A 72,089-nucleotide genomic window follows, 5' to 3' on the forward strand; every position below is an offset into this window, starting at 1 on the left:
TGAGCGGGATGTAACATCCCGCCCACCTCCTTCCTTCCGCATAGCGGCTGGGAGGTAGATAAGGAGAGGTTCCTCGTTCCTGCGGTGTCACACGGAGCGATGTGTGCTGCCGCAGGAACGAGGAACAACTTCGTTACTGCTGCAGTAACGATATTTGAGAATGGACCCCCATGTCACCGATGAGCGATTTTGCACGTTTTTGCGACGATGCAAAAATCGCTCATAGGTGTCACACGCAACGGCATCGCTAATGCGGCCGGATGTGCGTCACCAATTCCGTGACACCAACGACTTCGCATTAGCGATGTCGTAGCATGTAAAGCCCCCTTTTGGCTATGTGTGCACGCTGCATCTTTTTTTTACCACAAAGATGCAGCATTTTTATCTTGTGGTGACCACAAAGATGCGTTTTATCTTTGTGGTGACTACAAACAGCAGCGTTTTGGCCTAAAAAAAAAAAAAAGCAGGAGTCCTCTAACTGTTAGGCTATGTGCGCACGTTGCGTCGGAGTACCTGCATTTTATTCTGCACGTTTTGCTTCCCTTGGTTTTTGACCAAATGGCTTTTGACCATTTTTTAGCGCTAAAAACGCATGCGTTTTTACCGCGTTTTTAGTGCGTTTTTAGCGCTTTTTACCTGCGTTTTCACCTGCGTTTCTGCAGATGCGTTTTTGAGATCAAGACACTGAGAAATAAAGTTGAATTAGTCAAAAAGAATGAAAAAAGAGAAAAAAAGTATAAAATTAACTTTTAATAAAATTATATGGGAAATTATCAATTTTAATGTAATAATAGTGGTTATGCACATTTTAACAGAAAAATAGCTAAAGTTTATTATTTTTTTACATTTACATTTTCGGTTATTGTGTGTGTGTAAAGGAACATTAGAACCCATTTATTTTTGCCCAGAAAAGCATGCGTTTTTGGAGCCAAAAACGCAGTTGAAAAGCAGGTAAAAAGCATGAAAAACGCAGGAATTGTGATTTTGGTTGCTTTTTGCCATTTCTCATAGACTCCAATGTTAAGGAAACGCTGCAGAAATGGCAAAAACAACTGACATGCTGCTTCTTTTTCAGCATGGTTTTTGACCACAAATATGCAAATTAAACGCTGCAGAAAAAAAAGCAAAGTGCAGACAGGATTTCTGCTTTTCCCATAGACTTTGCTGGAAATAAAAAATGCATGCGTTTTTGCGCAAAAACGCTGCAGCCAAAAACGCTGCAGAAACGAGGTAAAAAACGCAACGTGCGAACATAGCCTTAGGCCTCTACTGAAGTGAGTCGCAGGATTAGCGCTGACGTCACTCAGGTGATGTGCGTGGAGTGTGACACTGCAAATCACAGGAGTGATGTCACCACTGATCTCGTCGCTCACTTCAGCTATGGCCTGATATGCGGTCACAAGTGGAAGACTCTAGCTGTCACTGCACATCACCTGACTGAAGTCACCGATGATCTTGCGCAGCTCACTTCAGCCGCGGATGGATTTGGGGTAACAGGTGGAGGACTCCAGTCAGGTGATATGCGATGATAGCTGGAGTCCTCCACCTGTTACCGCAAATCCGGCTGCGACTTAAGTGAGCTGAGCGAGATCAGCAGTGACTTCAGTCAGGTGATGTGCGGTGACAGCTGAACTCACCGCTGATCCCGCGCGGCTCACTTTACTTCACCCTCACAGCGTGCAGTCATGCTCTATGGCCGCTCACTGTCATTGTCAGATGTAGCAGAGCTGGATAAGTCGTGGCACCTCGTGTGGATTACGTCGGACCTGGAGGGGTGTTTGTTGGGTTAATAAAGTGGTGAAATAGGGGGCTTTTTTGTGTTTTATTTCAAATAAAGGATTTTCTGGGTGACTGTGTTTATTTACCTTCACTTACAGCTTAGTGATAAGGTGGTGTCTTATGGGCTATGGGCTGCTGCCATTAACTCCTTATTACCCCGATTGCCACCGAACTAGGGTAATCGGGATGAGCCGGGTAGAGTCCCGGGACTGTCGCATCCAATGGCTGCGGCATTTCTGGGCGGCTGCTGGCTGATATCTTTAGGCTGTGGGGATCCCCATAACGTGGGGCATCCTGAGAATAGTAGCCCTCAACCGTGTGGCTTTATCTTGGCTGGTATCAAATTTGGGGGAACATTGTTTTTTTTTAATTATTTATTTATTTTACTGCATGATATAGACTTGACCACCAGCGGCTGTGATTGGTTGTAGTGAGACAGCCGTCACTCAGCATGGGGGCACGTCTAACTGCAACCAATCATAGGCGCCGGTGAGCAGGGAAGGAGTGAATATGTTATGAGCCTAATGAGCGGCTGGCTCTGGAAGATGATAAAGCTGCTGCGGCAGCAGTGTGACAGCCGCCCGGTAATCAGTGAGTATGAAGCGCTTGCTCCTACCTCTTAGCGCCCGATTCTGGTCCCTATAGACTTTATATGGGGAGCAGTATCTGGCCAAATACCAGCGATCAATCCCTGCCGACCCGGAGTCTAGTCAGAAAAACACACCAAAACACATGTAAAATAACAACTTGCGTTTTTCATTGCAGTTTTCCACCCTGATTGAATTCAATGGATGAAAAACGCAGTGAAAAACACCAAAAGAATTGACATGCTGCATCTTTGTGGTCACCACAAAGACGCAGCAAAAAAAACCTGCAACGTACGGACAGCAAAAATGAAATCTCATAGACTTTGCTGGGGAAGGAAATTCATGCAGTTTTGAGAACAAAACTGCACCCAAAAAATGCGCAAAAACACGGCAAAAAACGCAGTGTGCGCACATAGCCTTACATTCACTTTCCCAACACAAGTGCATTACGGAGCATTAATTACACATGTAATCAATTGCATCAAACAAAAGAAATAAATAAATTAAAATGGAACAATATATTACTTATCAACACTATAAGGTCTTTAGGAAGTGTTTTCTTGTTTTCCCATGCTCTTACACACTTATGTGTGTTCCACAAGCCAGGAAGCACACTTTCTATAACAGATGAGCATTAGTTTCTGGGGTTTTTTTTTCTACAGTGTAAAATTAGCACTTAAACTGCCTTCTTTTTGGAGTACTTCAAGAGTTTAAAATAAAAACTGCTGTGATGAAGGTGGTTTGGAACACACATGTAAGCAGCTGGTGGTAGGAATTGGCTTCTGTATACAAAACTGCTTTGTGCACTGTTATTCAAGTTGAGGAGTCACTGCAGTCAAGAGCTGATGGCTCTAGGTTCAATAGTTATGAAGATAAAATAAACAGAAGAATTGATCCAGCTGAGTGCGAACGGTGATTTATTTGTGCAAAATCAGACAGTGCACAGAAGACGTTAACGCGTTTCTGGCTTGACGCCCTTAATCATAAGGGCGTCAAGCCAGAAACGCGTTAACGTCTTCTGTGCACTGTCTGATTTTGCACAAATAAATCACCGTTAGCACTCAGCTGGATCAATTCTTCTGTTTATTGCTGTGCGGCTAAGGCAGGGCCTGTGTCCGAGACTGAGGCACGGTGAGGTCAGGTGGCGGTGAGCTGGATTTTTTCTTGAAGATAAAATAGCAAAACTGTAAAACATACCTAGACATGGCCATCCACCTAAACTGAAATCCCAAACAAGGAAAGCACTATTTAGAGAAGCAGCTAAAAGGCCCATGGTCAGTCTTCATGTGCTGCAGAGATCTTCAGCTAAGGTGTGAGAAACTGTCCATAGGACAACTATTAATCGCATACTCCACAAATCTGGCCTTTATGGAAGAGTGGCAAGAAGAAAGCCATTTTTGAAAGTAAACTAAGTCAAGTCTCGTTTGCAGTTTATGAAAAGCCATGTAAGTGTCGCGCCCAAGGATGGGGGTACTCTGTTCCGGGCGGTAACAAATGGGAATGTCACTCTGGTGGCCGTTGCCCGGTCCCATGCCCTGGGGCTTCTTTTGTAAAATTGGGGTATTTACTGGGGTGAATAGAGTTAATGTCGTGTGACGCCACCTGTGGGTTGCGGTTAAGGATAGAGAACCGCCGCTGCCAAATGTAGGTACTCCCAGAGCTTGTGGTGATTGCAGCAATGGTGTTAGGCCCTCCGCAGGTAGGGCCGTGCCTGGGAGATGATGAGGGATATTAACGGAGACCACACCAGGCTGTCTTTAACAGTCTCTACTCACTTGGACCCAGGGGTTGCTGGTTCAGGTCCCTTAGAGTATCAGTGCCAATGTAGTGACCCAGATTGCTCTGTCTGCGGCACTGTCTGATGGTTGGCTTCCCGTAGCGTGGAGCGTTTGGGGCCCGACTGTCCCTTTTGGGACCGAACCCCGATCCTAGTTTACTGCTGATGCTCCCGGATTATTTAATTCGGTGAAGTCCGTGAAGGTGTCCTCACCGGGTAGGTATTTATCAAGCCGTGTAAAACTGGTGCCTGATCTAGGGCCCTGTGCCCGGTGCATGCTCCGGTCCCAGTGGTATCTCCGATACCCTACCTGGCGACCTCTCTCTGTGCCCCCCCGGTCACCGTTGCACAGACCCAGCTCAGGCACGTCCGCACACCTCTCCTGTGTGCCACACTTCTCTAGACTCTCTACTGACTGCTAACCCCTCCCACTAGGCTGGCTAATCCCAGGGACTTGTTCCTTTCTATGGCGACCATCCCCTTACATGGTTAACCCTCTATGCCTGGTGTGGAGAACTAGGATTTTAGTTGTGTTTTTTTGTGGTATCGGCACTGGTACTCCAGGTCCCAGGGGGTAGGTCCTGCATCCCCAAAAGGATGCAGTTTCTTGTAATGCCCTGAGTGTCTCAGGGGCGCTACATAAGGGACACATTTAGCGTGTGGAATAAGGTTCTCTGGTCAGATGAATCCAATGTAAAACGTTTTGGGCTAAATGCAAAACGCTATGTTTGGTTGAAAACTAACACATCATCATTCTGAAAACTCCATCAGCACTGTTAAATGTGGTGGTGGCAGCAGCATCATGCTGTAGGGATGTTTTTTGTCAGCAGGGACAGGGAAGCTGGTCAGCGTTAATGGAAAGATTGATGGGGATAAATACAGGGCAATCCTGGAGGAAAACCTGCAAAAGATTTGAGACTGGGGATGTAGGTTCACTTTCCATCAGGACAATGAATAGGTGTAACTACTGCCACAGCTACAATGGAATGGTTTAAATCAAAGCATATTCATATGTGTGAATGGCCCAGTCCAGACCTAAATTCCATTGATAATCTGTGGCAGGACTTTAAAATTGCTGTTCACAGAAGCTCTCCATACAATCTCACAGAGCTAAAGCTATTTTGAAAAGATGAATGGGCAAAAATTTCAGCCTCTAGATGTACAAATCTGGTAGAGATACCCCAAAAGACTTGCAGCGGTCTTGCACCGAAAAGTGGTCCGACAAAGTATTGACTCTGGGAATACAAATGCACATTACAATTTTCAGATTTATGTTTTCTTTTAATAATTACACAACTATGTATAATTTCCTTTACACTTCTCAAATACTTATTATTTAGTGTTGGTATATCTTATAAAATCCTCCCAAAATAAATTTAAGTTTGTGGCTGTAATGTGAAAAGGTTCACGGGGTATGAACACTTTCAATGCACTGTATATATGATCAGTTACTGGTAAATTCAGAACAACATCATATAGGTTATAGTATTGTGTTTATGCCTGTACTGTGTGATTAAGGTCCTAACAATAGGTGTATCTAAGCCCATGGTGTGTAGTGCAGTGATACTACACATAAGCTGAGCATATTACACGTTTCCAACGTTTTGTATGGTATTACTGCACCATACAACATAGTTTAGATACACATTTCATACAGCAGTACACTAAAGGCTACTTTACACACTGCGATATCGGTCCCGATATCACTAGTGTGGGTACCCGCCCCCATCTGTTGCGCGACACGGGCAAATCGCTGCCCGTGCCGCACAACATCTCGCAGACCCGTCACACATACTTACCTGCCCGGCGACGTCGCTGTGACCGGCGAACCGCCTCCTTTCTAAGGGGGCGGTCCGTGCGGCGTCACAGCGACGTCACTGAGTGGCCGCCCAATAGCAGTGGAGGGGCGGAGCTGAGCGGGACGTAACATCCCGCCCACCTCCTTCCTTCCGCATTGCGGCCGGGAGGCAGGTAGGAGAGCTTCCTCGTTCCTGCGGCGTCACACATAGCGATGTGTGCTGCCGCAGGAGCGACGAACTACATCGTTACTGCTGCAGTAACGATAATCGAGAATGGACCCCCCATGTCACCGATGAGCGATTTTGCACGTTTTTGCAACGATGCAAAATCGCTCATCGGTGTCACACGCAGCAACATCGCTAATGCGGCCGGATGTGCGTCACAAATTCCGTCACCCCAACGACTCCGCATTAGCGATGTCGCAGCGTGTAAAGCCCCCTTTACCCCTTCACGACCAAGGATGTATATGGCGAGCCTGCATTATTCCCTGCACATGTCTGCAGATCTGACCAGCAAACATGTGCAGGTAACAGGTGCAAGTGGATCAGAGATCCACCTGTACCTGTTAACCCCTAAGATTGTGCTGTCAATCTCTGACAGCGCAATCTAACGCACTCCAGCGGGGATTACGCTGTTCCCCGATGCCATCGGCAGCTCCATGACGCGATCATGGGGTGCCAATGGGTTGTCATGACAGCACGGGGTCAGCTGATGACTCCTGTCACTGTCATGACTGACTCCCTGCAGAATAGCAGAAGTGATCCTACAGTGCAAGCATAAAGTCCTTAGATGACTAGTAAAATCAATAAAAAATAGTTACAAAAAAACAACACATATCTCTGCATTCAGAAATGCCCAGTCTATCAAAATATAAAATCAATTAATCTGATCAGTAAAAGGCGTTGTGAGAAACAACATCAAAAAGCCAGAATTACGTTTTTTTAATTGCTGCAATTTTGCATTAAAATGCAATAACAGGCAATCAAAGCATCACATCTACCCAAAATTGGTATCATTAAAAACACAAGCTCAAGTTGCAAAAAATAAGCCATCATTGAGTCCCAGATCCCAAAAATTTAGAATGTTGCGAGTTTCAAAAGTGCAATTCTTTTTTGTTTTACAAGCTTCTGAATTTTTTATTACCACTTAGATAAAAGTAAATCTATATGTTTGGTATCTACGAACTCTTACTGACCTGGGGAATCAGATTACCAGGTCAGTCTTACTATATAGTGAGCAATGTAAATAAAAAAATGCAAAAAAAAATTGTGGAATTGCACTTTTTTTTGCAATTTGACCTCACTTGGATTTTTTCCCCGTTTTCCAGTACAATATGGCGCAGAATAAATGGTGTCATTCAAAAGAACAACTCGTCCCACAAAAAAACAAGCTCTAATATTGCTATGTTGATAGGAAAATATAAAAGTTATGGCTCTTGGAAGAAGGGGAGGAAAAAATGAAAAAAAAAAAAACGGAAAATTGCCCCGGGGTGAAGGGGTTAAATTATAGGATTAGATACTACATTACAGAATTGTTAAAATTGATAGGCTTACATATAGGATTAATGTACTACATAATATGTGCGTAAAAACATAACCTCTAGCACATCATCATACATGATATGCTAAGGTTGCATTCAAACTGCATTTGGCAACAATTTGGTGTAACTTTTTAAAGTATACACCAGATTGGTGGCCACAGTCTGGATGGATATTTTGATATCTTACCACCATAGGGACTAATTTAAAAAAAACAAAAACATATTGTGTGGTGATATGCTCTGTGACATGCATTTGGCTATGCTTCCCTATACAGTTAAATATATGGCTGTCAAAATAGGTATTGGGAAATACCTAGACAACAGCAAAAAGAGGGGAGGGAAAAGGGAAACCCTGTGTCTAGGAGAGGGGGAGATGGTAACCCCTGATAAAACAGCAACATACAGCATTTCTCCAGATGATTACAAACAGGGTGCTTGCAATCAGGACCATATAGAAACTTAACCATCACCAGCTGCATACCAGGGCAAATGCAGGTATATAAAGACACAGAGAGTGAGGGATAATGATTAACAGCTGAAAGGAAAAGATCTCCGCAGGGTCCTGAAGGAGAAAGAGTAAACCCTAAGGACATGTGCCCACAGGACAATGTACCTGCAGACTTTTCCGGAGGTTTGTCCGCAGGTCTACCGCAGCTGCTCCCTAGAATCCATAGCCATCCATTGATGCGGTAGATCTGCCCTGTATCTCCATAATGGAGGAGCGGGAATTCCACAGATATTTCCGCACGAATAATTGACATACAGTTCCGTGCGGCTGTGGGACATCCGCAGCATATTCCGCAGCCGCGCATACCGCGGAATTGATACAGCACTCCCCAAATCCCATTGGATAACATGGGGAGTGTCTGTACTTGCGTAAACCTGCAGATTTATCTAGAAAATACAGATAAATGGATAAATGTCCTGTCTGCTCCTCTCTTCACCACACAAAGAGGGGGGAGGGGCGGCTGCACTACTGCGACCGGAGAGATAGAGGGGGGAGGGGTGCCTGCACTGCTGCGGCCGGAGAAGCTGCTTCTAAAGACCCTTTGAACTCCAGGAGGCCAAAAAGGAGAGGCGTACAATGTGAATCATGTATTTTGTGCTGTCTGTATGTGTTATGTATAGAGTTGAGCGCGGTTCGAGGTTCTCCAGTTCGCAGCTCGAGTGATTTTGGGGGCTGTTCTAGATCGAACTAGAACTTGAGCTTTTTGCTAAAGCTCGATAGTTCTAGATACGTTCGAGAACGGTTCTAGCAGTAAAAAGACATGCTAATTACTAGCTGGCTTTCCGCTGCAATAGTGTAAGTCACTCTGTGACTCACAGTATTATGAAATTTCAGCGTATAGTGTGCGGGAACAGCGCATTCAGATCACTACTGTTTGGATAATGGCGATCGCCATTTATTTATTTTTTTTCCTTGTCTTCCTTCCCTAAGCGCGCGCGTGTAGTGGGGCGGGCCAGCATGTCAGCCAATCCCAGACACACACACAGCTAAGTGGACTTTTAGCCAGAGAAGCAACGGCATGTGTGATAGGATGTCCATGTCACATGTCCCAGCATTATAAAAACGGACATTTTCCTCCAGCACGCCATTATCTGCCTTCTGCGTCTTGGTGTCAGTCACCGCTGGCGTAGCTCCTGTCTCCGATACTGCTGTGTACGCTCTATACACAGCGCTATACAGAATAGGGATAGAAGTTTCTTTCAGCCCTTGTAAGGGCTAATGCCGGCAGGGTCAGAGCCATAAGTGACAGTCAGGTCCGTGAAAACAGATTTTAACAGCTACACAAGATGACAGCGTCTGTGTAGCTAAGGTCAGGGATTTCCTCTCTGCATTTCCCCATTAGGAGGGATAGAAAGGGAGGCTTCCTTTCCTCTACCCAGACCCACAACCCTGCCACTGTACCCTCCTGCCCTTTGCACACTCAAACTCATTGTTACTAAGCCATTATACTAGCAAACACTGAGGAAACTTAGTGGCATCCTAAAAGTGGCTGTTGGACTTCATTATTGTCCCACTGGTGCAAAGCTATTTCTAGCACCTCTGCATGATACCCTCCTGCTCTGTTTTTAATAAGCTATAATAATAGCAAAAAATGCTGCCATTTAGTGGCATACAAAAAGTGGCTGTTGGACTTCCATTAGTGTCCCACTGGTGCCAAGCTATTTCTAGCACCTCTGCATGACCCCCTCCTGCTCTGTTTTTAATAAGCTATAATAATAGCAAAAAATGCTGCCATTTAGTGGCATACAAGAAGTGGCTGTTGTACTCCATTAGTGTCCCACTGGTGCCAAGGTATTTCTAGCACCTCTGCATGACACCCTCCTGCTCTGTTTTAATAAGCTATAATAATAGCAAAAAATGCTGCCATTTAGTGGCATACAAGAAGTGCCTGTTGTACTCCATTAGTGTCCCACTGGTGGCAAGCTATTTCTAGCACCTCTGCATGACACCCTTGTAACGGGGTGCCAGGGGTGCCTCCGGCCTTGTAGTCGTGGCCCTCGGTATCAGGCTTACCCCTGGTTCCACCGTCACTATGGGGACAGGAGATGACTTGGTGGGGCAGAGTGTGGTGGTGGCGTAGATGTTCTCCGGCGCACAAACACTCTTCAGGCAGGGTACAATGCAAGGAACAAACATTCTTTTATTCTTCACAGATAAAAAAACAAAGCAATCCGGTCAGCAATAGATCTGGCAGATGACAATTTCTGTGGAGCTGGGGACAACCTGTCCAAACGCACCCTCTGGTGGGGCTATGCCCTAAGTACTCCACTTCCGTCGGGCACCCACTCTTCAGCCAAGCATACACCGGACCCACACCGGCAGAATAGGCTCTGAGGTTGCGTCCACCTCCTTATCTCCGGTGTCCCCTGCTGTTCCGCTCACACACTCTGCCTGATGTGCACACACTGCTGTCCCGGATGCTACTTCTCACAAAGTCCCAAACAAAGCCACAAAGGTGCTGATACGCTTTCTTAGCTGGGGGAAGCCTGTCCTTGCGCCCCCTCCAGTGGGGATGTGCCTGACTACTCCACTTCGTCCGGCTCCCACTTCTGGCTACCCACAGCCCGGACCCACACCGGACTGCTTCACACTATGAGGTTCCGCCTGCTCCTTTTCTCACCGGCTTCCCTGACTTCCAGCTCCCACACTCTGCCCCGGCTCTGCTGCTCCGCTCCTGTCCCCGAGACGACTGCTCCCTTGATCTAATCTTTCCCTCACACCCTTGCTCTCCCCCTCCCCTTGTCTCTGCCGGCTCCTCCTCCCCACTGTGGTGACAGCCGTCCCACTCGGCCACTAGGGGTCCCCTAACACAATGTACATGCACATACAAATAAAACATTTTTATTAATAACATTTCCGGGTTAACTATGCTCCCTTTTGCAGGGGGTCTGCTCACCCACTGCACCCTCCTGCTCTGTTATTAATAAGCTATAATAATAGCAAAAATTGCTGCCATTTAGTGGCATACAAAAAGTGGCTGTTGGACTTCCATTAGTGTCCCACTATTGCAAATCTATTTCCAGCACCTCTGCATTGCACACTCAGACTCATTGTTACTAAGCCATTATACTAGCAAACACTGAGGAAACTTAGTGGCATCCTAAAAGTGGCTGTTGGACTTCATTATTGTCCCACTGGTGCAAAGCTATTTCTAGCACCTCTGCATGATACCCTCCTGCTCTGTTTTTAATAAGCTATAATAATAGCAAAAAATGCTGCCATTTAGTAGCATCCTAAAAGTGGCTGTTGGACTTCCATTAGTGTCCCACTGGTGAAAAGCTATTTGCAGCACCTCTGCATGACACCCTCATGCACATTTTGCTACGCTAATTTTATAGCAAACTCACGGAATTCCTTGCTGCATTTGATCATTCGGAGGGATAGAAAGTGAGGCTTCCTTTACTGTCCTGGTACCCACAGAACACGGCCACTGTACCCACCTGTCCACTTTTGCCAAGCTATTTAATTTGCCCAAAGAGCTGACTCTTTTTCTGCCTTCCTAAAATTGTCTTTAATACTAAGTTAGTGTTCCTTTGCTGCCAAGCAAGGTACAACACATGTGCATTCTAGACTCCTTTCCATTTCTGGAATGCAATTATTAACTGCAGGTAGTCCAGCCAATCTGTGACGAAGGTGCAGGTGTGGATATAATGTAGCCTGCATCCAATGTTGGTTTTCTCGATGTCTGACAGCTCAACAATACCATCTGTTTCCACTTCCAAAACAAGTGATGACCTGCCAATCACACTCCCTGTTGCGTGTAAAGGGGTGGAAGTTCAGTGTGAAAAACCATGTGAGACTACTGTCCCCACAGTCACAGAGGATGAAGAGCACGCAGATGCACTTGATGGGGCAGGCGGTGGTTGCACAGGCATGCTAGGCCGCATTGTAGCACAGTGAAATTCACATTGCGACTTATGCTTCATTTTAAGTCGTGTACAGGGTGGGCTCCCCAGTATGCAGCAAAACCAGGCAACAGGAAAAGGACTAGTCAGTTGGGTTGATAAATAATTGTTTAACTTTACCAAAACAAACAATAAGAACCATGCATACAATTTAAATAATTGAACAATCTATTCTGTTGCCTACTACCTGCTAATCCCTCTGTGTAGCAGTAATTGTGTGTTTGTGCGTGTGTGTGTGTGTGTGTGTGTGTGAACACGACTTACCAGTGGCATATCACAAGAGCTTCCCAGTTATCTACCTAAACATAGACAAAACACATTACCCCCCCTGAATACCCTTGTTAGCTGAAGCCTCACAGATAAGGCAGATGATAACAGTGTGAATGCAAACCACACAGCTCTGCAACACAGTCATGGAAATCTTGAAAAGCAACAGTCAATGCAAACATGTGTCGCTGTCCCTCTATGATTTAAACTGTACGTGACAATTTGATAGTGCAGAGGCAGCAAGTCTTATTGTCTATAAATAGTCGGCCAACCCAGAACAGATATGTGTTTTGCTAATAAAACAAAGTGTTGCGTGCCCGCATTATTGTCTGGGCACAGTCTACCGTACCCGGGTACTGTGATGTCCAGTTGCCAGAAATACAGACTTTACGCTCCTCTCACGGTAAGCAGTAAAGACAGCACCGTAAGAATGTTGGTCTGTGGCACAGGATGCTGCTCACTGCCGTTACGGTACTCCTCACCAAACTCCAAAATGACTCCCCTCACAATTGAACAAAGTGTTTCCGTGGTGGCTCCTTGCTGTAACACACACCTTTAGCTTTTCCTTCTGTTCATAGACAGCATCTCCAAGTCCACACCCGAAGAGCAATTTCTCCTCCACGTCTAAGTGTGGAGAGGCAGCTAGTGCGCATGCGTGTGCCGATTTACCCCAGCCGCAGCCTAACTTCAGTGTTTCGCCTAGTGAGTATGCTCAGCCTGACTGTGCCATTCCTGAGGCTAAGTCTTCATTTCGGGATACAGCGCATGCTCCCACACTTAGTGCGAAAAGCCTCTTTGCACAGGTACTTGCACTCCGTGCCGGGTCTAAGTCCTGTTTTGTGCCTAGACACCATGCTAAAGCTGATAGTCTTTTTTCAGAGACTGTATTTCATGCTACTGAGCATGCTCAGGCACTTACTGCATCAGAGACTAGGTCCGGTAATGAACTCTTTGGCCCTGCCCCTGATGTGGGGGGCCTATATAGACCACAGGGCATCAGGTGTCCTGACGATGTGGCCAGGCCACTCCCAAATGGCTTGCAGAGGCCCGCCCCTATGACTTGTCACCTCATTATTGATGGTCAGACGATGACCGGTGAGGTGTTTGTGTCGTGTCAGCCATGAGGTCATTATTGAAGTTGCGGTTCCAAATAGGACGCTAGTTATGCCACTCATGATGTGTCACTCTGCTTTTGTCTCCAGGAGGAGCATTGTGGTCCACCCTGGTTTGGGGCGGACCCAGGTTATAAAACGGGCTGGAGGCAACAAGGAGGTGCGCAGTCTTCTATTATGCTCCGAAAGAGCACACCTCCATGTGTTGAACCCATTGCGGCTTTAGGCCAGAGGTAGGCATTGATAGGGCGTCGATGCAGGCCGCCACCACAGTTGGTAACGCAGAACGGTTAAGACCAGCTCCTGTCCTACCAGTCCTGCTTGTGCAGCCCAGTGGCATTAACAGGCCTGCTGCTGCTGATGCGCCTGCTGTCCACAGGTGTGGCCCCAATGCACACGGTCAGCGTACTCAATGGCCCCTGTGATGTTAACAGGGAGTTCCTGGGCTGGGTGGGCATGTGGACCCTGTGACGCTAACAGGGCTCCCAGTCTCCAGATCCGAGTGGCGTCTAACTCGGTTCAGGCTACTATTAGTTTCATAGCCACACAGCTCTGTATCCTCCAACTAACCTTCCAGTTGCCAACCTCTCCTTTTCCATCTGGGAGCACGGTGGACACTGACTGCTGATGGGGATATATACCTTTCTCTTTCTTTTCTTATTAATTTTCATTATATAGCGGTAACATAGTATATACCACCTTATCCAGATCTGCCAGTCCCACCGTAACAGATGGTTTTTTTTTCAGCAAATGTTACTTTTGCTTAACCACCAAACCCACGGACAAAAACTTTTTCCCCCTTTCCAACACACCTGTTCCCCTTTCCACCAGGATCTGTCCTTTTTCAGCTCATTTTGTATATGACCAAAAGTGCAACTCTGCAGGGACACCGTACTCAATGCCATCTCAGCACAGCAGCCAGCCCTCGGTCCCTCAGATGTGGACAAGTAAAAGACCATTTCCTCCTATCCATGACAAAGCGTTGAGATTCACTCTGTGCAGCACTGGTGTTTAGTGGAAAAGCAGATCTAAGATTGCGTACCACCTTCTGCAGATACTCCTGTATACGTGCATCCCTTTAATGGCAGGAATTATTTCGCCAAATTTTGTCTTGTACCGGGGATCTAACAGTGTGGCAACCCAGTAGTTAGCATGACTTCGAATTCGTACAATCCGAGGGTCATGTTGTAGGTAGTGCAGCAAGAAGGCGCTCATGTGTCTTGTGCATCCAGGAGGACCAAGTCCTTGGTGTGTTGGTGGCAGAGAGGTGAGAATCGTGCCTCCTTCCTCTGCCCTCTCCCCCCAACCTCGCACAACCGAAATGTGAGCAAGCTCTCACTCATCTGCTGAGTCTTCCATGCCCATCGCCAGTTCGTCCTCCATTTCTTCATGGGCTCCTGCACTTTCCTCAACACTTTTTGCTGATACTATGCGCCCTTGTTAATCCCTCTCCCCCACCATGACTGCCGCCTAGGTGCCGCTGACCATCTGGACCTCGTAGATCTTGTTATCCCTTCCGCATACGACTCCTCCTGTACTTCCTCCCCTTCCTCTTGTCCCAACACCTGACTCCGAATAATGCTTACAGTGTGCTCCATCATGTAGATGACCAGAATTGTCACGCTGAGAATGGCATTGCCAGTGCTAAACATCTTCGTCGACATTTGTAAACTGTGTAGAAGGGTGCATAGGTCCTTGATCTGACACCACTCCAGCAGCGTGATCTGCACCACCTCTGGATCAAGTTAGGCCAGGCTATATGTCATAACGTATTGCAGCAGGGTTCGGCGGTGCTGCCACAAACGCTGCAACATGTGCAGATTCAAATTCCTGCGTGTCGGCACATCACATTTCAGGCGTTTAACCACCAGACCTAAAGACTTATGGAGCGACGAAAGTTGTTGAGCTGCTGTGTGCGAACGATGTAAGTGAGCACATAGCGAGCGTACCCGCTGCACAAGGCCATGTAGGCCGGGATGGTGTTTTAAAAATTGCTGGAGAATTAGATTCAACACGTGAGCCACACAAGGCACGTGTGTCACATTGTCACGGCGAAGGGCCGCACCCATGTTTGCATCATTGTCACACCCGGCCTTCCCTGGCTGCTGGTTGAGTGGAAACAACCATTGATGAAACTTGGTCTCCAGAGCTAACCGTCCACAACTTCTCAGCGGTGTGACTTACATTTCCCGTACATTTCAAAGTAAACATTTGACCGCATGATAGCATTGTGCTCTGCTGCCAGCATAGTAAGGAGGTGTGTGGTTTTTCTTGTGTGCAGTTACAAGGAAGGGTGCCCTGACCACACAGGGTTTGGGCCGAGGTGAAGGACCCACACGAGGTTGAGGAGGCAGAAGCAGTGTATTAACTTCTACATACAGAGGAAGGATTGATACAACTCATGGGGACAGCAAGACTTGTACAGCAGACCCTTCTCCATCTCTCCCCATAGTAACCCATTGCCCAGTCAGCGACATGTAACGCCCCTGTCCATGCTTACTGGGCCAAGTATCTGTGGTGAAATGCACCCTGTCACACAGTTTCTCAAAGAAGCAGTGATGTTTGGTGCGACATGCTGGTGTAGCGCATGCACGCCTTTGTTGGAGAAGGAGTGGCGCCTGGGCATCGGCTCTTGGGGCACTGCGATGGGCATAAGGTCTCGAAAATCCTCGGTTAAAAAGGTTGGAAAGGAAGCATTTTGGTAGCCAACAGTTTGCAGATGCTGAAAGTCAAGCTCTAAGCCATGTCATGCCCTTCTAAAAGCATGTAAAACACAGCAAGGGGACTCCAACCACAGTCTTCCTCGTTTCCACTAATTGGGCCACACACATCCCACTTGACTGGCATCAGTTGACCCCCATTTTCAAGATGAAAAAGATCCTTTGCATGAAGCACTCTCAAAAATACGCGTGCCTTTCACCTCCCCTGGCTGAGCCAGGGGAAGAAAAGTCCTCTGAGAGCCATGACTTGTTCATCTTGGTGAACGTTAGTCTGTCCACACTGTCAGTGGACAGATGCGTGTGCTTAGCTGTCAGCACACCCCCAGCAGCACTGAGGACACGTTCCGAGAAAACGCTGGCTGCGGGACACAACAAGATCCCCAAGGCGTACGTGGTGAGCTCAGGCAATTTATCCAGATTGGAAGCCTAAAATGAGCAGGGCTCAAGTTGCACATTAATGGCATCGACGTTCCCTTGCATATACTCATATCTGTGTCTCCTCCTCTTTTTCTTTGTCCAGCTCCTTTGTTTTCGCATGAGTATATGTCCTTGTCACTTTCCCATGTGTTTGTGTTGTGTTGTGAGTTGTTTGTCACCTTTTGGACACCTTTGAGGGTGTTTTCTAGGTGTTTTTATGTGTTTGTGATTGCCTGCCATTGTTTCCTATGCGGTTCGAGTGGTTTGTCGAACGTTCGCCGAACCGAACTCGAACGGGATCTCCGTTCGACGAACCGAACTCGAGCCGAATCACGGCCGGTTCGCTCATCTCTAGTTATGTATAAGATATGTGTCCTGTATAGTGTGCAATATGTAGCTGTTTGTCTGTGTATACTCTCTGCCTATCTATACTGCCTGTCTGTGTATACTGTCTGTCTATATTGTCTGTGTATACTGTCTGTCAATACTGTCTGTCTGTCTGTGTATACTATATGGAGAGAAGGTATGCACACCAGCGACTATGTAAGGGGAATATATGAAAAGCAGAAACTGCTGTGTGAATACTGACATGAAAAATCCAATAGCTATATGTAAGAATGAAAATATGAAAATGGAATCTGCATTACTGCCATGAACATATGAATAAAGAGAAATTTAGCTATTGAATTGATCAATGCAACACAGCCCCAACACTACGCCAAAGTATTTCTCTACGTTGGGGTCCCTAGCTAGTGTGTGTCCTCTCATGCAGTTAAAAAAAAACTTACTGTGTATGGGGAAACTGAGACCCAGGCTATATATGCGTATAATGTGGACTAGCAACAGGTGTGAGTGGGGCCGGGTTCACAAACGAAAAACTACAAATCAAATCAAGAAATAACGTCTGGAACTCCATTCAGACTCAGAATGTGCCAGTCCACATTATACGCATATATATAGCCTGGGTCTCAGTTTCCCATACACGGTAAGTTTTTTAACTGCATGAGAGGACACACACTAGCTAGGGACCCCAACGTAGAGAAATACTTTGGCGTAGTGTTGGGTCTCTGTTGCATTGATCAATTCAATAGCTAAATTTCTCTTTATTCATGTTCATGGCAGTAATGCAGATTCCATTTTCATATTTTCATTCTTACATATTGCTATTGGATTTTTCATGTCAATATTCACACAGCAGTTTCTGCTTTTCATATGTTCCCCTTACATAGTCACTGGTGTGCACACCTTCTCTCCATATAGTGTAGATTTTTTAGGTTTTTGCACCCAGTTCAGACTCAGAATGGAGTTCTGAGTGTTTGTGTCAGGTTTCCAGGTTTTCCAGTTCTCTTTTGAATGAGCTTGCCCTCAGTTAACATGGAGTTTAAGGTTCTGTTGCCCTACTTCCTGTCCAGCTGCTTAAAAGGCCGCCTCTCAGTCCAGTCCAGTGCCTGAGTATACTGCTTGCTGTGTGCTCCTGCTTTGCTGTTTCTACTTCCTGATTGCCTTGGATTCTCCTGAAACTCTACCGACCGACTCTGGACCATACCCGGTTTTCTTCAAGCTGTGCCCGGACTCCGTCTGCCGTCTTTGATCAGCACTCTGCCCGGTTCGTAACCACTCTGGACAATCATCCCGTACGGACACTCCTGGACTATACCACTTGCCCCTTGTGTACCGGCTGCCGCACATTTAGGCCTTCCAGGGTTGATTGCCGGACAGTCCCTGTACAGGGGTTCGCTCTGGTGGTCTCCCTGGGGGAGTCCGGTGCGTGGCCCCGGGAATCCCCTTCGCTCCGTTTTGTGTGTTGTTTTACTGTGTTTATTCCCGTTGTGTATCTACCGTGGTGACATATTATATAACATCTTGTACCAAGAACTCGTCTCTGTTGTCATTGCCCTAACGCAATCGAAATCCTCAGAACATACAGTAGTATTACATTATACTCAGGCCATAAGAGGATTTCGCTGGGGCAATGACTGAGACACGAGTAGATCAGCTCTTTTCCATGATCAACTCCTTGCAGCAGGAGATGGAGGCGGTGCAAACTAAACTCAGAGATGTGGAGGCACAGCTGGGCCATGATCACCAGGTACTGGGTCCGGCTATTCAGGATTTGCAAGTCAGAGTGGAGGCTCAGGAAGCCGTCCCCACTACGTCCGTATCAGCTGCCGGTATGCCTAGGTTACCCCCATTCCGTTTCAATGGTGAGCGTAGTCAGTTTCGTGGATTTGTGAACCAATGTATACTGTTTTTTGATGTACATGCTGATTATTACCGTTCTGACCGGTCCAAAGTGTTATGTATAATCATGTTATTAACCTCACGAGCACTGGCTTGGGCTAATCCTATGATAGAGAATCGGGACATCCGTTTAAATCACCTGGATGACTTTCTGAACGCAATGGCGCAAATGTTTGATGATCCGAATCGCCGTGCTACCGCTGAATCGGCTCTCCTTTCCTTACGTCAGGGAAAGCGTTCTGTCATTGAATACGCCACTGAGTTCAAGAGGTTAGTGGTAGACACCGACTGGGGAAACAATGCATTATTGTCTGTATTCAGAAAAGGTTTGTCCAGTACCATCAAGGACGAGTTAGCTCGTTCCGAATCTCCAGGGGATTTTGAACTGTTTCTCCAGCACTGTGTGCGTATTGATACCCGCTTGACGGAGCGTAGACAGGAAAAATGGGCAGCTGTAAACCGTGTAAACAACTTTGCGTTTCCTTCTAGAGAACCCGCTCTCAGGACACCACGGGAGGCCGAGGACGTTCCTATGCAAGTGGACTCTCTGCAAAAGCGAGACCAACGAACGTCGCGAACACCGGCTCCGTGAGCGTTTGTGTTTCTATTGCGGTCAATCGGATCATTTCTTGATCGACTGCCCGAAACGTCCGAATCGCCCAAATAAGGTATTGGCAGCCATGGCAGAGTGTGACAACACGGACGCAGAGTCCGATATCTCTGAGGCAAGTGGGCACTTGGATGCGGTATTTCCCTTGACTGTAATGTCAACCTCACCGAAGGACTCAGAAGGGAAATATACCCATTGCTCGCTCCCCATTCAGATCCGGTGGGAGGGGCATCTAATACCTACCTCTGCAATGATAGATTCTGGGGCAGGGGGAAATTTCATGGACTCCTCTTTTGCCAGGAAACACGGTATCCGGACTCAGCAAAGATCCTCACCGGTTACCATGGAGACGGTAGACGGATCTCCGTTAAGCTCTGGACCAGTGGATCAGGAAACAGTACCGCTAGAATGCGTGATGAAGCCAGGTCAGCAGGAGACCCTTGTTTTCATGATAATTTCTTCTCCTCATTTTCCGATTATTTTAGGTATTCCGTGGCTACGGTCTACGAATCCGGTCATCGATTGGGAAACTAAGGAAATAACCTTCCCACCGCAGAGTGGTCCGACCATTAGTCCAACTGTTCCGGTTCCAGTAACACCGAATGCGGAGGGCACTGTACAGGTACCTGTTCTACCCCCGGTTTATGATGACTTTGCTGACATATGCGACAAAAGAAAAGCCGATCGGCTTCCCCCGCATAGACCGTATGATTGCCCCATAGACTTACTTCCAGGGGCGGAGATTCCGTTTGGCCATGTCTACCCGTTGGCGGCACCTGAGCTAGAAGCACTAAAAGAATACATTGATGAGAGCCTAGCCAAGGGATTTATTCGCCCGTCTACCTCACCAGCAGGGGCACCCATCTTTTTCGTGAAAAAGAAAGAGGGGACTCTGAGACCCTGTATTGACTACCGGGAACTGAATAAAATAACCATCCGGAACCGGTATCCGTTACCGTTGATTCCTGAGCTATTGGAGAGGGTCCAACAGGCAAAAATATTCACCAAATTGGATCTCCGTGGGGCATATAATCTACTTCGCATACGTCCCGGAGACGAGTGGAAGACCGCGTTCCGATGTCGGTATGGACATTTTGAGTACCTAGTGATGCCTTTTGGACTTTGTAACGCTCCCGCGGCTTTCCAACATCTAGTTAACGATATTTTTAGGGATATCATGGACCAATTCATGGTGATTTATCTGGACGATATCCTAATCTTTTCTGATTCCTTACAGGAACACCAGGAGCACGTCAAGACCGTACTTACCCGGCTGAGGGAAAATCACCTGTACATTAAACTGGAGAAATGCGAATTCCATTGCTCACAGATACAATTCTTAGGGTATGTCATCTCTCCTCAGGGACTGAACATGGAGTCTGGCAAGATACAAGCAATTCTGGACTGGCCGGAACCGGGTAACGTCAAAGAGGTACAACGCTTTGTCGGTTTTGCCAACTTTTACCGACGTTTTATCCGTAATTTTTCAGAGATCGTTCGTCCCATCACTCTGTTAACCAAGAAAGGACAGAAGTTTGTGTGGTCCGCCCAGGCCCAGGAAGCCTTCCATCGTCTCAAGGTTTGTTTTACCTCAGCGCCTATATTGGTACATCCGAATCCCGCACTTCCCTTTATCGTGGAAGTCGACGCTTCCGACTACGCATTAGGGGCCATCCTTTCTCAAAGGACTGGGGACAAGAGTCTCTTACATCCGTGTGCTTTCTTTTCCCGCCGGTTGTCCCCTGCAGAAAGGAACTATGACATTGCGGACAAGGAATTGTTAGCGATTATTTCCGCTTTCAAGGAATGGAGACACCACTTACAGGGAGCCGCGCAGCAAGTGATAGTACTCACAGATCATCGTAATCTGGAATTTCTTAAGTCTGCCAGGTGCCTGTCTCCACGGCAAGCCCGTTGGAGCCTATTTCTTAACCAATTCAATTTTGTCGTTACATACCGTCCAGGTTCACGTAATGGGAAAGCCGATGCCTTGTCCCGAATCCACGCCGTGGACTCCGTGCCTGGAACCCCGTCTCAGACCGTGTTATCGGATGCCAATTTCGTTGGAGTAATCCAGGACCAGGACTTGTGGAAGGACATCAAGCTGGCCTATGATGGTGACGTATTTCTTGCTGCCCCCCCGAATGATGTAACTCTTGTTCTTCGGAATGGTGTGTGGTTGAGAGAGCGACGCATTTATGTCCCGGAGGCCGTAAGACTTCGGGTTCTCAAGTTGGTCCATGACTCCGTGTTGGCTGGTCATAGGGGGGTACAGAAGACGCAGGAATTTCTGAGCCGTTTTTTCTGGTGGCCTACCTGTCTAAAGGATGTAAAGGACTATGTCCACTCATGCATGGTTTGTGCCCGGTGCAAGGTCCCTCGTGTGGCTCCTACGGGACTCCTCCAACCGTTACCCGTGCCATCTCGCCCTTGGGGGTCTATCTCCATGGATTTTATTGTGGAGTTGCCAGTCTCAGGCGGGCACAATACCATCTTAGTGGTGGTGGATCGATTGACTAAAGCTGCTCACTTCATTCCGTGTACCGGTCTTCCCTCAGCCGCAGAGACAGTGGATTTGGTTATCCAGAACGTATTCCGATTGCATGGGGTACCAGACGAGATCATCTCTGACCGGGGCGTGCAGTTCACGTCTAGGTTCTGGAAGGGCTTTTGTACGGCACTCCAGATTGATGTCTGTTTGTCTTCTGCATACCATCCTCAGACAAATGGGCAAACCGAACGGACGAATCAAACCCTGGAACAATACCTTCGATGTTATGTCAGCCATCTCCAAGACGATTGGTTGAAGATGCTTCCGTTGGCGGAGTTCTCCTATAACAACACTCAGAGCAGCTCCACTAAGGTAACGCCCTTTTTTGCTAACTTGGGTTATCATCCGAATGTTTTGCCTAGGTCACCGGTTGCGGTTTCGGTGCCGGCGGTGGAGGACAGATTGACAGAGCTTCGACAGAATCTGGAGGTTCTAAAGGACACTGTGGCTACGGCCCAGGAGCGTTACAAGAGGTCGGCAGACACTCACCGGAAACCGGCACCCATGTACAAGGTAGGGGACTCTGTATGGTTATCCACCAAAAACCTGAGATTGGGTGTTCCTTCGCAGAAGCTGGGACAAAAATTCATCGGTCCGTTTAAGATCACCGGGATCGTGAGCCCTGTGGCCTGTCGGCTACGGTTGCCGCACCATCTAAAGGTACACCCGGTCTTTCATGTGTCTCTCCTCAAACCTGTCTCCCCTAATACGTTTCGTGGTCGTGTTGTGCCTCCTCCTCCGCCTGTGATGGTCGACGGCGAGGAGCAGTTCGTGGTTGAGGACATTATTGACTCCCGGCTCCATCGTCGTCGGCTTCAATATCTGGTACGTTGGCAGGGGTACGCCCCCGAGGACGATTCCTGGGAACCGGTGGGTAACATTCGGGCACCCCGGAAGATCGCTCAGTTTCATCGACGGTTCCCGGACAAGCCGGGCCCTGATCCGTCCTGAGGCCGTCTCTGGGGGGGGGGGAGTAATGTCAGGTTTCCAGGTTTTCCAGTTCTCTTTTGAATGAGCTTGCCCTCAGTTAACATGGAGTTTAAGGTTCTGTTGCCCTACTTCCTGTCCAGCTGCTTAAAAGGCCGCCTCTCAGTCCAGTCCAGTGCCTGAGTATACTGCTTGCTGTGTGCTCCTGCTTTGCTGTTTCTACTTCCTGATTGCCTTGGATTCTCCTGAAACTCTACCGACCGACTCTGGACCATACCCGGTTTTCTTCAAGCTGTGCCCGGACTCCGTCTGCCGTCTTTGATCAGCACTCTGCCCGGTTCGTAACCACTCTGGACAATCATCCCGTACGGACACTCCTGGACTATACCACTTGCCCCTTGTGTACCGGCTGCCGCACATTTAGGCCTTCCAGGGTTGATTGCCGGACAGTCCCTGTACAGGGGTTCGCTCTGGTGGTCTCCCTGGGGGAGTCCGGTGCGTGGCCCCGGGAATCCCCTTCGCTCCGTTTTGTGTGTTGTTTTACTGTGTTTATTCCCGTTGTGTATCTACCGTGGTGACATATTATATAACATCTTGTACCAAGAACTCGTCTCTGTTGTCATTGCCCTAACGCAATCGAAATCCTCAGAACATACAGTAGTATTACAGTTTGTCTGTGTATACTGTCTGTGTATACTCTGTGTATACTGTCTGTCTAAACAAAAACAGGATAATTGTGGTGTACTTCTCGCTGCTGTACAAAGAATAACTCAAAGTAATAAAGCAATGTGGGTGGTCTATGCTACACGTTTCGAAGAGATATCCCCTCTTCTGCCTCAGGAAAATCCACCAAAAAACGCGTTATTGCTTTTACGTATATGCTTTATTACTTGGAGTGATTCTTTGTACAGCAGCGTGGAGTACACCACAATTATCCTATTTTTGTTTCGCTTCTGCCTTTGGCACGTGGGATAGGCTGCAGCTGTTATGTTTCTATATTGATTGTGAGACACACAAATAATCCAAGTTTTGCGGTTTTCCTTTAAAGTCACCATATTATACATCAGTAAGACCCTATTGCGCTTCTCATATCCACAGCTTGTTCATGTCTATACTGTCTGTCTGTGTATACTGTCTGTCTGTGTATACTATGTGTATGTGTATACTGTGTCTGTGTATACTGTCTGTCTATACTATGTCTGTCTGTACATCCTATGTATCCATTCATCCTGTCTGTACATCTATCTATACATCCATCCTAGCTCTCTATACAAAATTTCCATATGTCTCATTATGAAAGTGTACACATAGACTGGCTTGCAAAGTCTCCTTAAGGAGAATAGTGTTCCCCCGTGGTCCCCACATAGTACAGTCGTTTATTTTTTTACTGTGCGGTGGTGGGCTATATACCAGGATCGGTGGCTATATACCAGGATCGGTGGCTATATACCAGGATGAGGGGCTATATACCAGGATGAAGGCTATATACGAGGATGAGGCACTATATACCAGAATGGAGTGCTATATACCAGGATTGGGGCTATATACCAGGATGGGGCCATATATACCAAGATAGACCATGATGGCGCCATATATACCAGGGTGGGCAATGATGGGAACATATATACCAGGGTGGGGCCATATATATCAGGCTATATCCATGATCGGGGTCATACACCAGGATAGGGCCATGATGGGGACATATACTAAAATGGGACTATATATACCAGGATATAGGCATGATGGGGGTCATCATACACCAGGATGGGGCTATGATGGGGAGATATACCATGATGGGATTATATATACCTGGATGGGGCTATGATAGTGGACATATATACCAGGATATAGCCATGATGGGTCATACACCAGGATGGAGCCATGATGTGGACATATTTACCAGGAAATGGCCCAGGATAGGGGACATTACTACACAATAAAAGGGGGAGGGTGGGCACTTGAATGTCTTTATAGGTTTTAGAATGCTACAATGGCCCATACATCTGCTGAGGGGGGAGGGGGGGCCCAGGCTCAAACTCTTCACCGGGGCCCATCAGACTGTAGTTATGCCACTGCTCAGGCCTACACTGATCTTGGTATGGCACAAATTGCAAATTACTCTTTATTGGCCACACCTTCTATAAAAAAGATACCATACTGGGAACACCTAACCCTTTCCATCAAAAAGTGTTGCTTGTGGGTGCTCTTGGGAACAGTTGGCCACCTTCTCCCTCCGGCCACCCCACTTCCTCTGATGGCGCTCCCAAAATTCAGTGAGGGCTGCCTGCTGGTCATCTAAAAATTATGACTGAGGGATGGCTGCTGGCCTTCTAAAAATTGAGTGAGTGCCACTTGCTGGTGCTCTAAAAATATTGAGTGAGGTCCGGCTGCTGGTCCTCTAAAAATTTAGACCCGTCTGCTGGTCCTCTAAAAATTATGACTAAGAGCTGGCTGCTGGCCCTCTAAACATTGATTGAGGCTCGCCTACTGGCCCTCTAAAAATTATGAGTGAGTGACGCCTGCTGACCTTGAAAAGTTACACAATTTTTTTCTTAATTACCTATTAAAAAAACCCTCCAAAACATACATTTACACCTCAAGCAACATATAACCCGATATTGGGCATGAATGGGTAGGTTTAGGATTTTGGGGGTACAGCCTTAAATTTACAATCAAGTTTAGGTAGTGACATTAGCTGTTCTCTACAGTGAGGTCACCCTACCTTGCCATGGAGGTTGGCACCCTGATTTTCGAATGCGTCCCGCTCACTGAAAATTGTCCCTTATATAGCTGTCTCTAATCTCCCTATCCTACCACACAGATGTGATTAATAATGATAGTCTGTTAGGAAATGTAAAAGTATTAGCTCATAAATAAGTCATTTCCTTGGCACAGTCACCAGCTTAGACACGATTATGACTAATCACGTCTCATGGTTTCTCCATTGCTCGACGAGTATTTTGGGGTTCATCAGGAGAGAGGAGGAGGCTAAATCACCCACTAAACGTCTATTAACCCATCCCACAAAAAACAATGGTGGAATTGCATTTTTTTGCCCTCCATTTTATCCCACTTGGCGTCTACCCCTTTTCAGTAATTATATGGCTAAATGAATGGTGTCTTTAAACACTACAGCTTGTCCTGCAAGAAAAACGAGCCCCCATATAGACGGAAAAATGAAAAAGTTGGAAGAAGGCGACGAAAAAAACGTAAGCGCAAGAAAAAAAATCCCTGGTTAAATAAGATATGTGCCCACAATGCTCCTGATAGGACACACAAGTCTCACTGTGCTGTTCGCAGAGAATACACGTATGGACGCAGAACTTGCCTCGCATGAAAAACACCATATGGAGACGAGCGTTATGACATTTTCTGGGACGCTTACCAGCATGATTCTTTTTTTGTCACAGAGACTCATTTGTTACATACTGCAAGCCTATTTTTTACTGTGAGATAATGGGACACGGATGGCGGTTGTAGACACGAGGCCACGCTGTAGCTTGCGTCATATTCTGAGGCATGTCACTCCGATAAACGTGAGCAGATACATTGTATAGTATATGGGGGCTGAACCCCAAAAAGGAACCTGCGAGAGCAGAAGCAGTGTACAAATCCCTCACACTGCTAGGTAGGGGTACTGCCAGCACAATTCACACTGCTAGGTAGGGGTACTGCCAGCACAATTCACACTGCTAGGTAGGGGTACTGCCAGCACAATTCACACTGCTAGTTAGGGGTACTGCCAGCACAATTCACACTGCTAGGTAGGGGTACTGCCAGCACAATTCACACTGCTAGTTAGGGGTACTGCCAGCACAATTCACACTGCTAGGTAGGGGTACTGCCAGCACAATTCACACTGCTAGGTAGGGATACTGCCAGCACAATTCATACTGCTAGGTAGGGGGTACTGCCAGCACAATTCACACTGCTAGGTAGGGGTACTGCCAGCACAATTCATACTGCTAGGTAGGGGTACTGCCAGCACAATTCATACTGCTAGGTAGGGGTACTGCCAGCACAATTCATACTGCTAGGTAGGGGTACTGCCAGCACAATTCATACTGCTAGGTAGGGGGTACTGCCAGCACAATTCACACTGCTAGGTAGGGGTACTGCCAGCACAATTCACACTGCTAGGTAGGGGTACTGCCAGCACAATTCACACTGCTAGGTAGGGGTACTGCCAGCACAATTCACACTGCTAGGTAGGGGTACTGCCAGCACAATTCACACTGCTAGGTAGGGGTACTGCCAGCACAATTCACACTGCTAGGTAGGGGTACTGCCAGCACAATTCACACTGCTAGGTAGGGGTACTGCCAGCACAATTCATACTGCTAGGTAGGGGGTACTGCCAGCACAATTCACACTGCTAGGTAGGGGTACTGCCAGCACAATTCACACTGCTAGGTAGGGGTACTGCCAGCACAATTCACACTGCTAGGTAGGGATACTGCCAGCACAATTCATACTGCTAGGTAGGGGTACTGCCAGCACAATTCATACTGCTAGGTAGGGGTACTGCCAGCACAATTCATACTGCTAGTTAGGGGTACTGCCAGCACAATTCATACTGCTAGTTAGGGGTACTGCCAGCACAATTCACACTGCTAGGTAGGGGTACTGCCAGCACAATTCACACTGCTAGGTAGGGATACTGCCAGCACAATTCATACTGCTAGGTAGGGGTACTGCCAGCACAATTCATACTGCTAGTTAGGGGTACTGCCAGCACAATTCATACTGCTAGTTAGGGGTACTGCCAGCACAATTCACACTGCTAGGTAGGGGTACTGCCAGCACAATTCATACTGCTAGGTAGGGGGTACTGCCAGCACAATTCACAATGCTAGGTAGGGGTACTGCCAGCACAATTCACACTGCTAGTTAGGGGTACTGCCAGCACAATTCACACTGCTAGGTAGGGGTACTGCCAGCACAATTCACACTGCTAGGTAGGGATACTGCCAGCACAAGTGGCTGTGCCCTCTAATAATGTCGCCTTAGGGCACGTGCTAGAAGATGGCCCCCAGAGGGCTGCACACGACACCTTCCCTGAGGTCGCCGGCTGTGCCGGCATTACACTGGGATATGGGATACAGCCGCCTCTGCCAGAGGAGGGCGGATAAGGAGTGACAGGAAATCTGGCCTCCCAGCACCGCTGCACACAGGCCGCCTCCACCAAGAGGTCTTTGTCAGAGCCGCAGCCAATGAGTTCTCTTATCTCGCCCCATCCTCATGATCTCACCGGGAAGGGGAAGCAGACCGAGCATGGACCCGCACACTGGGCGACAGTGAGGACGGCGGCCGGACTGTCAGCAGCGCACAGTGTGCCAGGTACGTGCTGTAGTGTGGAAGGGTGCGGTACTGCACAGCCGCTATTCCGGGCAGTGCCAGCGCGCCATGTGTGGAAGGGTGCGGTACTGCACAGTGTGCACGGCCGCTGTGTTGTCCAGGGCTCATGCGCCGTGTGGCATGTCTGGCAGATCAGGCACCGTGGTTGTACTTTATGCTGCAGTTCTGGGAACAAGTTGTGTCCTGGAGCAATAGGTGTAAGGCTATGTGCACACAATATACTTGTATTTCCCCGGAAAAAAAAAAAAAAAAAAGTTAATGATAAATCTATGCACTGCAAAACCGACCTCTGTGCCTATGTTGTCTTTTGGGGCTTCTTTCCACCTCTTCGAAAGCCGAGAAGTGGCTAATAAACGCGATGAGTCCGTTGTTCGGCGCTCACTAGTTTATATATACATCTATAAATAAACCTGCTGTAACGGGGTGCCAGGGGTGCCTCTGGCCTTGTAGTCGTGGCCCTTGCAATCAGGCTTACCCCTGGTTCCACCGTCACTATGGGGACAGGAGATGACTTGGTGGGGCAGAGTGTGGTGGTGATGCAGATGTTATCCGGCGCACAAACACTCTTCAGGCAGGGTTCGATGCAATGAACAAACATTCTTTTATTCTTCACAAAGTCCCAAACAAAGCAATAAAGGTGATGATACGCTTTCTTAGCTGGGGGAAGCCTGTCCTTGCGTCCCCTCCAGTGGGGATGTGCCTGACTACTCCACTTCGCCCGGCTCCCACTTCTGGCTACCCACAGCCCGGACCCACACCGGACTGCTTCACACTATGAGGTTACGCCCACTCCTTTTCTCACCGGCTTCCCTGATTTCCAGCTCCCACACTCTGCCCCGGCTCTGCTGCTCCGCTCCTGTCCCCGAGACGACTGCTCCCTTGATCTAATCTTTTCCTCACACCCTTGCTCTCTCCTCCCCTTGTCTCTGCCGGCTCCTCCTCTCCACTGTGGTGACAGCCGTCCCACCCGGCCACTAGGGGTACCCTAACACTATACACATGCACATACAAATAAAACATTTTTATTAATAACATTTCCGGGTTAACTATGCTCCCTTTTGCAGGGGGTCTGCTCACCCACTGCATACCTCCCCTCTTAAAACCCGAGCCTCCCGGCACGGCTCTTACTTAAAACACACAGAAGCACGTAAAGTCTGCAATACCGTCCACAATAGGCGCAGCACCCACACAGAGGGCTCCAGTGTGCCCAGTTCTCCTCCTCTGGACGGCCACCAGTGTGCGCAGCTCTCCTCCTCTGGACGGCCACCAGTGTGCGCAGCTCTCCTCCTCTGGACGGCCTTCAGTGTGCCCAGTTCTCCTCCTCTGGACGGCCACCAGTCCCGCGCAGCACTCCTCCTCTGGACGGCCACCAGTGTGCGCAGCTCTCCTCCTCTGGACGGCCACCAGTGTGCCCAGTTCTCCTCCTCTGGACGGCCACCAGTCCCGCGCCCGGCGGTTTCTGCAGCGCTCCCGGTCCTTCTTTCAACTAGCGCCCGGAGGCTCAACAGCGCTCCCGGTCTTAGATGGGCGCCCGGAGGCTTGGCAACAGCGCTCCCGGTCTTAGATGGGGCGACTGCCCGTACAAACACACAGAAGGGAGCTCGTCCCGTGAAACTTTAAAAGAACTTCTGCCGGCTAAACGGCGCCGGACTTAAACAACAGATCAGCAGTGGTGACTTACTCTGGGGGCCAGGCCCTCTTCCATTCCTCCGCTTGGGCCTGGATGTATGCCCCCAGGGATTGTCCCGGCTGCTGACGGATCCTCTGGAAGGACGCAGGGGCGTAGGGTGGCTCCACAGGCGCAGCTGCTGCAGCTCCTCTCGGTGGTGAAGGCGTCGCTGCCCCTGACAATCTTGCTGGTAACGGCGGCGGTGTCAATGCTGAGACTGGGTCGAGTGGAGGCGGGTCCTCGTTTCCCGCTCTTAAACAGACTCCACCCCCAGCCCCACGCATCATCTTGACTCCTCCGCTGAGGTACTTCTTTTTCTTCTTCCGTGCCCTGGAGCTGGCGCCTCCCCTCTTTGGGCGGAGTACTCCATGCTTTCTCTTCGGCACCGGCCAGCCCCAGGCTCTTCTTTCGGCGCCAACTTTCCGCGCCTTTTCTTCCTCACAGATAACGGCCTCCTTGCCGCCATCTTGTACCCAGTCCAACGCTACGGGTACTAGGTTCTCTCCACACCACGGGGCTGGAAATCCTGTATCACGGTCCGGATCCTGTGCTTCAGGCACGACCCGATCTCCAGCCTCCTGGGTCCCCGGCAGGGGACTCGGATCCTGCCGACTACGCCACATGTAACGGGGTGCCAGGGGTGCCTCTGGCCTTGTAGTCGTGGCCCTTGCAATCAGGCTTACCCCTGGTTCCACCGTCACTATGGGGACAGGAGATGACTTGGTGGGGCAGAGTGTGGTGGTGATGCAGATGTTATCCGGCGCACAAACACTCTTCAGGCAGGGTTCGATGCAATGAACAAACATTCTTTTATTCTTCACAAAGTCCCAAACAAAGCAATAAAGGTGATGATACGCTTTCTTAGCTGGGGGAAGCCTGTCCTTGCGTCCCCTCCAGTGGGGATGTGCCTGACTACTCCACTTCGCCCGGCTCCCACTTCTGGCTACCCACAGCCCGGACCCACACCGGACTGCTTCACACTATGAGGTTACGCCCACTCCTTTTCTCACCGGCTTCCCTGATTTCCAGCTCCCACACTCTGCCCCGGCTCTGCTGCTCCGCTCCTGTCCCCGAGACGACTGCTCCCTTGATCTAATCTTTTCCTCACACCCTTGCTCTCTCCTCCCCTTGTCTCTGCCGGCTCCTCCTCTCCACTGTGGTGACAGCCGTCCCACCCGGCCACTAGGGGTACCCTAACACTATACACATGCACATACAAATAAAACATTTTTATTAATAACATTTCCGGGTTAACTATGCTCCCTTTTGCAGGGGGTCTGCTCACCCACTGCACCTGCCATCACAAAGTAGTGGCAGAAACAACCAGAAAGAAGTAAAAAAGGCATTGCAGGAAAAACACAGCGGCGCTCTCTATTGCAGAGTCTTGTGCTTCCAGGACTCAGCGGGATCGCCTGCATCAAAAAGGCGCGGTGTGCACCTAGGAGGCCGGATATGGACTCAGAGTTTTTGTTTTTTTTTAGTTCCCATAGAAGAACTTGTAGAAAAGTCTACTCCTCCACCTAATACATGTACAAATGAAGCAGTGATGCCCCATAGCGGTTTATACAGTAAGATTGTTTGGGTGTCGGTCTACACAGGCGACTTGGTGTCCATTTACCAAAATCTGATATCCACAGCAAATTGTAACTTGTGCTCCTGTGGCGCCCCTGACCCGGTCAGGCACCACTGAGTACTGCACCCATGCTGGGTCAATACTTCTAGGTAATCCTAAGGGCCAGAATGAGGTGTGTACGCACAGACACATAGCAACCAGGTCTCCCACACCTTTAGAGGGGACCCTTGGGCAGTCTCCAGAGGGGGGCTAGCTTTCAAATCTTTTCAAGAGGTGGAGCAGAGGGGCTGGGAGCTAAAGTGCTGAGATTGTCAGGAAAGGAGGGAGAGAACCAGTCTGGTAGTGGAGCACGGCAGTCGCGAGGTGGACACGCGCGCTCACACTAGTCAGACCCTGCGCGGTGTAGTGACAGTTGGCGGGGGAGAACGGTCACCGAGGAGTCAGAGAAAGGTGCTCCTGGTGACTAGGCATGTACGGGGAACAGGTCCCTAGAGCAGACTCAAGTTTAACTATCTGCTAAACCTGCCGGTGAGGGGAACTACAAGTACCTCACCAACCACACAGAGTCCGAGCCTCAGCAGCAACGCAGGGACCCATAAGGAGACAGAGCTTGAAGCCATCTCACCTGGTCCACGCTGCCGGCAAACGGTCCAAACAGGAGAAAAGGCAGTAGCAACTCCCTGGATAGACTCCCACGGTACTTCAGGTCAAGGGGTTATCCGAACACAGAAGTGCTAGGAAAATGAGCTACCTGTTACCCTCAGACTGGCCCGAAGGAGCCCCTGGTCCTATCTGGTTCATCACAGCAACGCCCGGGTTAGCTCACAGCAACATCTGAGTGAGTAAAAATCAGTTAAATGACTTTTGGACTGAGCCTGAGTTATTCTGGACCCGTTATTCTACACACCTGAGCCCCTGGGGCCTGCCTCACTCACGGGAGGCCACACCATCCGACTGCAGACCCCATCAGCCACAGACGCTCATAAAATCTGCAGTGGCGGTCATCTATATCCCTGACCGCAAGCCGTGAGTGGCGTCACGACACGTACAAAATCTGACATACCTGTTTGCCATATACAGAAGAAGACTCTGGCGTCCCTGAACCTGGATCGGTATCCCAGGGGCGACACACTCCCGTGTTCAATACCACAGAAGAACCTCCTTTTTCAGATGCTGCAGTTCCGTGTGTCCGATGTTTACGCAGCCAGAGCTGGGCACAGGTTTAAGCCCAGGGTCAGATGAGTGTAAGGCTATGTGCATACGTTGCATTTTTTCATGCGTTTCCACAGCGTTTTAAAATGCAGCGTATATGCATGCGTTGTGCGTCCCCAGCAAAGTCTGAGAATTAAGCAAATTCCATGCGCACGTTGCTTTTTAAATAGCAGCGTTTTGTATGCCAAATATTTTACAAAATCGACGTGTTTAAAAAAAGCAGCGTGTCATTTGTGCGTTTTGGATGCTTTTCCCTCTCTGTCTGTGGGAGAGCATGCATCCAGAACGCATCCAAACTGCATTCAAAATGCATCCCAATCGCAACGTTTTGGATGCATTTTTAAACACACATGCAGTGTCAAAATGCTGCATTTTATTTGACAACCAGAACGCAGACGTGCACACATACATTGGATGGGATATGGTAATGACACTCGGCTCAGGATCTGCTGCGGGCGTGAGCCGAGTGTCGGTCACAGTGATCCCTTCCTCTGATTGGATCCTAGGTGCGGAAAAGTAGCAGAGATTAATTTCTCCAAATTCTCCGCTGCCTGTCTCTACTTGTATATGAGACTGCCCGCGGATGTTTCAGACGCACTCATAGACTTGTATGGGTGCCAATGATGAGAGACTTGCTGTTAAAAGTAGCATGCTGCAATTTTTTTTCTTCAGTCCCATTCAGCCTGAATTTTTTTTTTTGCAAAACAGAAGTGCCCCATAGAATAACATTGTTCCCAGCGGAATACTTTTTTCAGCACATTCCTTTCCTTTGATTTATATGCCTTTACTGTCAATTAACGCAGTTTTGCAGACAGCATAAGGCCGGTTTCACATCAGCGGTATTCTGCCGAACTGACGGATCCGGAAAAAATGCAGTACAGTTCACAGGCATCGCGGCAAGCTTGGGTCATGTGGTCATGTGACCGGAGCATGTGATAGCTTGTGATCGGAGCTTACCACGATGCCAGTGAACTGTATCGCATTTGTGTCGGATCCGACAGTGCGGCAGAATACCGCTGATGAGAAACCAGCCTTAGGCTAGTTTCACACTTGCGTTGAACGGTATCCGTTGCATTGCGTTGTGTAACGGATGCAACGGATGTGTTGCATATAGTGGCACAACGGATGCAACGGATGCTGCAAAACAACGCAATTCGTTTTGATTTTTTTTTCCGGTTTTACCAGCGGCAGACTATAGTGAACGATCAGCTGATCGCTCCCTGCAGCCGGCCGCCAGGTGATCAGCTGATCGCTCCCGGCCGCCGGGTGATTAGCTGATCGCTCCCTGCAGCCGGCCGCCGGTGATCAGCTGAGCGCTGTCACTTGCCGGCCGCCGGGTGATCAGCTGATCGCTCCCTGCAGCTGACCGCCGGTGATCAGCTGAGCGCTGTCACTTGCCGGCCGCCGGGTGATCAGCTGATCGCTCCCTGCAGCTGACCGCCGGTGATCAGCTGAGCGCTGTCACTTGCCGGCCGCTGGGTGATCAGCTGAGCGCTGTCACTTGCCGGCGGCCGGACATGCCAGCGGGCGGGCGCTCAGCTGAGCGCTGTGACTTGCCAGCGGCCGGGCATGCCGACGGCTGGTCGCTCAGCTGAGCGCTGTCGCTTGCCAATGGCCGGGCGCTCAGATGAACGTTCGGCCACCGCGAGCCAAAATAAAGTTTCATTTAAAAAAAAAAAAAGAGCATGCGCAGTGAAATCCAGAGGATTCCGCTGCTCAAAACAACGTTACATGCTGCGTTCCTCCCGCTGGGCGGAAGCAACAGAGCGTCGCCCAGCGGAAGCAACGCAGGTCCTTTTGGTACAATCCGTCAACCATACAAATCTATGGGAAACAGCGGAATCCGTTAACGGATTGCGCTGTTTCCCAAAAGGGCGGATTGTAACGGAAGGAAAATAACGCAAGTGTGAAAGTACCCTTAGTGATTTTAATTCACATCAACATCTGAATTCACACGGAGAACATAAAGACTCCCTTAAGATGGTGTCCTTGGTAGGATTTGAACACAGGACCCCAGTTCTGCAAAGCAAGAGTGCTAACCACTGAGCCACTGTAACAGCCCATATGCTCCCTGCATCACCTTCCCTCCCTCACAGCAGAACGCTGCAAGCAAGAGATGCGAGGCTCGGTGCTGTGAGGGAGGAGGGAGGGGGGAGCAGATGGGCTGTGACAGCGGTGAAACGCCACCCACAGCTGAGTGAGTCTGGAAGAATGCAGCCGGCTGCACGGATGTGACGTGTGCAGCACTTGACGGTGATGTCACTGGAGCGGGAACAGCGGTCTGCAATAGCGCCTCTCACAGGCACTATTGCCAACACAAGGTATTTGAGAGAAACATTGTTTCTCAATATAATATCGAACTAGACAATAAAAAATGTGTGAACCACCCTTTTAAGGATAGAGTCACACTTATATATGACTCGTACTAGTACAATGTGAGAAAATCTCTCATTGCACTCGGCTGCATTTAAGGCCTCTTTTACACGTCCGTGAAAATCACGCACGTTTTTCACGGACGTGTCAAAGGTGCGTATTGCCCTCGGTGTGCCGTGTTTATGGCACACGTCTGTTCTCCGTTTGTTATCCGTGATAACACACGGAGAACGGGAACTTTCTGCTCACCTGCCCCTGGCGTCGCTGTCCGCGGTACTGATCTTCGGTCTCCGGTCCTGTCGACTCCCCGCTGCTGCTTCCGGCCGCAGTGAAGTGTATATATTTAATTAGCATAATGAGCGGCAATCGGAAGCAAGTGACAGCAGCGGCAGAGACAGGAGGGCTGGAGAAGGTGAGTAAAGGTTTTTGTTTTTTTTCGCAGATACATGTGTCTTCTCCGGCGCATGTCAAACAGAACACGTTCGTGTGGTCCGTTTGTGTTATGTGTGACCCATTTGCGTTCCGTGTGACACCCGTGATGCCGGAGAAAACGTGGACATGTCTATGTGTGGAGCACACGGGTACACGTATGCTCCATGTGTACACTTGGTCCATGGCAGAATACGCACGTGAACGCAGACCCATTGATTTTATTGGGTCTACTTGTGCCCGTGTCTCCGGTACGTGAGAAAACTGACCATACATGTACCGGAGGCACGGACGTGTGAAAGAGGCCTAAGATGAACCTGCTGCTCAGATCTGCGAGTTTTTCTTCAGTCCTAATTGGACTGGGCAAAAACTTGCAACATGCTGCAATTGTCATGTCACTTGCACCCATACAAGTCTATGGGCGTGAGAGAAACATTGGACTGCACTGATGACATTCAAGTGCAGTGCAACATACACACAGGCTGACAATGGAGGAGATGGGGGTGATTAATCCCCCCCCATCTCCTCCACAGCTGTGATCTGATCTCAGGAACAGATCACAGTCACATGACACTCTGCTCACACTCGCAGCAGAGCTTGAGCCGAGGGTCATTAGCATATTGCATCCGATGGTCTCGCATCAGAAGCCATACTTTACCCTAAAGGATTGCTGCACTACTTTTATATTGTTGACCTATCATCATAGCCCTATGAACAACGTAGTGGCCACAGCTGAATTCTGCAGATCCACTCATTCATTCCCATAGGGGCGTTTGTGCAGTTCCAGCCTCTGCACAGTTGATGGAGCTGTGCTGTTAAGCTACTAACATCTGTTTACCACCTGCACAGAGAACAGCTGATCGGTGGGGCTGCCAGACCCGCACTGCTCTTATCTTTATAAATTGTGTTTACAATAGGTTATGAATGTCCGGCGAGATGTGTCACACGACACTGAAATCAGAGTGACACATTGTATTATTGGTTGTAATGATTTTCTATGGGGTCACGTTGCGACTTGCAACCTATTGTGACAGTAGCATATGTCTCAGATGTGTTGTATTTTCTGTTGCTGGTTGCAAGTCACACACAGAACACTTACCATAAACTTCAATTTGGCTTTTTTATTTGCCATAAACTCACAGCTCTAAAATAGTCACGCAACAGCAAGTGGCAGACAAGTCCTATAAATTTTCCATGATGCCACTAAAGTTTCCCTTTAGGGTTCTCTCACACTGGACGAACGGACGAATGCAATGTGAGAAGAAAGTGCATTGCACTCTGCCCAGTGTTAAGGCCCCGTTACACGCAACGACATGTCGTCAGGGTCACGGATTTCGTAACGCACATCCGGCGTCATTAGCGACGTCGATGCGTGTAACAGCTACGAGCGAGTGTTAACGACCAAAAATGCTCACCTAATCGTTGATCGTTAACATGTCGTTCATTTTCAAAATCTCGTTGGTCGTTGTGGATGTAGGTTGTTCGTCGTTCATGAGGCAGCACACATCGCTACGTGTGACACCCCGGGAACGACGAGCAACAGCTTACCTGCATCCTCCAACAACGAGGTGGGCGTGTCGTTAATGTGGCTGCTCTCCGCCCCTCCGCTTCTATTGGTCGGCTGCTGTGTGACGCTAGGAAGGTTCGTACGTGTGACGGGTGTTAGCGATATTGTGCGCCATGGGCAGCGATTTGCTCATGACGCACAAACGATGGGAGCGGGCGCTTTCACGAGCGACATCGCTAGCGATGTCGCTGTGTGTAAAGCCCCCTTAATTCAATGAGGCAGAGCAGATCTGTGAGTTTTTCCTCAGCTCAAATTAGACTGAAGAAAAAATTGCAACGCATTGTGATTGCACTCGTCTATCGGACACGACTCGTCAATGGGTTCGAGGGAAAAAAAAGGATGCCACACACGTCCATGTGATGTTCGCATTTTACGGCTACATTACCATTGTGTAGCAAAGAACACTGTAAATGGTCCTGTAAATTAGTGTAGAAAAATAGCTGCTGAGAAAAAAAACCTGCATAGCATACGGATGCTAGGTGAGAAAAAAAAAAAGAAATCACACACTCACATAGGACTCACATGACATATGGAATAACAAATGGATTTCTCTCGTCCAACTTTTCTGGCTGAGAATGGGAATTTTTCTATGCGGTGTGAGACTACCCTAAAGGGAGCCTTCAAGCTGATTCCTGCTGGCCGATCCACGGGCAGCATGTGTCAGACCATGGCTGCATGATTTCAGCAACATATGTTTAACTCTGAGATTGACAAGCATACGCAGGGAAAGACCTGTCACACCAGAGCAGAGAGAAGACTCTGGGGACCCGCTTGTCCAGCTAGTCTCTCATGTTGCTTGGTCCCGGTGGCTATTAAACTACATTTTTCCCTGAAACTTTGTGGCATTTCAATGTTAAACAAATGTGTCTGAAATCATTCAGCTGGTGTCTGATGCATGCTGCTCGATCCGCAGGCAGCATGTATCAGCTGTCGGGTTTCCTTTAAATGGTTTATCCCAGAATTTATTTTCTCCCCCTTATTGGGTTAACTATTGCTCACTCTCCTGGCTCAAGCGGTGTTTTCCTGCTTCTTTCGACCTCACGTCAGCAGGCCAGGTCTTTGTTTTCCACCCTGCTCTGTCTATAGGTCATCACTGCCGACATGCTGATTGACAACCAGCTCTCCACAACTAGGCAGCGGGAAACCGGCTGTCAATCGAAGTCACTTCAAAGGAAGCAGAAGAATTGCCAGCAGGAGAGGTCTGTGACTGCTCCAAGCTGGGAGAGAGTCTTTCCGGTCAGAACAGACAGTTAGTTGGCAAACACCTTTCAATAAGTTCTTAGCTCCATAGGGGTTAAAAAGACAAATGTCCCGGCAAACCCCTTTAAGTAGGGATTTTAATAAAATAAGAATTATATTGGATCTTTTCCAGCGCTCTATAGGTCAACTTGTTGAGCTCCTTCTTTGCTATGACATGGTGCTGTCTGTCGAGTTCTACAATATGACAGGTTACCTTTTTAAGGTTTGTTTTTTTTACATATAATAGAAGAGGTATATACCGTAATTGTAGATGCATACATTTGTATATGTCTGCAATATATATATTTTTGACATATGCACCAGTTCAGAACCATTAACAAATTGTTCCATTTCATCGGTTATATAATTTGCCTGTATCTGTCCATTGATTATGGGACTGAAACCAGCTGAGCCCTGCACAATGCTACCATATAGACAACCACCAGATCATCTTCTCCTAACTGTGGCCATTCAACGAGCCATTACCTCTGTTCCAGTAATTGTGGGAACACAGAGTTGGAGGCCCCTTCAGATATTTGGCACCTACCCCTTCGATAGGATTGCTCGGAAAACCCGTTTTAGTTGCCCATACTCATACACTGGTTTAGCCTATTGAAATGTCTTCTGAGTTAACCATGCATTTTAAATGCCTTCTGAAATTCAACATGTCTGATCCTTCTTTCCCCAGCCTTTGCTGTCATGGAGCTGTTGGGTTCTCCGTGTATATGTAGCACCAAGGGGGCAGGGGGTTTGTCAGGCACAAGGTATCTCGTACCTGCATTACTCATCACCGGGCTGGTGTGATGATCTGGGATGTCGCGGTGGCCTGCCCGGCTTCGTGCCCCGAGGTGTACACCAATAAGGAGGGAAGATGATGGTGGTAGTAGTAGGATGATTGTTTTCACACCACCTGTGGCCAGGGATTTAGCCGCTGCTGCTGTCGCTGTCCTTCAGCGCGGATGGTAGTAGCAGCCAGGGATGGTATTGCTCCCCACAGGTGGAGTGGACCCTGGGGACAGTCCCATGCTTCGTGATGGTCAACCCCGTGCCTATCCTAGCACAGCTTCCCTGAGAGAAGGCTCCTAAGCTATATGTAAAGTGTGAATGTGGAACACCGGTGATTAACTCCCTTCTTACCTCGAGGCGAATACTGCAACTTAAGCTGCAATACTCTGTGGCAACTGAAGCCTCAGGGGTGCCACATATGCTGGCAGTCGGTCTCACATATTTGTATCTAATCTGTATGGAGAGCTCCACGCCTGGAAGGGTAAACCCTCAGCCTGATGGCTGTAGATGGTCTGTGATATTTAACAACTCACAATGTGTAGTGTGTTTTGTGTGAGAGCAGGGCAGTCTGGGATTCCTTCAGGATGTTACATCCCATATTATGTCTGCAATTTCCTGATTTGTCATCACTAATTTCCATTCTTTTTTTTTTTCTAGTTCCTAGTGATCGCAAAACATGGATGTCCTCTGCCTTCTTTTTCTTCTCCCTTTATGCAGTAAGTTTCTCAAGTTTATAATAAGTAGCAGAAAAGGAGGGAATAAATTATAGGGTTAAAACTTTCTTTTCTCGGTGTCAAGTGCCATAGACAGATGAAAAGTACCGGATTCAATACTGTCCAGTGCTTGGCCATATTTTGTGAAGGAAGTCTCTGCTGCGACACTTGACATTAGATTATATATGTTTAACCTGACTGATTGTTCCCATTTTACTTCTTCCTTGAATTATCATGAGGGAACTGGAATATATTTAGTGGGTGTCCACATCTCCTTCAGGATTCAGTATCTTTGCTTTCTGCCCGGCATCCTGTGTCTCCTCCCACACAGTCACATGGGCGTGACATCATCGCAGGTCCTGCAGGATGAATTATTCCGTCTGCTGTGCTGCTTCTTCTCCTGCCCGGCGGGAACTTTTAAAATGACACACGCAGCGCAGTACTGACAACGTCAGAGCGCACGCGTGTGTCACTGACAATTAGTGCCGGCAGGGAACAGAGGAGAGACTCCTGCGTTCCGCTGTCTGTACTGACTGTGCGGACCTGCACAGGATCTCTCCCTGCTCGGCACGCTGCAGCCCGGCTCCACTGCATCGGCTGAAGACGGGCGGGCCGGTCACAGAGAGCAGGCAGGCCGGATGTGGCCCGCGGGCCGCCCCTTGCCCAGGTCTGGTTTTACATATCGGGACATAATACAAAAAAAAAAATCTGATCCTTAGAAGGACTTAAAATTAGGTTAATACAACCAACCTCAGATGTACAATATCATACATTTCACACGCTGCTTCTTTGTTTTGGCCTGCTTTATGCTAAATAGTGTAATGTAAATGTTCACCCTTACTTCTTTCATAGGAATTAAAATGGTAAGTAGTCAGATGCTGTTAATCAAATGCCCTTGATTAAAGAGGGGGTCCACTACAAAGCATAGTGGCCACATCGATTGAAAGCAGGGAAAGAAGTCTTTTTCGAAGTACCTTCTTTTTCTAATTCGGCCTGTAAGCGACACTATCGCTGTTCGTTCATCCCCATCATGTGACCCGGGCTGCAGTGACCTCTGATGTCCAGTGATGTCATGCCAACTTCCGTAATTGGAAGTTGACCCGGCATTATCGAGGCGGGACCCAGTTTCCCTGAGTGACTGGACTGTGGGCGGAGTTTCATTGCACGTCACAGCCCAGCGTCTCGCGTGCTCTCACCTTCACCGATTAACAGAGCGCCACAAGCACACATGCTGTGGTGTGCAATGAAACTTCGCCCACAGCTAAGTCACTCAGGGAGACTGGGTCCCGCTTCGGTGATGCCAGGTCAAGTTCCAATTCCGGAAGTTGATGTGACATCACCGGACATCAGAGGTCACTGCAGCCCGGGTCATGTGATGGGGATCAGCGAACAGCGATAGTGCCACTCACAGGATGAATTGGAAAAAGAAGGTGTTTAGAAAATGCCTTCTTTCGCCGCTTTCAATCGATGTGGCCACTATGCTTTGTAGTTGACCACCTCCTTTAATTGTTCATTGGCAAGTGAGACAACAGCTATAAAAGCAGATGTTTTGGCAGTTTACTGATCTTCTGCATTTAAGAGTATTTACATAGGAGGAAATATATCAGAAATTGTATTTGAGAAGCATTTTTGCTATTGATTAATCTGTAAAAAGTTATAAGCTGATTCATCATTATACAGTGAGAAATATACACAGGTGTAAAAAGATTCAAGACTGTTGACAATCTAACCAAGAGTGAATGTCCTAGCAAATTCACATCAAGGTCAGAGCATACAATGTTCAAAGTAATTGCAAAAAAACACAGAGTTACAGCTCAGACTCAAAGCCTCAGCCTGCTAAATATACAAGTACATGACTGTGCAATTAGAAATAGACTGAACAAGTATGGCTTCTTAGGAGGATTTGCCAGCAAAAACCCTCTTCTTTAAAAAGGACATGGCAGGTAAAGTTTTTAGACTTTTTATTATTATTATTATTTATTATTATTGCGCCATCTATTCCATGACGCTTTACATGTGAAAGGGGTGTACATAATAGGGACAAGTACAATAATCATAAACAATACAAGATACAGACAGGTATAGGAGGAGAGAGGTCCCTGCCCGGGAGGGCTCACAGTCTACAAGGGATGGGTGAGGATACAGTAGGTTAGCTTTTGGAACAAGCTCCTTTGTACAGATGACATTGATGATTGTTTTGCAGTCACAGCCCTTGCAGTAAATGAGCTGATGAGGATTTCCTCTGTACCCCAAAATATTCTAAAGTCCAAAGTGAGACCATTTGTGCAAAAGCTAAACCTTGGCTGAAATTGGACCATGCAACTGAACAATGATCCCAAGCACATCCGCAAATCACATCAGAAAGGCAAAAAGTGAAAAAAATGAAGGTGTTGGAGGTTTGACATAAATTAATGCCCACAAACCTTACTTATTCCCTTCATGACATTGATATTTTCTGATTTTTAGTTTTTTCCTCCCCTTTTTCCAACAGCCAAAACTTTTATATTTTTTCCCATCAATATACTCATATGAGGGCTTGTTTTTTGCGGTACAAGTTGTATTATTGAATGACACCATTCATTTTATCATATAGTGTACTGGAAAATGTGAAAAATATTCTCAAGTGCGGTGAAATTGCAATTCCACAATTTTTATTTTTTTTTATTTTTTTATTTACCATGATTACTATATGGAAAAACTGACCTGGCAGTATGATTCTCCAGATCATTACAAGTACGTAGATACCAAACATGTATAGTTTAGTTTTTTTTTTTTTTTTTTTAAATGACAAAAATTCCAAAATAAAATGTTGTTACAGGTAAAATATATCTTTGTACCGTGTTAGCGCAAAATGAGGGTTGCGTCCAGGTGCAGGTGTCCAATCTGACCTTTTTTTGGTTGTCAGTTCTTTTTAAACATTTTTTTTATTTTGTTGGCATTTTTCATAATATTTCCATTTAGGTGATGGCTTATTTTGTGTGCCCTGAGCTGAAGTTTTGACTGATACCATTTTGGGGTAGATACGATATTTTGATCACCATTTAGTGCAATGTTGTGGCTGCCAGAAAATTATAATTCTGGTGTTTTAATTTTTTATTAGTTATACTGTTTTTCAATCAAATTCATGTATTTTATACTTTAATAGATTTGATATTTGTAAACTCAGGAATTACAAATAGGTGTATTTTTCTATTGTTTTATTTTCCATGGGGCAAAAGGGGGGCTGATTTGAACATTTTTTTTTTTTTTTTAACTTTTGTTTCACTTTTTATTGTATCTACTAGTCCCCTTAGGGGACTTAAAGCTGCGATTGTCCATTTGCTTGTGCCATACAGAGCAGCGTATCAATCTTGTAATAATAATAATTTCCACACTTGTCAGTGTTTAAAAAAAGAAAAAAAAAAAGGGAGGGATGATAGAATACCTCAAATATTCGGCTTTGCGAATATTCGACGAATAGGTCGCTGCTATGCGAATATTCGATGCGCAATGTAAGTCTATGGGAAGCCCGAATAGTTGTTTTTTGGGTTTCCCATAGACTTACATTGCACATGGATTATTTGCGAATAGTCGAATAGCGGCGATCTATTCGGCAAATATTCGCGAAGCCGAATATTTGAGGTATTCGATCATCCCTAGTCATGATCTTAATGGTCTGATCATACCACATTTCCTGGGAAGTGAAACAAAAGAGAGTATACAGATATTACAGCATGAATTCCTTCTATGAAGTAAAATATTGTTTAAAAACAGGGAGGGAAATGTTTTACCTCACAAAAAGAATCTGCTATAAACCCATACTGTAATGTTTTATACTCTTTTGCATCCTTCCTGGCCCAGGAGCTGTGGCATGATCAAACTATGTTCCTGTACAGTCAGACACAACCATTGCACAGTACTTAGCAGGGGCACATTTATAAGATTATCTTAGCATAGGAACATTTTTTTAAAACACATCCAATTGTGGAATTTAGTTTATTTGGCGGTCTTGTGATTAAAATGTACTTAGTTCATGGGACAACACCTTTAAAGCACCACTCCAGCGTTTTTTTTTTATTGCACCACTGGAGTGGTGCTTTAATTGTAAGTCCCCTGTATTATACTCCCCTGCCGCCGTCTTTCTCTGTTTGCAGCTATGCTCCGGGCGGTCTCCTGTGATTTGGGACCTGCCGACAGCTGCAGTGTTTCATGGGGCGCCGGAGGTCACAACTCAATACAAGACTATGTGGGCCTATTTCTGGCACTCATAGACTTGTACTGTGTGCTTATGACATAACTTCTGACTTCTAGCCAGTCAGAATTTACAGGCACAAGATAGTGCTGCGGGACTGGAGTGGTGTCAAAAAAGGATGAAAACGCTGGAGGGTAACTATAAGACCAGGGCTATGGGACTTGGATTTAAAGCACCACTCCAGCTGTGAATAAAACAAACTGCTGGAGTGGTGTATTAACCAATATTATAAAAAGTGGTCCAAAATTTCTCCAAAATGATGGAAGAGACTTGATAGTTCAAGTTATTGCTGGTAAATGAGGTTTTACAAGTTATTGATTCATGGGATGTTCTTAATTATTGACAATTGTCTCAGTCGAACTGTAGTGCCACCTATTGGAAGTAGTACTGCAGCTCGTAAGTACAAAGTATGAGATCTGATTTGGCTGTATGAGAAGCTATAATGAAGTCTAAGGGGAAAACGTTTCTCCTTGCGGAGACTGAGAAACCAAGCTGGTGAGGAGTCTTATAGGTGCAGTGCTGCTCTGGGAAATATGCAAATTGTCTCTTTAGGGAGGAAGGAGACAAACTCTAGTGCCACTTAATGGAAGTAGCAATCCTAAAAGTCAAAAGTAAGGCTCCTTTCACATTGCATTTTACCTTCCGCTCACAGGTCCCGTCGGAGCATCCGTCTGAACCGCCCCTCCCCCACTCTGCAAAGCGTGTTCCGGACGCATGCGCCCGACACGGCCACTCACTGTTATGGAGCGCACTGCGTTAGCGTGTGCTCTGTTTTGTGCCATTTTTTGCATATATACGTTTCTGCAGACGGACATCCGAACGTAGTGGACTACGTTCTGGTGTCCGTCTGCAGAAACGTATATATGCAAAAAATGGCACAAAACCGAGCCCATGCTAACGCAGTGCGCTCCATAACAGTGAATGGCCCTGTCGGGTGCATGCGTCCGGAACACGCTTTGCAGAGTGGGGGAGGGGCAGTTCGGACGGATGCTCCAATGGGACCTGTGAGCGGAAGGTAAAACGCAATGTGAAAGGAGCCTAAGGCCCTGTGCGCACTGGAAAACGGAATTTTCTTAAGAAAATTCCGCAGGGTCTGAAAGATTACCGCACCCACGGTAAAAAACTGCGGCAAACCGCACCCGAAAACCGCATGCAATTTGCTGCGGTATTGTTCGCGGTAATGCCGCGGTTTTGCCGCGTGCGGGTTGTTGGTACATGTGCTTTAATGCATTCAATGCAATAAAGCACATTGAAAAAAAAAAAAAGTAATTTCCTTCTGAGATAGCAGACAGATAAATAAATAAATGGACAGATAGAAGGATAGATAGAGTTCCTGTGAGCACACGCTGCATTTCTCCCGAGCGGTAATGTGGTGTTCACATTACCGGCCGTGGGAAATGCCCTGTGGTTACCTCTGCTGTCTCGTTGCGAGGCTGCATTCAGCGCTGTGTGTCAGTCGCGGCTGGATGCAAGCATCGGAGGACGTGGATTACGCCGGAGTTGTGTGTTTCGGGGGGTTAATAACGGGGTGAACCAGGGGCTTTTTTGTGTTTTATTTAAAATAAAGGATTTTTCGGCGTGTGTGTTTTTTTCACTTTACTTACGGGTTGATCATGTCAGCTGTCTCATTGACGCTGCCATGATCAAGCCAGGACTTAGTGGCGGCAATCCTTATATTACCCTGATTGCCACCGCATCACGGCAACAGGACGAGCCGAGGACACTCCAGGACTGCCGCATAATGGATATGACAGTCCCGGGGAAGCTGCGGGCTGATATTCTCGGCTGCGGGAGAGGGGGGACATTAACCCTGGCTCTCGCCCTCCCCAGCCTGAGAATACCGGGCCGCAGCTGTGTGCTTACCTCGGCTGGACGGTAAAAATACGGCGGAGCCCACGTGTTTTTTTTTTTTTCTATATGTCTGTTTGCTTTCTATGTGTATTCTATATGTCAGTGTGAGTGTGATGTGTGTGTATTGTATGTCTGTGTCTGTGATCTGTGTGTGTTTACTCTCTGCTCCGCTTCCTCTTCCTGTCATAATGACATCACTTTCCTTCAAACCGCAGGCAGCGATGAACATTAGCGCAGGTAAACCACGAAATACCGGAGGGAATAACGCAGGTAAACGCAATGAACCGCACAGAATTTGCTGCCTGCGTTATTCCCTGCGGGATTTCACGATTACATGGCAGTCAATGGAGTGAAATCTCGCAGCGACGTGCGGAGAAGAAGTGACATGCAATTGTTTTTGCTGCAGGAATCCCGCAGCAAAACATGCAGCTGTCAAAATCCGCATAGTGCGCACAGCATTTTTTTTTCCCATAGGTTTTGCTGGTGAATCACTGCAGAGATGTTATGAACATAACATGCAGCGAAACATGTAGCAAAACCGCAGGAAATCTGCTGCAAAAACCGGCAAGTGCGCACAGGGCCTAACTCCCCAACAAGCCTTGTCATATGACTTAGGATTTATGCCAGATCAGAACCTCAATTTGCAGACACGGTGTTTTGGGGTGATTGCTCCTCGTCAGTGCCTAGTATGAGATCTGATCAAAGTATGAGATCATTTTGACAACAATGTTTCTGCTTTTAGGCCTACTTTTTGTTAAATATTGATTTTAATTTATATGTTGTTGTTCACCTGGGGATGTATTTACCTAATTTGAAGACCTTCAATGGACTAGACTTTTTTGTCTTCATATGTAAAACCATAGCATTCAAAGAGGGTGTAATAATAAGTTATAATATTTTTTTGTATTTATATAGTGCCAACATAATCCACAACACTTTACAATTCAAAAGCAAAATATACAGACAATGTAAGACAATACAGAATAACACAATTGAACAGATACCAAGTGGAGTGAGAGCCTTGCTCACAGGCTTACAGTCTATGAGACTGTAATAAGATTTTCTCTTGCCTATACGAGCTGCAAAACTTTGTCCCTTCTCTTTAATTCTGTCTTTTCATTTTTTTTTTAAAGGATCCATTGAAGTAATAGTTCCTGATGTCCCTGTCACCGGGATTCTGGATGAAGATGTCATACTTCCATGCCGCTTTGCTCCTCCAGCGGGGTTTTCATTGCAGGACCTCAGTGTGTTCTGGGAGATTACGAAGCTCCAGCAGGTTCACGCCTTCATCCAAGGAAAAGAACAACTAGAGAAACAAGACCCTAAATTCACTAATCGGACACAACTTTTTCTTGGACAGCTACCAGAGGGCAACATGTCCCTTTTATTGCACAATGTTAGTTTATATGATGAGGGCAGCTATACATGCTTTGTAAATGTAGGGAACTCCAGTTCAGCTGCTGTAAGTCTTCAGGTTGCAGGTAAGCATTAAGTTTGGGTCCAAATCTTATTATTGATCCTTCTGGTGATGGTCAATTAACCCATTCTTTCACTTAACTGCAGCCTTCTACACTAAGCCTACTTTGCACATGGATCCTAGTGAAGGACTTAAACCTGGTGACCAAGTAACAGTAACCTGCCATACCTACCGTGGATATCCTCAAGCTGAAATCCTGTGGCAAGATGGAAGTGGGAAGAACCTTACAGAAAATGTAACAGAATCTCAAGTAGCTAATGAGGAAGGCTTGTTCCATGTGCAGAGCTCTATCCGAGTAATCCTGGAGAGTAATGACACTTACACTTGCCTGGTATATAATCCCCTGCTGCAGATGGTGACCCATGCGTCTCTCAGTGTCACAGGTCAGTGCAGGAAAGGCCTCATCTGGTCATAGGTCAGAAAGCAGATGTTCTGCTATTGTTTTGTAAAAATAAGTCTCTATTTGCAGTCAGTCAGTCTATATTAAGTCAACCTATGTGCATTTTATAATGCTAGTCTTGTACTATTCAGAATATCTGATATCACATGCATGTGGTTTATTACACGTAAAGACAAAGTCATGCAATGGTGCATTATTGCATATTGCATTAGTCCAATAAAGGTAAGTACCATGGCACACAACTGCTGGATGACTTTACTAAAAATGGGCAAACCTTCAGATGATCGGGTTCAGCGGGTCCAGTCGGACTTTCTTAAAACATAAAAATTCTTGTTCGGGACCAGACTTGACCCTGGACGCTGAACCCCCTATAAGTCTTTATGGAACCCGAACTTAAGTGCTATAAAGTTTTAGTAAGGCCTAACAGCTGCAAAAGGAAGGAAAACGGGGATTAAAGCAAGACAATTATACTTGCTGAGTTTCTGCGCCGCTGTCACACCGCATCTGAGTCCACTAATTAAATCTAATGAATATTCACTGCTTCACCCGTCCAACCTCTGTGACAGCGTCTGTGATTGGTTACAGTCAGACTGTCGGCGTCTGATTGGTTGCCCTCACACAAGCAGTCTGGGTCCCCAAAGTGGAGTGTAAAAATAAATAATTGGAAAAAACTGCCGTAGGGTCCCCTGCATTTTAGTACCCAGCGCAGATAAAGCAGACAGCTGTAATCTGCAACCCCCAGCTGTGTGTGTTATCTTGACTGTGTTTCAAAATATGAGGGACCCTTCGCAGCTTTTTTGAGATTTAAAAAAAAAAAAAAAATCTGCGTGTGGTCCCAAAATATAAATGGGGTATCAATTTACGGTGGACTGAACAACATAGTTTTTCAATTATTTATTTATTTTTACTCTCCACTTCGGTAACCCAGACAGCTAGAGTGAGGGCAATCAATTAAAGGCTGGCAGTCTGACTGCAACCAATCACAGACGCTGTTAGAGAGGGTGGGCGGGGGAAGCAGTGAATATTCATGAGATTTAAAGAGCGGACCCGGAAACAGCTTGACAGTTGCATGGAAACTTGGTAAGTATAATTGTTCTGCTTTAATCCCCATTTTGCTTCTTTTTTTAAAAAAAATCTTTGTCTGGGTGGCCTAACCTGAACAGTAACAGAGACTTCCCGAGAAGTCCGTGTTCGGGGTCTGTGCACGGACTACGAGTTCGGGTTTGCCCATCACTAGACTTTACCTATTCACTTCTGTTGCAGTGCAGTGTGCTAATATATGCATATATTTTTAATCATTCTATTTGTGTAAATTGAAGGTAAAAAAGTGCCCTTCATATATTACTTTTTCGGCTAATCTGACTTCAGACATAGAGAGATATACTGGTACACTTGGCATTATAGTTACTGAGGCATGCATTTGCATCTATCCTGACCTGTGTGGATTGGGTGGAAAACAAACATTACAAGGTCACTTTACTTTTTTAGTTCCCACAGATTCTTTCCATCAATCTATAGATGCTTTACTTTTTTTTTTTTAAAGCAGAATCAGTTATGTGTACCAATTTTATTAATTTACTTTATGTTCTTATGCAATCAGCTGATACATACTTTTTTTTTCTTCCTTACATTCTCTAGAACTTGTTTTCTTAAAGGGTTTGTCCAGGCTTGGAACAAAAGTAACTCTGTGACTGCGGACTACTACATTCCCCAACAGTCTCCATGCTAGTCGTTGCATATATGTAATTTAAATACTTAGGCCGGGGTAACACGGGGGACTAATGTGATTCTCGCATGACACTCGGCTAACACTGGCAGCACAGCGGGAACCGAGTGTCATGCGAGTGTCATGCGATTGGACCTCAGCTGCGGGGGGCGAGCCGGGACAGAGGAGGGCAGGGCCGGCGCTGAGGAGGGGCGGACTGGCGCTGAGGGGGGGAGGGGAGGGATTTATCTCCCTCTCTCCTCCGTAGCTGGCTAATGCCATTCTTGCCCTGCACTCGTCGTACACCGGTGTACTGCGAGTGCAGTGCGATTTTTCTCTCTCCCCATAGACTTGAATGGGTGCGAGAGAAACCAGGAACGCATTACAGTCACAGTATGCTGCGATTGTTTTCTCAGTCCGATTAGAGCTGAGAAAATAATCGCTCATGGGGGCTGACACATAAGCTAATATTGGTCCGAGTGGAATGCGATGTTTTATCGCATTCCACTCGCTCCGATTTTCATGCCGTGTGTCTTAGGCCATATCATGTACTAAGTAGCCACACTTGGCTTCTCTCAATTCCTTTCTAAGGGGAGAAGCCGAAAGAGTCCAGTCAGCTTATTATCACAATACCCATACATGTGATTGCCCCTTGCATTGGGACTAACGGAGAATCGTGATCGTGCGACTGAAGACTTTTGTTCCAAGCCTGGACAACCTCTTTAATAGCAGCATAATACATCTCCCTAATCCAGGCTACCATAATGTCTATAATTCAATGCCAAAGTACCAGCTTGATATATTTTTAAAAGTGTCTTTTTTTTCTTTTAATATTTTTTGGGGGGGAGGGAATTTTTATATTTTATGCTTTTCTTGGCTTTGTGAAAAACAAAGCAGACACGTTTGTAGTAAAATTATTGTAAATTCTTCAGACACACAATTAGTCTTTGCTGCTTTGCTCTTTTTGTAGCTTTTTTGTGCAGTTTAGTTTTTCCATTGGCTGCTTTATTGGTCACACAATTATCGTTTTTTTCGTTTTATAAGACGCACCCCAAATTCAGAGCAAGAAAAAAAAGGGGTCTGTCTTGTAAGCCGATAGTGTCTTACCAAATGGGGCAGTAGCGGTGGTGGAGGAGGCTGTGCTGGGGCTGCGGCGGAGACTGGGGCTCGGGCTGCGGTGGAAGCTGGTGTTGCCGTGCTGGGGCAGCTGTGCTCGGGCTGCGGCGGCTGCTGCGGACGATGAGGGCTTCAAAGAAATGGTGCCGGAGACAACGGCGGCCGCTGAGCTGCGGTGGCTGCCGCGGAGGCTGGTTCTGCCATGCTGCGGCTGCTGTGCTTGGGCTCAGGCTGGGCGGTGGCTGATGTGGACGGTGAGGGCTTCAAAGAAATGGTGCCCAGAGTCAGCATAGATTGAGCTCTAGGCTCAGTGGCAAGCCGAGATCTTATCCGCGCAAGCGCCACCTTTGGGTGCAATTTTCCTGAAGTCTGCTGCGCAGATGGGAGCTTTAGCCGAGAGCTCCATCTGCACATGTGCTGACTCCGGGCGGCATTATTTGAAGTCCTCACCGCCCGACCCGCAGTGCCAGTAAAGCCGCCAGAGACCCCGCACAGCAGCACCAGCCACCAGAGACTATGCGCAGACCCCGCACAGCCGCTACAGCCACCGGGGACCCCGCACAGCAGCTGCTGACACCTCACAGCCGTCCCAGCACCAGCCATCGCAGCACCAGCCCGGCCACCGCAGCCCCTGTACAGCCGCCGCAGCATTCGCCCAGCCTCTTACGACCCCTCTCCACCCCTGTAAGCTACATTCAGATTATAAGACTCACCCCTCACTTTCCTCCCAAATTTTTGGGAGGAAAAGTGCATCTTATAATCCGAAAAATACTGTAAATGGGATGCAAAAATAAGCTTTCCATCAGATACTCTGGCTCCACTGTGAACAGGTAATTGAAGCAGAGTGCAGCCCGTGATCCAGCACCCCTGGCCTTTGATCTGTATAACGCATATATCCACTTATGGACAGCAAATTAATGATTAATGTCATATGAAAATTTATAGCTGAATTTAAAGGGGTTGGTCACTTTCCACCATATTTTTAAGTTCTGTGCCAACTAAACTGTTTCATTCGCTGATGCAATCAAATAGCTTTACTGTATTTAATTTAAATCATGCTTTTGTGTTCAGGACAACATCTTTCTTTTCCTTTGGTCGTTGTGTGGGTGACGGTCGGGCTATGTGCTTGCCTACTTGGTCTGCTAGTTGCTCTGGCATGTGTATGCAGAAAACATCTCAAACAGACGTGTGAGGAGGAGCAGGAAGAAGCAGGTAAGTAGAAGAAATGATGGGCTGGGTCACAGTACCACACTGTGGTGGAAGATATTGGCACTGAACTAGTCGGTGTGGATGCATTTTCTGTATAATTTAGTAGCATGCAAAAGAATAGGATTTCATCAAATCTATTCTACTGGCCTCCGTTGAGGATTTTTAATATTTAGATCTCATCAGTGATTGCCAGAGCTGAGCTTGCGTTACGTATTTTGTATTCACGTGCACACTATTATTTGGTGAGTCTTTTTAGTTCAGTATTTGTAAGTCAAAAGCCACTCCTGATTTTGGCTTACAAATACTGAGGTAAAAAAACTCACCAAATACTTATCGTGTGCATGTGGCTTAATCCATGGGCTATTGGCACTCCCTGAGTCCCTCACACCCGTCCAGTATCAAACCCATTATTCTCCAAGCACATATATTTGTAGAACTCTAGTTAAGGTTAGAACAAGGGTGTAAAATGTAATCTGTATTCTGTTATTGTTTATTTATATACTGAAATTTGGGACCGCTTTCTCTCTAGGCCTCTGCTTCTTCTCACAACATTCCAGATGAGAAGAGAGACCGAGCTCCAGGAGAGCACAGTGCTGCACTTGATTCAATACTGTCTATGCAGAGTGTAGCAATTGAGATGAGTTTGTCATCGGCTACTGCAATATGCATCGGCGGTGACTGAGATGATAAAGCTCACATAATTATATCACTGTCTATGTATATAATTATATCACTGTCTATGTAGTGGGCTACAGCCAATGGCAAATTCATCTCAAGTACTGCGCTCTGCATAGAAACTGGCAACCAAAAGGTCAAAGCAAACACTGGCTGCTTTACTCATTTATTTCACTGGGCAGACACTCACATCAATCATTTATGCTCCAAAAAGAGATTGCAATTGCTGGTCCTGTTTATTGTAGTGGAGATTCCTCAGCATTGGTCCTCCTTGATTATTTGACATTGGGAGTGGTGGGGAAGCAGAGTGCAAAATTTTGTGCTTTCAAAGGATTTTGCAGAAATGACTCTGTGACCGCCAACCCTTATGCAGGTGTCACACGGTACGATATATCTGGCGATATATATCGCCGGGGTCACGTCGTTAGTGACGCACATCCGGCATCGTCAGAGATATCGTACCGTGTGACACCTATGAACGAGCAGAAATACTCACCTTCTCGTTCATCATTGACACGTCGTTCATTTTCATAATCTCGTTCCTCCTTCTGTGCTCCGGTTGTTGTCGCTCCCGTGGCAGCACACATCGCTCCGTGTGACACCCCGGGAACGACGAACATAGCTTACCTGCGTCCCGCCGGCAATGCAGAAGGAAGGAGGTGGGTGGGATGTTTACATCCCGCTCATCTCCGCCCCTCCGCTTCTATTGGCCGGCTGCCGTGTGACGTCGCTGTGACGCCGAACGTCCCTCCCCCTTCAGGAAGTGGATGTTCGCCGCCCACAGCGAAGTCGCCCGGGAGGTAAGTACGTGTGACGGGGGGTTAACAACGCACAAACGATGGGGGCGGGTGAGATCGCTCGTGTGATCGCACAATTTATCGTCCCGTGTGACTCCCGCATTACTGAACACAACCTTGTCTCATAGCTGACCTGGGTTTGTTGCACATTTTCAATTTATACTTTTAAATTCATTTGCCTTTTTTATTTCTTAGAAACTGAAGGAAAATTTACAATGGCTTATCTGCATGATTTGTTCCAGACTTACCATTGTCGATTTCCCTGCAGATTTGTTGCATAAACTTCTAGCAGTAAATCTGACCCCTTGGCACTTAACCCTGGAACACAATTTGGGCTGCCTGATGCGGAGGCATAAAGGAACAAAATAAAATACTCATAGGAAGATACTTTAGACATTGCACTTACTAAATGGTTCAGTGAAAATCAGTGTTTAACCCCTTCAGCCCCGGGGCACTTTCCGTTTTTGCGTTTTTGTTTTTTGCTCCCCTTCTTCCGAGAGCCGTAACTTTTTTATTTTTCCGTCAATCTTGCCATATGAGGGCTTGTTTTTTGCGGGACAAGTTGCACTTTTAAATGAAACCATAAGTTTTACCATATGGTGTACTGGAAAGCAGCAAAAAAATTCCAAGTGTGGAAAAATTGCAAAAAAAGTGTGATGGCACAATAGTTTTTGGGATGTTTTATTCACGGTGTTCACTATATGGTAAAACTGATGTGTGGGTATGATACCTGAGGTCGGTGCGAGTTTGTAGACACCAAACATGTATAGGTTTACTTGTATCTAAGGGGTTAAAAAAATTCACAAGTTTGTCCAATAAAAGTGGCGCATGTTTTGCGCTATTTTCCGAAACACGTAGCGTTCTTATTTTTTGGGATCTATGGCTCAGTGACGGCTTATTTTTTGCGTCTCGAGCTGATGTTTCTAATGGTAGCATTTTTGCGCAGATGCTACGTTTTGATCGCCTGTTATTACATTTTGCGTAAAACTTACGGCGACCAAAAAACGTAATTTTGGCGTTTGGAATTTTTTTGCCACTACGCCGTTTACCAATCAGATTAATTGATTTTATATTTTGATAGATCGGGCATTTCTGAACGCGGCGATACCAAATGTGTGTATATTTATTTATTTTTTAACCCTTTAATTTTCAATGGGGGGAAACGGGGGTGATTTGAACTTTTAGGTTTTTTGTTTTTTTTTTTAATTTTTTAAAACTTTTTTTTTACTTTTTTTAATTTATTTTACTAGTCCCCCTAGGGGGCTATAGCGATCAGCAATCCGATTGCTGATCGCTATCTGCTGATCACAGCTATACCGCTGTAAACAGCAGAAATAGTCACTTTCTTTCTTCCTCTGCTCCGTGCCGAGGAAGAATGAAAGTGAAACTTCGTAGCACCAGGCATCATCACATGACCCTGTGCTACGATGGCAACCACCGAACGTCACGTGATCACTCACGTGACGTCCGGAGGGGGCGGCGGTAAGTAAAAAAGATGGCCGCGCGCATATAGATCTCGCTGCCAGACTTTGGCAGCGAGATCTAAGGGGTTAATGTTCCGGGTGGAATGCGATTCCACTCGGAACATGTAGGCACACATGTCAGCTGTTGAAAACAGCTGATATGTGTGCCGATCCACGCCGCCTGCCCGCGGCAGGGAGCGGGGCTTACCGGGACACGATCCATGACGGATATATCCGTCCATGGTCGTGAAGGGGTTAAACCCTTAGGCTATGTGCCCACGGGACAACGTACCCGCGGACCTTGCCGCAGGTTTGTCCGCAGGTTTACTGAAGCTGCTCCCCGGAATCTGCAGCTATCCATTGCTGTGGGATTCCAGCATTTTTGTTGCGGTAAATCTGCGGGACATGTGTGGAAATACTTGCGGAAGTTCCGCACTCTATCTCCATAGTGGAAAGGCAAGACATCAGCAGGTATTTCCGCATGAATAAGGCTATGTGCCCACGGGACAACGTACCCGCGGATTTTGCCGTGGAAAACCTGCGGATTTATCTGGATTTTCCAGATAAATCCGCAGGTTTACACAAGTACAGACTCTCCCCATGTTATCCTATGGGATTTGGGGAGTGCTGTATCAATGCTGCATATCGCGGCTGCGGAATATGCTGCGGATGTCCCGCTACCGCACGTAACTGCATGTCAATTATTCATGCGGAAATACCTGCGGATGTCCCACCTTTCCACTATGGAGCTAGAGGGCTGAACTTCCTCAGGTATTTCCGTACTTGTCCCGCAGATTTACTTCAACAAAAATGCTCGAATCCCACAGCAATGGATAGCTGCGGATTCCGGGGAGCATCTGCAGGAACCTGCGGACAAACCTGCGTCAGAGTCCGCAAGTACGTTGTCCCGTGGGCACATAGCCTAATTGACATGCAGTTACGTGGTGGGACATCCGCAGCATATTCCGCAGCCGCACATACTGCAACATTGATACAGCACTCCCCAAATCTCATAGGATAACATGTGGAGTGTCTGTACTTGCGCAAACCTGCGGATTTATCTTGAAAATACAGATAAATACGCAGGTTTTTCGTGGCAAAATCCACGGGTATGTTGTCCCATGGGCACATAGCCTTAGCCTAAAATGACGTGCAGGTGCATCATAGTTGCAGTGCTCGTGCAGAGAGGGCTCAGGAACTCAACTTCTCTCTATACACAGCAGATGCTGGCTGTATTACATAGCCGGCATCTTTGTCTAACAGCAGCATCTGGAGCTGAGCTCTGATTGCGGCTGTTAACCATTTAAATATTGCTGTTAATCTCTAACAGCGGAGTTTAAGTGGAGCAGTCGCTGGTGCCTTCACTACACTTGTGGACTCTAAGTTGCAATTGTGGCCCCTGAGTGGTATGTTCTTATGCACTAAGGGATTAATAGCCTTTGTAATATGCTGATTTGCTCCTTGACTTTAAGTGGTTGGCACCTATCTACGTGACAGGTGATTAATGTCTGATCGTTACAGGTCCTAAAGGTGGGACTCAACTAATCACAAGAATTTGTCCCCAATTACCATTTTTCCTCACTTGAGTTGGGATTGAATGAGTAACTTGGTTGTGCATGACAGCTGATGCTCCATTCATGTCTAAAAGACTGATGCAGATAGCCAAGCTTTGTATTGGCTACTTTGTCCATCAGTCCCATGGAGATTGAGTGAAGATGCAGTGGCCATGCATGACTATGCCATTCCATTAGTCATATCCAGAAGACGAATAATGAAGGATCATAGCCCAGTTCTCGTAATCGGTGGCAATCCTAGCTATCAGGCGTTTATCACATATCTTACCTATCTTGTGTAACCACGTGGTTGTAGCTGTGAATTCTTTCATCATATAAGTACACTGGCCGCAATACCATGTCTCTTTCCATTAGAGAGTTTGGGGCCTCCTTCAGTGTGTACTATGGCATTCACAAAAGCACCTTGCTTTGAATATTCTGTAGGTGCTCATCAAGTTTAACCTTATTTCATTTATTTAAATCAGGTAATGAAGAGCGTGAGGAAAATGGAGAATTAAAAACAGGTATGGTTCAACAAATAAATGGTAAAAACCTATCCTGTGGAAGGCCTTTCTGCTTTCTTCCGTGTATTATTTTAAAGAACCACTCCAGCACTGAAAAGGTAAAAAAAAACCACTGGAGTGGTGCTTTTAACTTAAGGTCCCTGCCCCTAGTAATATACTCACCCTCCGACGTCTTCACCTTGTACTAAAGTCGCTCCAGTCCCTCCTGAAATCAGAAATTATGTTACAAGCTCTCAATACATTGAATAATGATCTCTGGCTCGCTCCATGAAACACTGGGACGAGATGGCAGGTCACAAACTACAGGGGACCAGCAGAATGGGCGCAGATAGAAGATGAAGGTACCGGAGGGGGAGTAAATATATATCTCCTGCCCCTACTTTAGAAAGCACCAGTCTAGCGATAAAATACAAAAATACACTTTAAGTGTTAATCACTGAAACTAAAATACACAAATGTTCTCTTTTTACAGCCATGCAGCCTCTAAAGAGCAGCGCAGCAGAAGGTAAGACACTGGTTTCATAAATGGTAAACTTTGCAGAACAATATGATCAATAAGAAATTAAAGTTGTAGTAGAATAGTAGAGCAAGATATTAGAAAATAACAAATCCTCCAGTAACCAACAGATGAATATGTTTTGAAGTAAAGTTTTTTTATTGGTTGACTTCTACATATGGCCATTTGAAAAAAATGCTTTCTGCATTTTTACTAAAATAGTTTTTCTGTATCAGAACCCGTTTGGCTTTTTTCCAGCATTTCGTGCTGATGCCATACTTTTACTATGAGTTTTAGCATTCGAAGCCTCAGTTTTTTCCACAACGTCTGTTTACACCAGGCAGCAAAACATTGCATGCATCATTTTTCATGGCGTACTATACAGTAGATGCCATATTAGTGCTCATCTTTATCATCAGTAGTGTCCACCATTAAACAAGTTACATTCAGTAGTTTGAAGCTGTTCAGAGAACTGTGAAATTAACAAATTTGTTTGCCAATCCAGTAACTCAACACCAAAACGTGTGTATGTATATATTAGGCAGACTGTAGCGCCGAAAGGGATTTTGTCTTTACTCCATTAGGCAGACTGTAAAATAACAGTAGTGGTTTGGTTTTTTTTGTTTTTTTTGTTTTTTTTTTAAAAAAAAAAAAGCACTATACTCCCTTTATCATCAGCCGCTCCTAATTCCTGACCTTGTTGTTCTTGCTCCAGTTCATAGCCAGTGTTTAGAGACCAGTGGAGCTCGGGCAATAGTTGTCACAGAAGTGTCAATTGCTAAGGTGACTGCACTACTCGCCCTATTTAAAAATCTGCAACAGTAGAATTTTCTTTTTACTTTTTCATTTAGTCAGTGGGAAAAATGAGCAACAGGAATCTGGAATCGTTCTTTTGTCTATAGATATAATATGCTGTAGATTTAAGTATGCTCATCACAGGTCAGTTTCCGGATGAAAATCCTTGCAGAATGTGGCTGAAATTTTGTTAAATTCTCATCTACATGTTTGTTACCTTATTCTTCTGCAGATTTTCTGTAAGGAAATCAGAATGGAAAGTACACAGCATTTTTGACCTGCATGGATATACCTTAACATTAATACAAGCGAACCAGTAATAAGAGACAATACAACTACAAAACCTAATAAAAATCATTTGAACAAGAGACAATAGTCATGGGTGCACAAGACTTATTGAAGCTTGTGGAGAGCATGTCTGATCCGATTTCACAATAAAGCTATTGTAACACAAATTGCTGAAAAATTAATCGTGAATTATAAAAAAAACCACACAGTACATTGCAGCCGGCTGCATATTCGGCCCCTTTGCTGCAGACCGGTCATTGTAAATTAACATAAGTACTGTCGGCCTCTGAGCATCAGAGCTGTACCATGGAGCAATGGCAAAAGGCAGCCTGGTCTGATAAATCACATTCTTTTTTACATACACAGTGAGGTTTGAGTGTTGCTTGCCTGTAGAAGAGGTGGCGCTATGGGTAGAAAACACTAAGGCAGTGTGATGGTCTGGCAATGTACGATGTTTGGATGAAAAACCCAGGGCCTTGGCAATTATGTGGATCTGACTCGTCAGCATGGAGGATTTTGTTAGCTTTTGTAAAGGAAAGATCTGCTAATATCTTGGTGTTAGATGTCAGGGGACACCTTGAGAGGTCTATGCTACATGACATTAGGGTCTAAGGTGATAGCTGCTATATAAAAACATAGATATAAGAAATTGACTAGGAAAAGGCTATGTTGGACACCGATGTAAGAATTTCTGATGTAAGAAGTTTTATTTTTCCCTTCTGCTGATTTGTTGGTCTAAAACACATTATGTCGTTTCAGGTGATGAGACTACAACTATAGAGTGACATTCCCCCATTGACGTGGAAAATACACACTGCACTCTACACTTGAAGGATGAAGGGACCTTTCATGGAATATGCAGTGGGTTTGCCTTCCTGTGCGGAATTATACTTGGCCCAATGTGTAAAAACATGCTATATTAGTAGTAGCGATGGAAGGCCGTAGGATAACACTGTTTGTTTGTCCACTCTACTGCTGAACCTTTCAGTTATGAGGGCTGGATCAATGGTGATTACTTTTAGGAAGGGAAGTTATTTATGCCATATTTTAAGTAAATACATACACTGCAAAACTGCACATTTCAAGTTCCTTTTTATCATTTTTCTTATAGATTTTTTTAATGTATTGATTAGTGTGAACACTGAACGTTCTTATTAGTGACTGAACCTGTCATTGAATGTTCATTCTGTATCTGAGTTGTTACATTTCCTTAGTTCTGCAGGTCCATAAATCTACAGGAATGTGATAAATCGCACAGAACCTTATAATGTTTTACCCATTTTACAAAATAGGGTGATTTTTTTTGAATAAGAAACAATACAGTGCCTAATATATTGTATGTTTTTATGGCAATAAAGTTTGATACCTTATTCTGCCTGGGAACCACAACATTGAGGGATTTGCTATTTTGTAAGAGGTTTTTAATAAAATGCTTTCCTGTCATGAATAGCCTGTTTTTATTATTAGACAGTAGAGAATGAAATACTAAGATCATTGAAAATAAAAAGGTCTCTTAGGGGCTTATCCTCATGACTTTTATATTGCATAAATGACTACATGGCTGTTTTTTGTAGTCTGGTAACACCCTACTCATAATCCTGGTGCAGGTACCAGGGACATGCCCTGAAAAGATTAATCGTTGGTCAATGGTCTGTTCTTAAAGATGTGCCTCTAAAGCAGGGTTCTCAAACATGCGGCCCCTGAGGCTGCTTCTTTTGGCCCGCCGGCCCGTAGCCCCCTAGAATAACATGGCCAGTGCAGAGGGCCGGCGGAATCAGCGCTTTATTTCAGATGTATGATTTGTCGGCGCTGCTCAAACACAAGCAGTCAACACAGCTATTCCAACGGCAGCCGCTGGTCAATCAGAGGCCAGCAGATGTCATATGCATCAGCTGCTGGCCTCTGATTGGCTGTTGGCTGCTACTGGTATAGCTGTGCAGAGAGCTTGACTCTACTCGGTGCCACAAATAATTCATTCTTCTGAAGTAAAGAGCTGACTGCTTCAGCCATGATCGTCAATGGGGCTGCGGGCCTCAAGAAGCAGGGAAGAGGACACCGAGGGCATCTAGGACAGGTGAGAAGACTTGTTTTTGCGTGTGTGTGAAGAATGGCACAACAGGGGACACTACTACAGTATGGGGTATTGCTACAAGAAGAGGACCAAGAAAGGGGACATTACTACAGGATGGGGACCAAGATGGGCACATTATAATAAGTTTTATTTCTATAGCGCCAACATTCCGCAGCGCCTTACAACATTACTACATGATGGGGACAAGGATAAGCACATTACTACAGGATGGGGACCAGTATGGGCACATTACTACAGGATGGGCACAAGGATGGGCATATTACTACACGGTGGGGACAAGGTGGGCACATTACTACAGGATGGGGACAAGGGTGGGGCACATTACCACAAGGGGGCAAGGATGGGCACATTACTATAGGATGGAGACAAGATGTGCACATTAATACAGTATGGGGACAAGGATGGGGCACATTACTACAAGGGGACAAAGATAGGCACAATACTACATGATGGGTCAAAGGATGTGCACATTAATACAGTATGGGGACAAAGATGGGGCACATTACTACAGGATGGTGACAAGCATGGGGCACATTGCTACAACAGGACAAGGATGGGCACATTACTACAGGATGGGACACATTACTACAAGAAAGGGAACAGGATGGGAGAAATTACTATAAGATGAGGACCAGGATGGGAACATTATTACAAGATGTTGGCCAAATTTACTATGTGGTACTAATTGTAAAACTATATTACTTACAAGAAAGGGATAAATTGTAAAAAAAAATAATAAAGCATGATTTTTTTTACCATTAAAAATGCTTATTTATATATAAACAAAAAAGTTCATGTTTGTTATAATAAACGAGCGAAAAATGTTCAAAAATAGTGATCCAAAAGTGTAAAGAAAAAAAATATGGTACCCATAAAAATGTCACTTAGTCCTGCAAAGAATGTGGCCTCCCAAATTAATGTTTTTCCCACCTGCGGCCAATATACCCAGCTGAGTTTCAGACCCCTGCTCTAATGTGTCCCTTAGTCTGGCAATTCATTATAATATTGGGGTAAACTCTAAAGGGGCGCATGAAGAGATATGGTTGTGTTGTAGCCATAACCCAAAATCAGAAGTACTTCAGTGTCAATCATATATGTGCTGTACGCAATCATCTTATCTCCTCTCCAAAATCTACCACCATGTTGGGGACAGGAGGGAATTCATGTTTTTAGTGCACCATGCTAGCTTCCAGGCTACTGGTCATGCTTATCTATATATATAATTGCCTTATTCTGTCTGTCTGTCTGTCATGCTCCAAAATTGTGTCCTTACGGTGACACAAAGCTGATTGGCCGCTGGGCTCGCCATGGCCCCGCCCCCCCACACGGATTGGCCGCTCGCCCAGGCTGCGCCCCCACACGGATTGGCCAGCCGCTCGCCCAGGCTCCGCCCCCCCCACAGATTGGCCTCTCGCCCCGGCACCCTGCAGGCATTGGCAATTCGGCCACGCCACGCCCCGCCCCCCTCACGCAATGCACGTTAGCTCTGGCCCCACCCCCTCCCTCCTCCCGCGCATTTCTCGAACTGACACGGCTGTCACGGAGGTGAGTACGGTACTCCCTGCCCACCCCCCCCCCTCCCCCCCCCGCCCCCGCCCCCGCTCGCACAGGACTGGTGTGGATACGTTGCTAACCATGCTCGCATGGTTACAAGCGCTGTCACGGAGGTGAGTACTGTACTCCCTCCCCCCCCACCTCCCCCCCCCGGCCCCCGCTCGCACGGCAGTGGTGGGAGTGGTGTGGATACGTTGGTATCAAGCCCATCAAGGTCCTGCTGCGCCAGAAGATCCACACGCACACACACAAACATACACACACATCAGATCACACTCACACTCACTCTTACACACACCTCACACACACCTCACACACACCTCACATCGCATCCACATACTCACAACATCCTGGGATATCGCTTGCTTCTCGGCGGCGAAAATGTGCTGTTGTGATCTTCCAGGACCTGACGGAGGATCACATGGCCAGAAGCATGTGATATCCCCGGATGTTGTGAGTATGAGCGCGTAAGTGCGATATCGTCAGTGTCTGTGTGTGTGAGTGGATGCGATCGGGTGTGTGTGAGTGGATGCGATCGGGTGTGTGTGAGTGGATGCGATCGGGTGTGTGTGAGTGTATGCGATCGGGTGTGTGTGAGTGGATGCGATCGGGTGTGTGTGTGAGTTGATGCGATCGGGTGTGTGTGTGAGTGGATGCGATCGGGTGTGTGTGTGAGTGGATGCGATCGGGTGTGTGTGTGAGTGGATGCGATCGGGTGTGTGTGAGTGGATGCGATCGGGTGTGTGTGAGTGTATGCGATCGGGTGTGTGTGAGTGTATGCGATCGGGTGTGTGTGAGTGGATGCGATCGGGTGTGTGTGTGAGTTGATGCGATCGGGTGTGTGTGTGAGTGGATGCGATCGGGTGTGTGTGTGAGTGGATGCGATCGGGTGTGTGTGTGAGTGGATGCGATCGGGTGTGTGTGTGAGTGGATGCGATCGGGTGTGTGAGTGTCGGCAGAGGACCAGGCCGTGCTGGAGGAGGCTGGGAGCAGAGAGGCTGATCATGGGGAAGAGGGGAATGCTGATGCTGAAGGAGGCTGGGATGGGAAGGCTGGGAGGAAGGAGGCTGGGACGAGAGAGGCTGATCCTCAGGAAGGCTGAGGAGGGGAGGCTGATGCTGAGGGAGGCTGGAAGGAGAGAGGCTGAGCAAACGTGCTCCATCCGCCATACTGCGCACTCCCCATCGTGCTGCATCCCCCATGCTGCGCACTCCCAAACGTGGTCCATCCGCCATGCTGCGCACTCCCAAACGTGGTCCATCCGCCATGCTGCGCACTCCCAAACGTGCTCCATCCGCCATGCTGCGCACTCCCAAACGTGCTCCATCCGCCATACTGCGCACTGGAGCACGTTTGGGAGTGCGCAGCATGGCGGATGGAGCACGTTTGAGAATGCGCAGCATGGCGGATGGAGCACGTTTGGGAGTGCGCAGCATGGCGGATGGAGCACGTTTGGGAGTGCGCAGCATGCCGGATGGTGCACGATCGGGAGTGCGCAGTATGGCGGATGGAGCACGTTTGGGAGTGCGCAGCATGGCGGATGGAGCACGTTTAGAAGTGCGCAGCATGGCGGATGGACCACGTTTGGGAGTGCGCAGCATGGCGGATGGAGCACGTTTAGGAGTGCGCAGCATGGCGGATGGAGCACGTTTGCAAGTGCGCAGCATGGCGGGTGGAGCACGATGGGAGGTGCACACCTCCCCCCAACACACACACACACGCGCACTGCACAACACACACACACTAGGAATCACAAACAACGCCCTACACAGACACCCACACAGACAACGCTGCACACACAAATATACGCACATACTGCACAACACACACATTGCTCAAAACATACCTCCCCCCAAAACACACCACACCCACACAAACCGCACAACACACACACACACACACACAACGCTACAGACACACAGCGCTCCACAAACAACGCAACACACGCAACACACATACAACACCGCTCTCACCCCCCGCGACACTCAGAACATGTACAGCGCCCTACACAAACACTTGGTAACTACACACAACAACATCTATATATATATATATAACAAAAATCATACATGAACTACACAATACGTAAATTCTAGAATACCCGATGCGTAGAATCGGGCCACCTTCTAGTGAGATTATAAAGATTCAATACTTCTCTATGGTCATACGTACAGTAGAGGTTTCATGGATATAGGTATAAGCTTCTCTCTGGATTTTGTTTTTACTGCCAAGTGGAACGGCTCTATTTTTGCTGGTCTGAATCTAGAAGAAAAGGTTACTACTTGAAAAAAGAGCTTCTATGTTGTTGACTAATGCACCAACTATACAATGGCATATAAATGTTTGTGCACCCCTGCTCAGAATTACTGTTATTTTGAACAGTTAAAGCGTAACTGTCATTTTATTTAATAAATCAATAGTTGACATGAAAATAAGCAACTTTGTAATATTTATAAGACAAATTTGCTTCTTTTCTGCCAGAATAGATCAGTCTTTATTAGAATTCTCTAATTCTGAGGTAAAATCTGTATTCGGTGAAGACTTTCCTATTCCGGAGATAGGAGATGGCAGCTGTTACTGATGAGATTCCATGTAGATAGAAGAGAGGGGAGGGAGGAGCTCTGTATGTAGCTCCTCCCTCTGCCTCTAGCTCCTCCCTCTGTCTCTAGCTCCTTCATCCATCTCCTATCTCAGTAATGGGATAGTCTTCACTGAATACAGATTTTACCTCAGAATTGATAAGTTTGATAAATAATGATCAATTCTGGCAGAGAAAGAAGCAGCTTTCTCTGATAGGATATATTACAAAGTTGCTTTTCTTCATGTGTACTATTGAATTATGAAATGAAATTTAACGATGGTTACACTTTAAGCCTCTGTCACACGTTCGTGCCTCCGGTACGTGTTTGACAGTTTTTTTGACGTACCGGAGACACGTACACACGTGGACCAATGTTACCCTATGGTAACAGGCACATTAACGTAAATCCACATGTAGATAGAAGAGAGAGGAGGGAGGAGCTCTGCATGTAGCTCCTCCCTCTGCCTCTAGCTCTTCCCTCTGCCTGCAGCTCCTCCCTCTGCCTCTAGCTCTTCCCTCTGCCTCTAGCTCTTCCCTCTGCCTCTAGCTCTTCCCTCTGCCTCTAGCTCTTCCCTCTGCCTCTAGCTCTTCCCTCTGCATGTAGCTCCTCCCTCTGCCTCTAGCTCCTCCCTCTGTCTCTAGCTCCTTCATCCATCTCCTATCTCAGTAATGGGATAGTCTTCACTGAATACAGATTTTACCTCAGAATTGATAAGTTTGATAAATAATGATCAATTCTGGCAGAGAAAGAAGCAGCTTTCTCTGATAGGATATATTACAAAGTTGCTTTTCTTCATGTGTACTATTGAATTATGAAATGAAACTTAACGATGGTTACACTTTAGGCCTCTGTCACACGTTCGTGCCTCCGGTATGTGTGTGACAGTTTTTTCATGTACCGGAGACACGTACACATGTGGACCAATGTTACCCTATGGTAACAGGCACATTAATGTAAATCCACACGGAACGTGTGTCCGTGTGGATTGTACTTTTGTGCGTGTTTAAAAACGGCCGACATGTCCACGTATCCTCCGGCATCACGGTTGTCACATGGTCCGCACCCGTACCACACGGATGTAGTGTGGATGCGGTCCCGTGTGACAGGCACCAGAGAAACACATGTCTTTATTGTAAAATAAAAAAAATACTCATCTCCTTCTTCCCTGCAGAATCTACCGCAGTTAACTGTTGCTGCCGGCCGGCGCTCATTATGAGCGTGTTAAGGAGAGGTGGGCGTGATGTCACGGGTGCTGATCTCCTCCCCTCCGCTTGGCCGGAAGCAGCCTCAGCGGGGAGTGGGCGGGGCTGGAGCTGAAGATCAGTACCCTGGACAGCAGCATGGACCACGTGAGTATGTAAATTACCGGTTCTCCGTGTATTATCGTGGATAGCACACGGAGAATACACGTGGTCCGCACATACCAGAGACATGTACTTACCTCACACAACACGCAAGGAAAATATGTGTCTCGCGGCACGTGCGTGATTTTCACGTGAGCGTGGCACAGGCCTTAAGCAAGTTGAAGATGAAATGATCTCTAAAAGGAATAACGTTAAAGATGATACATCTCCTTTGTATTTTAGGCAAAAAAATAAATAAATTTTATTTTCATTGTTTACATTTTAAAATGAACAGAAAGGGCAATAGAGTGATGCAAAAGTTCACCCTGCATGGTTAGTAGCACCCCCTTTGGCAAGTATCACAGATTGTAAATGCTTTGTTGGGTGAGCACGGGATTAGTAGATCCACTGAACCGAAGGTACCGATCAATGGCATGGAGGATTGAGCTAGAACAGCTACTGAGTCTTCACTAAAGCCACCAGAGGTGGCAATAGACATGCAGGTAGGTAGCTGACAGAAGGCAGCCTCAGGGAATCAACGATACCTCGGCAGGTGGCGCCATGGACACAAACAGTCTCTGGTTGTAGAAGCAGCTGCAGCAGATGTCATAGAATGCAGCCGGCATAGATACTTGCAGCAGAGGCAGCCGGCGTGGATATTTGTGGCAGCGGATATTATAGACAGTGGCTGGCATGCACCGTTGCCGTGGCAGTAGCGGACTTGTCATGCACTGACACACAGGAATCAGCAACAGCAAAGTAGCAGCAGTGGCAGCACAAAGGGACCTGAGAACTAGCAACATATAGAACTCATTGCCCAGTCACCTCCCTCAAGGGGAAGGTGCCTTAAGTACCGGATGCCTCTCAGCCATGCCGAGATGCACTTCCGGTCATGACGAACTGCATCTTTAAGAAAAAGAGCATGTCTGCACTCTATTGGCACTCCCTATTGTGAATTTTGAAGTGTGTTTAGGATCATTATCCATTTGTAGAAGCCATCCTCTTTTCAAATTTTGCATTTTTACAGAATGTGTTATGTTTGCATCAAGAATTTGTTGAAATTTTATTGAATCCATTTTTCCCTCTACCAATGAAATGTTCCCCGTGCCATTGGCTGCAGCACAACCCCAAAGCATGATTAATCCAACCCCATTCTTAATGGTTGGCAAGATATTATTTTCCTGAAATTTTGTACCTTTTTTTTCTCCACACATACCTTTTATCATTGTGGCAAAAGAGTTTTATTTTAATAGGAACTAACCACCAGGATTTTACTATATAAAATACAGGCACTGCCATATTGACACTAGGATTCTGAATCCAATCATACCTTTTGTTGAAAGGCTTGGTTTCTGAAATATCTGTAATCAAAGTTACAGAAATGCACAGCACCTTTGATTGGCGTGTGCAGAAGGGGCGGGCCTTTGTGGGTCGGGTCCTCACTGTAAAGTCCTCCTCCTGCATCTTCTATGGCATGCCTCATTTCCATTATTTAAATATTGTGCCACCATTGCTGCTGTTGGCAGCACGTGCATATTGCCACAGTAATGATGTCTTCATTAAAATGGCGCCGGAGGCATGTGCATACCGCGATCTCCTGCGCCTGTGGACTGATGAGGTTAAAGAGAAACAACCACCAGGATTTTGTAATATAAAGTGAAGTCAGTGCCATATTAGCACTAGGATGCTGAATCCAAGTATACCTTTTGTTGAAAGATCGGATGCTTGGTTGCTGAAATATCTGTAATCAAAGTTCCATAAATGCACAGCACCTCTGATTGACATGTGCAACAAGGGCGGACCGTTGTGAGTTGGGTCCTCGCTGTAAAGTCCTCCTGCATGCTCTATGGCTTGACCCCTTTTCCTTATTGAAATATCGCACCACGCCGCCATTGCTGCTGTTAGCAGTGCATGCGCATTGTCACAGTAATGATGTCTTCATTAAAATGGCGCTGGAGTCCGCCCATGCACGTATCGTGATCTCCAGCGACATTTTATTGAAGACACTGTGGTGAAGACTATGGTGGGCTTTGCACGTTGCGACATCGCAAGCCGATGCTGCGATATCGCACGCGATAGTCCCCGCCCCCGTCGCAGGTACGATATCTTGTGATAGCTGGCGTAGCGGAAATTATCACTACGCCAGCTTCACATGCACTCACCTGCCCTGCGACCGTCGCTCTGGCCGGCAACCCGCCTCCTTCCTAAGGGGGCGGGTCGTGCGGCGTCATAGCGACATCACACGGCAGGCGGCCAATAGCGGCGGAGGGGCGGAGATGAGCAGGATGTAAACATCCCGCCCACCTCCTTCCTTCCGTAGAGCCGCCGGCGGCAGGTAAGGTGAAGTTCCTCGCTCCTGCGGCGTAACACACAGCGATGTGTGCTGCCGCAGGAACGAGGAACAGCATCGTACCATCGCTGCAGCAAAATTATGGAAAAGTCGGAGCTTGCAACGATGATACGATAACGACGCTTTTGCGCTCGTTTATCGTATCATCTAGAATTTATACACAACGATGTTGAAAGTGACGCCGGATGTGCGTCACTTTCGATTTGACCCCACCGACATCGCACGTGCGATGTTGCAACGTGCAAAGCCGCCCTATGAGTTGCATCCACAGATTTATTATTTTTTTTTTACATCGGCACACGCACCCCTGACGCTCATTGTCTTCCTGCAGAGACTTCAATAAACTGGTGCAGGGGATCTTTCAACAAAAGGTACTGTATGCTTGTATTCAGCATCCTCCACCTGCTTTGTGGGTCTCCACTATTTTAATTTTCAGAGTGCTCGGCAGCTGCTTAGAAGAACCCATGGCTGCTAATTTTGGCACAAGGTGAGAGGATGCTGGGTTTTTATAAGGCCTCTTTCACACGTCCATACAAAACACACTAGTTTTGCACTGTCCGTTGGTGTAGGTGCTGTAACGTTGCAGGGTTCGCACAGGTCGACAAAGAGGCAGTGACCCAGTACAGTCCAATTCACACGGCTTTTATTCAGCACTTGAAGATAACAGGTAACCATAGATATCCTCCGGATCGCAGCCGGGGTTCCACACAGTCCAAATATAAGCAGACAGAAGGTACCGGTTACCATGAGAGACGGCCTTGCCGGGTCGCTCCACTATGCGACAGCAGACTCCACAGACCTGTGATCTAGCTCCACACAGGGCTGGCGTACACCAAGCTCCCTGCTCTGCAACTAACAAAACAAACTCTGCAACTAACAAACCTTTGCAGGAACTTTTAAATTAAATCAGTGGTCATGAGCCATATGCAAAACCGGCCCGGAGGGAGTGGACTGACTACTGTCCAGTACTTTAATATAGTTCTGTGTGCATTCTGGGGGATATATACCATCCTTCACATATGAGTCCCCCCACTACCTCACAGTGCGTATGTATGTGCGTGTGTCCATGTGTGTGTTCAGCATGTGCTGTCAGTGTGCTATCCATGTGACATCCGCACACGTACAGCATGAACTCCTATACTTACCTGTCCATGGTGCTGATGTGCTGCTGCTTCCGGTCCTCGGTGAAGTGAATATGTGTAGCGCCCCTGAAGCCTTCAGGGGCTACAAGGTACTGCATCCTGTCAAAAATGCAGGGCTTACCCCCAGGAACTCAGAAGACCAGTGCCGGTAGCACCACAACATTCATTTTAATCCCTGTTTTTCCCTTTCCCAAAGACTGGTGACAGACTAGAGTTGGACCCAATGGATGGCCACCTAATGGTTGAGCCGATCCAGTCCACTAGATGACAACCTGGGAGGAGGGGTCAAGGCAGTCAGTAAGAGTCAGTAAGGCCGGTTTCAGACATCCGTGTTTAATCAGGTACCAGTCACATGCAAGGTTATGGTCATACGTGTGCCATGTGTGTGTCATCCGTGTTTGCATTTGTGTGACATACCGTAGAAAACATGGGTCTGTCAAATAAGATTTTCCATATTCACCTGCTGTCTTCGGCTCTGCTGCCTCCCGCTCATTATATTCATCGATTATTCACCGCACTCGGGATCTGGAAGCCGGAGCAGCGCTGGGGACAGCACAGTGACAGTGACATCCAGGAGGTCAATGGAGTTCCCAATGAACTCTGATGACATCCTGATGACCCCCGCGACACCTGCGCTACAGCTTCACGGGTTCATCAGAGTTCATTGGGAACTGTGATGAGTCTCCGATGCTGTCCCCGCGATGTTCCGGCTTCCAGGTTCACTACACACACATACACACACACACATACACATACACGTATACACTGACCACATATACACACATACAGTACAGACCAAAAGTTTGGACACACCTTCTCATCTCTAGAACAACTATTAAGAGGAGACTTTGTGCAGCAGGCCTTCATGGTAAAATAGCTGCTAGGAAACCACTGCTAAGGACAGACAACAAGCAAAAGAGACTTGTTTGGGCTAAAGAACACAAGGAATTGACATTAGACCAGTGGAAATCTGTGCTTTGGTGAGTCCAAATTTGAGATGTTTGGATCCAACCACCGTGTCTTTGTAGAAAAGGTGAACGGATGAACTCTACATGCCTGGTCTGTCCCCAACAAGCATGGATTAGGAGGTGTGATGGTGTGGGGTGCTGTGCTGGTGACACTGTTCGAGATTTATTTAAAATTGAAGGCATACAGGACCAGCATGCCTACCACAGCATCTTGCAGCAGCGTGCTATTCCATCCGGTTTGCGTTTAGTTGGACCATCATTTATTTTTCAACAGGACAATGACCCCCAAACACACCTCCAGGCTGTGTAAGGGCTATTTGACTAAGAAGGAGAGTGATGGGGTGCTACGCCAGATGACCTGGTCTCCACAGTCACCAGATCTGAACCCAATCGAGATGGTTTGGGGTGAGCTGGACCGCAGAGTGAAGGCAAAAGGGCCAACAAGTGCTAAGCATCTCTGGGAACTCTTTCAAGACTGTTGGAAAACCATTTCCAGTGACTGCCTCTTGAACCTCATCAAGAGAATGCCAAGAGTGTGCAAAGCAGTAATCAAAGCAAAAGGTGGCTACTTTGAAGAACCTAGAATATAAGACATATTTTCAGTTGTTTCACACTTTTTAAGTATTTCATTCCACATGTGTTAATTCATAGTTTTGATGTCTTCAATGTGAATCTACAATTTTCAGAGTCATGAAAATAAAGAAAACTCATTGAATGAGAAGGTATGTCCAAACTTTTGGTCTGTACTGTATGTATACACACATAGCAGACACACATGGATACACCGAGCACATACACACACATAGCGCACATGCATGTATACACTGAACACACACACACACACACTGCTGTATACTCACCCAGCGATGCGGTCCCCGGCACTGAAGTCCCCAGCGCTACTCCGTCTTCTAGCTCCTCAATGCAGTGAATATTCAGTATGTATAATGAGTGGCGGTCAGGAACCGGAGGCAGCAGAGCCGAAGACAGCATCACTAGATACAGGTAAATATAGAAAATCTTTTTTATTAAAAAAACCCTATTTTCTCTGGTACGTGTCACATGGATCACATCAGTGTGCGATCTGTGTGACACTCGTGCTGCCGGAGGAAAAAATGGACATGTCTGTGTGTGTGAGTGCGGGGTCATGAGAGGTCACACACTCCGTGTGAAAACACGGACATGTGAGTAACAGCAAATAATAACATGGGTACATGTGGCATCCGTGTTAAAAACGGATGTCACACATACCTGAAACACAGACGTCTGAAACCAGCCTAAGTGGAAGTGAGAGGAGATGGACGTAACCGCACTGACCGGAGAGTGTAACGGTGACCTGAGGGCCCAGGCGTGTGGTTGCTGGTGGAGTACGGTGGAGTACTCCCGGAACCATAGCACCGACGGGGTACAGAATCCAAGAAGAAGAAGGTCAGGCAAAAGCTCTAGGCAGACCTGATAAAATCTGCACAGTCAGGGGACAATCCAGGACCTCACTGACAGTAAAGTTCGGGACACAGTAGCAACAGGGAGAAGCGGGGAACAGGACCAGAGAAACCGACCCCACAAGGTTCAAGCTACCTGTTATATGGACTAAGACTGAAAGAGAACCAGGAGGGGACCCACCAACCAGAGACAGGTGCAGGGGAAGACAGTCACCAGGTCATCACACTGGCACTGGAACTAATGGGACCAGTGGTGAGGACCAGCCTTCATCGGGTCGCCAGCCATAACAACGCTGTGAGTAAAGAAACTAGTTACACTGCAATCCCTTGTGTGGCCAACCTTCTTTCAGTGCCCAACAATATCATCTATTTACCCTGG

At 46.9% G+C, this 72,089-nt stretch overlaps 1 protein-coding gene across 1 annotated transcript; it reads left to right on the forward strand.

Moving 5' to 3' along the window:
• Window positions 1-27,878: 27,878 nt before the first annotated feature.
• CD276 (CD276 molecule) lies at window positions 27,879-59,683 on the forward strand. The gene is made up of 8 exons (XM_075342670.1): window positions 27,879-28,081; window positions 39,605-39,663; window positions 46,876-47,223; window positions 47,306-47,602; window positions 51,512-51,652; window positions 56,623-56,661; window positions 57,134-57,166; window positions 59,000-59,683. The coding sequence occupies exons 2-8, from the start codon at window positions 39,624-39,626 to the stop codon at window positions 59,023-59,025; spliced, it is 924 nt and encodes a 307-aa protein (XP_075198785.1). The 5' UTR covers window positions 27,879-28,081; window positions 39,605-39,623; the 3' UTR covers window positions 59,026-59,683.
• The last annotated feature ends 12,406 nt before the right edge of the window (window positions 59,684-72,089 follow it).

Source organism: Anomaloglossus baeobatrachus, chromosome 4 (assembly GCF_048569485.1).
Source record: "Anomaloglossus baeobatrachus isolate aAnoBae1 chromosome 4, aAnoBae1.hap1, whole genome shotgun sequence".
In the NCBI taxonomy this organism is placed as follows: Eukaryota; Metazoa; Chordata; class Amphibia; order Anura; family Aromobatidae; genus Anomaloglossus; species Anomaloglossus baeobatrachus.

What these genes read in the sequence shown, in the direction of transcription:
- CD276 (XM_075342670.1), top strand. Translation starts at nt 39,624, where the DNA reads ATGGATGTCCTCTGCCTTCTTTTTCTTCTCCCTTTATGCA. An exon ending in TGCGTCTCTCAGTGTCACAG is followed by an intron (nt 47,603 to 51,511) that starts GTCAGTGCAGGA and finishes TTTTGTGTTCAG; the next exon opens with GACAACATCTTTCTTTTCCT. An exon ending in AAATGGAGAATTAAAAACAG is followed by an intron (nt 56,662 to 57,133) that starts GTATGGTTCAAC and finishes CTCTTTTTACAG; the next exon opens with CCATGCAGCCTCTAAAGAGC.